Here is a 72089-nt window from a genome sequence, read left to right as displayed (position 1 = left end):
TGCACCACATCTATAAACAGCTTGCTACAGGACATTTAGGATGTCATCTTTCTTTCTGATCATAGATCGTGCAGTAGAGCCAATGATAGGAAAGCTCGTTCTTGGTACGATTTTTGTTAAATAGCAGGATTGTATTGGAGAAGAGGACAAGTTCAGCTATAGCGTAAGTGAGGCTCCAAAGTGGGACATGAGACCCGCATCGCCCGTCGACTCAAGATCGAGGATGTCAAGAGGTATAATAAGAAAGAGCATCAGTTATTTCATTGAGGCGGACCCATCGGAGGATGTGGCTCCAGTAGGAGGAGACCCGACTGAGAAACCATATGACAAAGACCTGTTTAAGGGTCATGAGACTCCTATGGATGAAGACATAATGGAGGAAGTACAAAGTTGGTACATCTAGATTTTCCTTACATTTCAGCATTATGTTATGCCAGACTAGTAGACGGTGGGATGACAAGGATGAAGAGCACACTTCACTCTATAGCCTACCAGATCAGGCTATGGACCGATCGGCTACAGGTATACGTGTTCTTATTGGAACTTCCTATGTGTGTATGTATTTACTTCAGGGTAATACTGAATAGTGATGAGCGAAAATCCTAAAGGGGATCAGTGACTTAAGTATTTGGAAGTAATTGTGATCAAGATGCCTTCGCCACCATTGGGAATCTTGAAATCTAGGATGGAAGGTAGTCATATACACAGATGAAAGGTAATTATTGAGGATTTCAAAGGCCAAAATAGCATTTGCTTAGTTGAAAGAGTAAAAGATCCTTTTAATCCTGAGGGAGATGCATTACGAGAATTTATTAGGGCCCGTTAGAACTTCAACTGGTTCTAGGTCATGTGAGGAAGGTCACGCAGTAAGGTGTATGCGATTATACCAGCACTAACGCACCGGACCTCATTAGCACTCCAAGGTTAAGCGTGCTGGGATGAGAGAAATACTAGGATGGGTGACCCCCCCTGGGAAGTATATTAAGAGTCCTACAAATTCATATATAAGAGACAGATGAGAAACTAGAGTATCCTAAGGGAAATTTGAGTATGCGGCATGGTTAGAAACCCATAAAAGGTCATGAAGGATGAGGCGGACTAGACCGACAAAGAAAAAAAAAGTGCATCACAACTCTAGAATTAGGATGAGTTCGAATAGTATTGGGAAGTACTCTGTAAGCGAGGCGTTAGTAAACACACATATATATATGTGTGTATGACATCCCATATGTGGCTGCGCCAACCGGTATATGTGTCCCAGCAACCGACGTTGCGGTATACTGAAGGCATCAATCGAACAGGGTAGAGAAGTTCAAGTGATAGATGTTACAAGTAAGTTGATGATATTGTCACCATAGGCTAGAAGAGTTAGAAAGTCCTAATGCAACAACATCAGGGAAAGGAAGAAAGTGAATGTATAGAAAGTAAAGATATTAGAATGCCTTGAGAAAAAAAAAAGTAAGAAACGAGGGTAAGTGAAGCTTCCAAGAGGGACGATGGGTAAGGCAAGGGACAATTTAGATAAAATTCGAAGGTAGGCATGCGAAAGGGATAAAGTATGGTAGTGTGAAACAAAAGATGAATGTGTGGGGTCAGAAAACAGACTTCGATAAGTGGGACTAAAGGATAGTAATCACAAATAGGGATGTGAAGTAAGAGAGAGAATGATCAGGCCTTGCAACAATACTAAGAAATTTCTAGCTCTCGAGAGGTGTCTAAAGGGATAAATGTGGAGTCATACTGACATGGTTGCCTCGGAAACGGGGAAGCTTTCCTAAAAATGATTTAAGAATAGAACGGATTTGCTCGTTTAAAGGAATATTTTACGAACGTTAGGGTCGATACTGTAAAATAACAAGTGGAGAAGGGCGCTCGGGGAGGAAGGAACTCAAGGAAGGTTTGAGGATGAAAGCAGGAAAGGTACACTAATGGGCTGGTCAAAAGAAGAAGAAAGGAAGAAAAGAAATAATTGAGCAATCACCAAGGACAAGCGAGAGGTTAATGAACTAACAAAGCTAACCGAGAGGTAGTACATCAATGACATGGGATGAGGATAAGGAATACCGAGGTTTATTTATAAAGGAAATAGAAGGATGTATGGGAAATATCCATGAATATGGACTAGCCTTGGAGGCAGGAAGGAGAAGAAAGAAGAGGGTATATTTGCAAGGAATTCATGATACGAACAAGAAATGGTAGAACACTGGAAGAACTACAACGCATAGGTGGGACGCAAATAAGTAGTCAAAGAAAATTTCGGATAAGTGAGCCAAGATAATAAAAGGATTGATAGTGGAAGGGGAAGAGTGTAACATATTAACCCTCAATGATATATTTTAGAAGTAGAGTGAAACCAGAAACTCAGAGTAAGAAGAATTTCAGTGATAATAGTTGTGGAGGAAGACGAGGGATAAAAAGAGCAAAGTGTGACCACACGTTCCGTAAAATGTTTTGATGGATTCCAATGTTTCTATTAACCCGTTGATTCGGGAAATGTTCAGTCATAAAAGGTAGAAGTAGAAAGGCCTTAAAAAAAGCAGCGAGAATGGATCTGTAATGCATAAGTTCTTCATTCAAATGCAAAGCCCTCGATTAGCAGAAAGGAAAATAAGTCAAGCTATACGATGAGAGAATTCAGGTATTATAAGAGACCAAAAGAGTCGAAGGATCGTTAGGGTAGGCAGACTACTGATACTCGAGAGTTACTAGTGTATAAGAACACCATTAAAAGGAGGGAAGGGCAGATCTAGTCCTGAAACGAGGTATGGCATTGTCAAAAGTCCAAGGAAAGAAAGAGGTTAGCTTAAGAGGCCAAAATTCGGGACGTAGTGGCATACCAAGAATGCATTAAGAGGGAGCAAGAACGAATTAAAGATAAGCATACCACAAAGCAGGTATGAAAAAGAGTTAAAATGGATCATGAGAATACTTCATGCGGACGTGAGATATGATATTTCTAAACTAGGGAAATTTGTGCTGCACCTAAATAGGAAGTGGCGTATCCTAAAGCCTAAGAAAGCTCTGCAAGCTTACTACAAAGAGAATGATGAAATGGATGATGAGAACAAAGGACACTTTGGGTTACAATGGAAGAAAATCTTGATATTAAAGGAAAAATATAAGAATCTTAACAAAGGGAGTAACGATAAGCGGTGTGGCAATCTCTAAAGAGAGGAAGAACGATGTGGGTGCAGATAGAAAGGCAGCAGCATCAATAGAAATTAGAAAGTATATCACGGGTCACTAACCATACTGAGCATAAGGGTATGTATTATAGAATTATATGAACCATCAGCGTAAGGTTATGCCCCTCAGATGGGAATGGACACACCGGAAAGCCAACAAGGAATGACAGCTAACTAAGTGATCACTGGAATAAGGAAGTCAGGGGTAAGTATACCATACCGATGTTGGAAAGAAGCTGTGGTAAAGTGAGAATTGCCCTAACCTTATAATTATAAGTTATATTGCAAGATTTGAAGCAAAGGAATTAAAGGGAGAGTTTGACAAGAACTCGAAGATATTGTGAGCTATAGACCAGTTCGAACTATGATTATTGGTTCAACGCAATATATAATCCTGCTATGAGGAATAATAGAGATGGTGATGGAACATTAGGAATGTACGTATTTAAGAAATCGTATTGAGGATATGGTTATAACCTATCATAGAAAGGAAGGAAGACAGAATGAGAATGGAATACTAGATAACTTGTATACATGAGGATTGAAGACTGTACGACTCACAAATGAATTTGATAAGGAGCTAAGAAAGAGCAGAACGAAACTGACCAAATTATAGTATAAGCATATAGTAATCGAACAAAAATTCAATGAGGATATTGAGGATCGGCACACTACAACATTCGAGGATGAATGTTTTTAAGGGGGAAAGGATGTTACACCCCGTATCTTCGAAGAAGCACTTATCAAATTTGAAACATAAGTATATTGAGTTATGGTTAAGTAAAACCACTTTGGAATATAAGGAGCAAGCATTATTAAGTATATTTAACGAGGAAGGATGTATATAAGGTATACCAAAAGGTTTTATAAGGAAATGAGTGGAAGAAATCGAGTAATACGACTTTGGAAAAAGGATGGGTAATGTTTTGTATGAAAATTTTGGTCCAACTTGGTGGACGAATATCCCTTAGCATATGAAGAGTTTTAAGGAGAAAAAAAATCCTAAAATGAAGTTCGTCGAGTCTAGTTACCAACGCAACAAACCACTCGTCGATTGGACTTCGGAATAGAGAATTATGGACGTTACAAGTTCAGCTGACAGAGCAGAAATGCGCACTACAGTAAAATGCTACAGTCTGCTACATTAAAATGCTACAGTGAACCTGACCCGAATTTGACCCTTATAAAAAGAGTAAGAACCCCTTTTTTTCACCAGATTTTGCTGGAAAATTCCAGAAATTGAAGGAGAGAGAGAGTGAGGAAAACAAAAAGTGAGCAATTTTCAAGTATCGGAGTAGTGGTTTAGGTCCGGGTAACGCATCGTTGTGATTCTAGTATTGTTTTGCAGTGGATTTTAGCGCGGATATTGAGGATATTGCTGTCTTAACAAGAAAAAAGGTATGAATCTTTCTCTTTTGGTATTATTTAAGGCTTATTTACGGAGATAAAGTCGCCAAACAATCGTGTAGTAAGTTGGTTAGTTATGGAAGTTGGAAAACAGCGTGTGGGCTATTGTATGGTACATATTGGTGTTGGAAATGATGTTATGGATGTTGGTATTGTTATTGTTGTTGTTGGTTGTTGAATTGAGAATTCAGGCTAGGCATATAAACAGGGGAGGTGCTGCCCAATTTTTGGCAGAATATAGAATAGTATAATTTGAAACTTGGTACAAGTGTGCGATGAAGAGGCTAACGTTAGTATAAATCCTCTTAAATGTAGACTTGCGAGCTCGGACACATAAGCGTAGCTACTAGGAGGTTGAACAGGTATGTTAAGGCTCATCCTTTTCTTTCAAAGGCATGATTCCTATGGTATGATTCCATAAGTGTTTTCATAACCTCCTTGATTTCAAAGCTAGAAGTTTATGACTCTTAAAGCTCCTTATGATGTTAAGAACGAGAATGTTTTTATGAGGATTACGTTGAGGATGATTTTATGCTTAAAGGTCTCAAATATGATTTCAACGATGATATGAAAATGTTAAGCTATTTCACGATTTATTTCATTGTTGGTGATCTCACCTTATAAATTGTTCCTCCAAGGTGGGACAGAGCGATAGTTTTCATTTGAACTCCTATGCATGCCATGATTATAATATATGCATATGGCTATTTTGTGACATTACAGAGAGCTATATTACTTCATTTTGATTATGCACTGCACTCATTTTAATCCTTCATGTATATGTAAGGCACAGTTGATTGGGGGTGTGTTGTGGCCTTTGTTGTGTATATATATGGCACAGTTGACAGGGAATGTGTTGTGGCCTTTGTTGTGATGTGTATATGTATGGCACAGTTGACAGGGGGTGTGTTGTGGCCTTTGTTGTGATGTGTATATATATGGCACAGTTGACAGGGGTGTGCTGTGGCCTTTGTTGTGATGTGTATATATATGGCACAGTTGATAGGGGGTGTGCTGTGGCCTTTGTTGTGATGTGTATATATATGGCACAGTTAACAGGGGGTGTGCTGTGGCCGTTATTGTGATGTGTAAATATATGACACAGTTGACAGGGGGTGACGCTGTGGCCTTTGTTGTGATATTTCTATGGATATATGTGTTTCTTTGATATAGCTATACTGATGCATTTATTTTGCCCATTCATTGACACGCCTCAAATGTTTTCCAGGATTTTATGTATTTATTGATTTCATGCCTTACATACTCAGTACACTATTCTTACTGACCCCCTTTCTTTGGGGGCTGTGTTTCATGCCCGCAGGTACAGACACACAGCTTGGTGATCCTCCGGCTTAGGACTTTTGCCCAGCCACTTGGAGAGCTCTAGTGTTCCTGAGCTTGAGTTATTTTGGTACAGATCCTTTTGACGTAGATTTTGTTATACTCTTAGAGGTCTGTAGACATATGTAGGTTATGTATATACGGTTTGGTCAGCTATATCGATGTAGTACGTCTTGGACGTCCCCGTTTATAGCGGCAGCCTTGTCGGCTTGCATATTTGTTATGTTTTGGTTAACTGTGACTTCTCAGGAGACAGGTTCTTTCTGATGTATGATATGATGAGTTCACAGCATGCTTTTACAGAGTGCCATATTGTTTTCAGTTTCAGTCTGATTATATCTAGGGGGTCGTATACGGGTGCCCAGGTCGGGCACTAGTCATGGCCCATCGGTTTGGGTCGTGACAAGATGCATCTTCGTTTAATCATAACATGACTACTTCTTAAGTGCGCGTACTTTGCGGCGCATTTCCTTCTCTTTCTATTCCCATTCTTATTCCTTTACATTCCTTCCTCCTCAATTTATCTTATTTCCTCCCGTTTTATAATCAATCCTTTATTCTTCGCACGAGGAACCCTATTCTTAACTGAGTACCGCTTTGTCCTTTAGAATATACTACCTTCGTACAATCCATTCTTTGCTTCCAAAACTTATTCCGTTCAATCTGATCATCCCCTCTCATCCTTATTGTGTCGACCCTTTCGTTATTCATCTTTCTATAGTCTTGGTCTTTTACATCTAGCTAAAAATATCACCCATACTTTCAATTATACAAATCACGAACTACTACTTTGCCGTATCGTTTTTCTCTAATTTCTTTTTCAAGTTGACTTCCTCCTTTTGCTTGCTATCATTTCTATCATTGAGGAACCTCTATGTTGGACTCTCCCTTAACAAAGTCTTATAAGCTTTCTCATCTGCAGCCCCATGGCTCGCTTGTTGATTTCACACTTGCGTTCACTCTTTATTCATATAGAACATGTCACATCTTTAGTCGTTTCCTCGCTATACTTTGTATTACAGTTCTTGCCACGCTCTCATTATATCTTGATCATAATCAACACTATAGAGTGCCGCTTCTTTACCTCGTTCGCAAGCCTGCTCGTAAAGTAGAATAAACCTTGCGAAGTAAGCATACTCGACCTGTTACTCTTTCTAGTCATCCCTATTATACTTACCATATAAATTGTTTTACCAATGGATTCACATTCGTCATACCCCTGGCTCAGTCATGTTGTTACTTCATTTTGCTAATAGGCTTGTCATATTTTACTTGTACTTATCCATCCAATCAATACTTCCGTATCACACTCTATTGGGGTTACCCTTTCTCTTCTATGTCATATTTTAGTACTACCAAGCATTTCTCTTTACCGTATCAATGTCGATCTTGTAACTACTGTTACTATCAATTCAACAATATTTAACTCATCTCTTGTAGTTGTCAACGATACTCTTAACTTAATCTCGTCCTGCTATTACTTTTTGCACTACATCTCTTCCCATTAGGACATATTACAAGCTTGGAAAATTTCGGCAGAGTTTTTCTTGTAAGCATAACAATCCCAAACCTGCACATAGCCCAGAAAACACGTCCGATGTCTCAATAGGACATATACCGACACACATAACACGCAACTCAGCAACACAAGATCACTTACCATTAAAGGATATAAATAATAGGGCTTGTCTCATAAGTTGTGCCTGCACCCTCAGTCTAGAATTCCAATATATATATATATATATACATACACATATTATTTACATTTACTCACTGTCAATCAACTTACTCGTAAATCACGATTCTGGCTATCACTAGGTCACTAACAAATATAGTCATCTCAAATTGTCGGATTGGCTCAGATTTTCACCTCAACGCAACTATCACAACGGGAGTGATACATTGTCCAGCATAGGATCTGAATCAATCGATGCACACATATCATAAGAGGATACTAACAATATACCTGGGACAATATCGGGGGAAGACTCAAGATCCTGTCGCTCAGCTAACGCATAGATATGATGCTGGGATCCACTTGGACTGGGCATTCCTCTTCGGTCTCTATCACCGCCTACTAACATCCGTGGCCTTGGCTTTGGAGGGCGTACTGATGACGAAGAGCCAGCTACCACTCCCGTAGTCCGAACATTACCTTTACTACGTAGCGATGGGCAGTCGCGCTTTAAATGGCCTGGCCGAGCACAGGCATAATTAACATCCGAGCCCAAGCGGCACGGTCCCCAATGTAACCTAGAACACTGAGTACATCGTGGTACCAAGAATCTCGTCTGACTAGAACCACTCCGAATTCGAGAACTGGAAACTCTGAGACTCTGGGGTGACCTAGAATAAGTAGATCCATCAAACCTGGGTCTAGAAAACTGTGGAGGAGCACCACTTGTTGAACGAACTGAGTGCCTAGAGAATGTGGCCTCGGAGAACCCCTAAACTCATGATCAAACCCTGAAGAACTAACTCTCTTTCTCCAACCCCTATTATCGTGGCCCACATCCTGCCGCTGAGCATGAGCGGCTACCAATTGAGTCAGTAGAAGAATGACCTGTCTCATCTCTTGGCCCGAGGCATCTGGTGGAGGAACGGGGGGTCCTGGAGCCAGAGTTAAGGCTCCCCTTTGATCCTCTAAAGTGGGCGAAGCATGGGAAAACCGAGATAGGGCCTTATTCTGGGGTTCGCTCTCCTCCATATCTATAGACGGCTTCCATTCAAGCCCTTCTTCAACCACTATCTTGCCCTTCTAGGCTGCCGTAGCTTTTCCTTTCATTAGCTTTGCTGAAATTGTAATGCACAATTAGGGAGGGGATAATCTTATAATACAGCTCTATCACACGATCTCTTATTATGAAAGATGGTCATTTTTTCCTAAATGCCCAGTAGCCTCCTGTTTATTAGTGTGGCACGCAACACACCATAAATAAGACTCTACTAGACACGGCTCGTAGGCACTTCCTAGGACCGAACTGCTCTGACTAGGGGCCGTGACGGGTACCCAAGGCTAACCACCGAGCACCACTCATTCTATTGTTCATCATACTCATAATCACGGGAAAACAATTTTTCATTTGGAAACATAATTACTTTATATACGTAATCCTTCCGGCTATCCAAAAAATATATACATACGAGTAGAACCCATGAGACCATACTACCCACACATACGTATCTACGAGCCTCTACTAGAATGCTAGACATAAGGACGGGACAGGACCCCGTCGTGCCCAAAATACACACACACACACACACATACACACACAGATATATATATATATATATATACACAAAATAATAAGTCAATGGAACCTCCGGAACAATGGAGTGCCCTCAAGTCAGCTAACAACTCCTACGAGTCTGGATCACCTCCCTGTCTACCTGTGGGCATGAACACAGTGTCCAAAGAAAACGGACGTCAGTATGAACATTGTACTGAGTATGTAAGGTATGAATGAAATGAACATAATAGAGAAATCATAATTCATAAGGTGAAGATACAACTTGCATAACCTTTAAGGGTGGATACATTTCATACATATATGATATACATAGTCGTAGTACATGTATCATCATAGCGCATATATCATCGCATCTTAACCATCATCGTTAACCCTCGTCCGGGTAACCATCATATGCCGCCCACTAGTGGTGATCATGTCTGGCCTTCTAGGCGCGGTGGAATCGTAAGCAGCCCACTTTAGCGGTGACATGTTCGACCAAATAGGCACGCTAGAATAACAAGCAGCCCGCCGTAGTGGTGACATGTCCGGCCAAATAGGCACGGTGGAATAACAAGCAGCCCGCCGTAGCGGTGACATGTCCAGCCAACTAGGCACGGTGGAATCGTATCGTCATATAATCAACATAAACCCATCATTATTACACATCTCATAGGCATATCATAATCTTATCATAAGCTTATCGTAACCTTGTCATAGCTTAGCATTATTATACATCTATCATTAAAACATACATTAGAACTAGAAGGCATCTTTGGCTATGTTGGGGTGACATAATGTCGTGACCCCCGATTACATTATGGAGTGATCATAATCATCATATCTCACCTTGAAGGGACTAATATTTTAAGGTGAGTGTACACAAGGAAAAGCATCCAAGGAACCATACATAAGATCATTAGCCTTATCGACATCGTATGTTACTCTAGGATTCTTCATACTTATATTCATCATCATCATTATCATGCTCGTATCGTATCTCTTTTCTTTACCATATGCGTATATAGCTCTCTACTAAGATTGACTTATAATTTTTGGGATGTAAGAAAATCATGAAGAGATAGGGAATATCATGTCATAAGAATCATGCCTTGGAAAGAAGGGACTAGCCTTACATACCTCTTTCGTTTAACAGTTTTATCACCTGATCGTTCTCCTTCGATGCTCGTGTTTCTACCTTCAAGAGGATTCGCATCAACATTAGTTAATCGATTATATGAATGTGTTACTATTGCTAGAGAAAATTGGGTAGCATTTCCTTTGTTAACAACTTTCCTCATTTTACATATCAACTCCCAACACCCATCACAACATTCACAATATTATACCCAAAAATCATCATTCATCTACATTATCCGCATTTCACAATTTCACTTCAATTTCTCCATAATTGTGGTTATCGTATACTAGTATGTTTTCTCACATATAATGCTTATCCCATGTCCTTAATATCATTTATAACATAACCATATCACAACACATCAAGAATCATGACTCAATTCAAGCTATCACTCAAAATGACACTATTCCCACATTCATGACCCATTTTTCTATATTCTTCTACAATCCAAGTGTTTCAACTTCCAAAGACCTTAAACAACATGAAAATACCATGAAACTTACCTTATATGGTGTGGGAATAAGCCTTGAGTTGAAATACTTCTCTTCCACCAAAACCCTAGTTCACTTCCATTGATATTCCTTGGCTTGGATGAACTTTAATGTGCTTCTTACACTTGATTCACTTAGATTGATGTAGTTGATCACTAATATTTCTTGAATATTTGTTGGAGAAATGATCTAGAGAGTTCTAGAGAGAAGGAGGGGGTGAAAAGGGAAATGAAATGAAATGAACTTGGTCCCTTATTAAATACACAAAATCTATCCCGACCAGTTTCTACGGACCAACATACAGTCCGTATAAATTATACTGACCGTATGTCTGGCCGTAGATTTGGTCCAGAGAAGGTTGCCCATTTGGGCTAAATATACGGCCTAACATATGGCCAGTATAATTTATACGGCCAGTATGTTGGGCCGTATAATGCCCAGCTATTCCAATTTCGTTCTCGTCGACTCGTTTAATCTCCAATCCTTATGGAACCTTCTTAACACTTGTTTATCACCTCATTAATAATCTAAGGGACGTTATAACTCTTCTCCAAAGCATCATTAAATCATCATTAACTCGTTATTCGTAAATCCTTTCTGATACATAATGTATAGGGCCTTCCTTGACAACTTTCTTCTCTTACTTCGAATGTCTTTGAAATCTCATTTAGAATCATCAAATGCTATTTCTTACTTATTGAAACATCGTATACTTCGTTCCCCTCATTAATCCACTGTGCATCAACGAAAATTTTTCCGAGGTGTAACACGCTTGCATTGGCACCACATTACATAAGATTTCATCCTCATATCTTCCAATGCTCAATTTGATAATCGCTTGCTTGGTCACCTACATTTCTCCACTTTTATTGAACCATTGAAGCTTGTAGGGGCTAGGGTGTTTTCTTATAGGGAACTTCATACTTTCAACTAAAAATATGCTAACCGCATTAGTGCAACTCCCACCATCAAGGAACAAACCTTGTCTAAAATCTTACACCTAGCGTGGAACAAGTTCTCCCTTTGGTCACTCTCTTCCCGAGCTAGAGCTCCCATGGCTCTTCTAGCAATAATAGCATGATTCAAAGCCTCCTCATATCTAATCTCAACCTCTTCATCGGAATCACCCTCACACTCACTTCTTTCTCCATCGTCATCATTCCTATTCCCGCTCTCATCTTCATCATCGATTCGGTACTCCTCCTGCACAATAGTAATAGTCCTCCGATTGGGACACTCACTTGTATAGTGCCCCTCTTCCTTGACACTTAAATAAAGCCTTGGACGGTAGAAGGGAGATTATAGTTGGGTTTAGGATTGTTACCTCCTTTAGCCTCATCATCACCCTTGGCTTGAGGTGTTGGAGTGTTGGTCTTGGGCTTTTCCCAAGTGGAACTTTTCCACTTTTATTTGCCTTTGCTCCAAGTCGAAGATGATTTGCCCTTGTCTTTATAAGATCTCTTCTCTTTTAGATCCGCTTCAACCTTGGATGCATCGTGGAATGCTTCTAGACAATTATAAGTCTTGAGCCTCATGGGTTTAGAAATATCACGGTTCAAATAGGCTACGAACCTTATAATAGTGCACTCCTCTTGTTCTTCTAGCTTGGCTTTCATCCGCAAGTCCTCAAACTCATCAAAGTAATCTTCCACGCTTTTCGACCCTTATTTCAACAAATACGCCCTTTTGATTGCATCTTGACGATATGTGGGTGGAAGCCACCTTGTTTCCATGAGCTCAATCAAGTCTTTCCAAGTTGGAAGATCATAGATGTGTTGTTGAGCCCTTTGTAACTTCTCAGATCCCCACCACGAGGAAGTGTATCCCTCAAATTTGGTGAGGGCATACTTTGTCTTTAATGCCTCAGATACATTATTGGTGAGGAAGATGCGTTTACTTTGTAGCTTCCGCTCAAGGAACTCTTCTATGTTGCTACCTCCTTCGAAAGTATGGAGGTTGACCTTGATTGTGTTAAAAGTCTGGTCATTGTCTTGCCATCTCCCTCGGTCTTTATACCCTTGAGCCCTTCCTTGGTCGACATGACCTTGGAACCTAGCGTCATGTCCCGAAAATCTCTCAAAGCCTCCTCTTCATCCCCTTTCCTAGTTATTCATCCCTCCACGCCTTTCTCCTTGTCGGTTCTCATCCCACCACCTATCCTGTGGATAATTATCATACTCCTCTTCATTCATGGGGTATTGGTATTGGCGTTGGTATTGGTTTTGGTTAAGAAATGGATCTTGTATTTGGGTTTGAGGTGGAGCTTGGGGTGCTTATTGTAAGATCACTTGAGGGATTGCCTCATTCGGGTTGTTTTGGTAAACTTGGGGGTAGGTTTGTCGATTAGTGTTTTGGAATGTGGACGTTTGGGGTGGAAGGTTGGTTGTTTGGAGTGGTGGAACTGTATGGTCGGTAGTGGTTTTGAGGTTGGGATCGCACAAAGCATGTGCTAGTCCGGGGTAATGGTTGGTGTTGTATCTTGTGTTCTATCCCCATCACCATTATTCCATGAACGGGGAATGCCCATTCTACTCGAACCATCCGCTCGAGTCTTCTCAATTCCCACTATCTATGCATCTATACCACTTAACGTCCTAACCACGCCACGCACCTCTCCTTCATGCCATCCAACCTCAATGTTACGCTCGATAGTTGACTCATGATCATTGCCAATGAACTTGCTATGGATGACATATCTACTACCCCTTGCGTTTCATCGCCTTGGTTAGACATGATGACTTGCCAAACTAGCAAACAATATTAGTAATAAAAGCCTCACTTCACTCGTATTCAACTCTCAAACCTTACCACACTCCCGTGCTCCTTAGAAGTTTGTTGATGAATCGCTTAACCAATCGAATTCACACGGTTGCTTATACTTTGTGGTAGAATGGATTCTTGTTAAGATGAAGGAAGGACGACTCAAAACAAATGTACAAGAGCCAAAGAAGTTTCAACGAAATAAATGGAAAAACTTAAGAAGAATTGGCACAAAATAAATTCAGACTCAACAAATAATTAGCAACTAAAATGATGGATTACTAGTTGTTAATTAGTTGTAAGAATCAAAGAAAGGAAGTTAAGAAGGAATCAAACCGTTTTTGGACCCTTAGAAAAATTTTCTGATGGTCATGTGGTGGCTGTGCATCGCATACCCAGCGCACAAAACACCCCTCTCTGAATCTAACACTTAGAAAAAAAATGGATTTTCAGAGTCGTGCGATGGTCATGCGTCGCACAACGATCGCACAAAATAGCCCTCTGAATCTGTGCAACACACACACTGCAGAGAATCGAAATTTTTTTAAAAAAAATTGGGACCCGTGCGTTGGTTGTGCATTGCACATGCAGTGCACGCTCGTGCTGTGCTTTGGTCATGCGACGCGTGGTCAGAACACGCACTCCTGGGCTTTGGTTTCTCAAATGTTTGGGCCGAATTTCTTGGATATGGTGACGTATTGGGCCCCACACAACCTAGGAATTGCCCTTTTTGGCCCAACAACCAACTTTTCTTCTTGACTTGGAATTGTTTTTGGATTAAACCTTCCTTTTGAGTCTTCTTCTCAAGATGAAGATATGAATATCTTCAAGAACATGAAGAACATTCAAATTTCCAAGTGCCTCAATTTCAACTCGATTTTGTTCTAATTTTCAGATCCAAGCTCCCTTTGATATGGAGAACAAAACCCACTAATTACTTAGCTTCAATTTCAACTCAATCACCAAACCCACTTTGGAGTTCTTCAAAGCTCAACAATGGTGATTCACTCCAAACTTAACCAAATGAACTCAACTCTTGGATTTAGGGATTTTGGATATCAAGAAACTCAAATATAACTTCAAATTCGAGAAACAAGAACAAAAATTTTGGGGTTTTAGAATATGGATTTTTTTGGGATTATGTATATATATATATATATATATATATATTTCTATTTCTTTAATTTTTCTTTGAACCAAGGATTGAAGAATGTAAAAACACTCTTCTAAACTAGCTCTTGATACCAAATGATACAGTTCTACCTAGGAAACTCTAGAAAAATGAAAGAACAAGAAAATCAAAATAAAGGGTGGATGAAGAAATAGAAATGGGAGAGGGTAGATGGATAGATACTTGACCCAAGAGCAAGAAATCAACCAAGAGCAAGAAATCTTTGGACAAGAAAGGGTATTAAACCCTAACCCTTCCAATCGGATTATCAAACCCTGGAACCTGAGTAATTCGAATCAACAAATGACTAAATGAATCTACAAATGAGAAACATTGAATTCGATGGAAAATAAACAATTCACTTTGCAACTAAGAATCACACTTAGATTTATGCAACCAAACATACTATATTAAACTAAAACTATCACTAAACAATCTCTCATAAGAGTTTCATCAATCAACAAAGTCTAAAGATGACAATAACCTAAGTCTAATATTTATACTAAGAGACTTAAGAGCTAGGCTAGTTATTACAAGATTGTCATTAATGAGGCAACGGCCTTGTTTGGCTAGATGTTGGCTTGAAATTCGAAAAGGCTCCTCTTGCACATATAGCCATCATCTAATCCTCAAGCTTGCAATTGTGACCATATGCATCTATGGCCCTTCTTTTGCATGTCTATCCACATTTGCATTTCTGTCCCTTTGTGACTCTAGCCACTTTGAGTGTTGGCTTTCTTCCTTGTAGCTTCTTCTTTCATTCCTCTCCAAGCTACTTTCCATACTTCATAGGCCTTTTTATGGGGCTTGTATGCCTCTCCATGGGTCTCCAATTCTCCTTTGGTCATCCTTCTAGCTTGAATGGATTGGAGTCCCATGCCTTGGTCTTCAATGTGAGCCTTTAAATGAAGTGTGCCTAGTAGGGTCATATTAATATATGAAATTTTTCTTCTAGAAAAAGGTTATGATAACAACGAGGTTAGGGAGATCCCAAATTTATAATTAAAATATAAGAAGTGCGGAAGCAAATATAGAAAAGAATCTAAAAACTAGAAAATAAAAGATATGGAAAATTCGAAGGAACAATCCACGAATTTCCAAGAATGTTAGTTCTAAAGTCTTGACAAGATCCAAGTAACAACGTATAGATTTATAGGAAGAAATCTAACGGCTTTACTTGAGATACCAAATCAAAAACAGTAGATTAGGATCCCGACAGCTTTATCAGTAACTTAAGACAACAATTAGTATTTAGAACTAATCGCCTTCAAAAGAATACCAAAAAGAAATCAAAGATTGATCAAGAATAAATTATCTTACTACCTTGAACTAAGAACTAGTTAGGTGGAAAGATAAATCCTAAAGTAATGCCACAAAGGTTCAAAAGAACTCTCAATATAATATATTCTTCAAAATCTCATTTACAATGAATGACAATCAACCCTTTATATAGTTGTAAAGAAGGAGCTAGTCAAAATAGAAATAAATGAGAATTATCTTCCCTAGAAGCATAGAAGACTTCCCACACTTGGACCAAGGCAGTCAACATGGATTAAAACAACCTAGAAGACTACCCACACTTGAACCAATGCAAGTCAACATAGATTAAAACAACAATTAAATATTTATTCTAGAAACTAATATTTGGGCTAATTTTGGGCTGCTGGAAACTTCTTCTTTTGGGGCTGATTTGGGCCTCATTCCATCTCACTTTGGACTTTAATTTGGACCTCCAAATAAGTGTAAGACTTGAGGAAAAAATCTGAATATGGCTGGAGGTCTTCTGCCATCACAAGACAATTTTTTAATTGCTAATTGAAGCCCGTTGATCTTGACATAACATTTCCTTGTCCTTCAATGGAGTTGAGCTTTCATGGCTGCTATCATTCTCCCCCCCCCCCCCCCCCCCTTAAAGAAGATTCGTCTCGAATCTTGGTGGTGACCTTATTTGCTATTTAATGCATTTGAGCCTTCATGGTTGCTATCATTCTTCCTCTCTTAAAGATGATTCTCGTCCTTGAATCTTGATATTTTCCTTCAACCAACATGATAATCACAATAAGTAGAAAAACACAACAACCACTTGGTATGAGTAACACAAGGTAGTGACCATGCAACCATTTAATCCACTTATTATTTTTATGCACAAACACTCCTTTTAAATGTCCCAGTATAACATCAGCTAACAGGAAAATGTAATCACCAACACAAGCACTAAAAACACAATTCATAAGCTCTTTAAACTGCGGAGGGTCATTAGCTAGACCAAAAGCATACACAAGGAAAACATACCATATTTGCTCTTGCTAAATAATTTAACCTCACCATTAGATATACCATAATCAAGATATGGATCAAAAGTAATTTCCTCAAGAAGTGGCTTGGAATAAACCTGCAAAAAAGGATCGACGAAATAAGATAAAGATATTGTGAAATTAGCAATATGTGAGCACTTATCCTTTTCCACACTTGAGCGACTATATCCTGCATTTAGCTCAACTTCCTTAATATCTAAGACACCAAAAGCTTCATGTGTCTCATTATCTTCATTGGGAATTTCACCGTCTTTTCTTCCTTCATTGGTATCCCAAAGTGGACAAAAATAAACTGCAAACTCATCTTTATTATCATCCCACAATTGGTTATCACACAATTTAAAACCTTGACTAATGAGATTAGTCATATCCCCTTCCATTGCTACAACTAAAAGACTACTAGCATAGTGCACATTAGACATGAACGAGTTCTCATCAACAACTGCATCACTAGAGTCAAATAAAGAATGACCTAAATAAGGAGCATAACTCTCATCCATAGGTGATGAAACAACAGATTCAAAAATTGAATTATCATAACTCTTACCTAAAATTCCTTCACATTCAATGGCTTTTAAAGCACATAAAGTATTAGGTTTAGCCATTTTACCACAAGTTGCTTCCTTAAAGGATCTTCTACCTTGGTCTACATGTGATGTAGCACTTGAAAATTTTGCGGAATCTTCTTGGCAACATAAGATCTTTATCTCTTTTCTTTGCTGTTCTAAAGACCGCATGGGCGCTTGTTCCGAATCCTGCAATGTAGATTCAAAAACACTAGAAAGACAAAGAGTAAGGAGGTTAGAAGATAGACAAGAACCATTCTCACTTATGCTCTCTTTTGATTCTCTCAATTCTTGTAACAAAACACTTTTTGTTCTAACATCTCTGCCTTCACTCTTATTTTTTTCACTCTTGCTTTTGTTTTTATCTCCATTCTTTTCTTGTGACAACTCACTCGCTTTTCTCAACTAAAACTTTCCTTTTTCCTCTCTTGAGTTGCCATTTTGCACTCCCTTACTCCACCCAATTTTGTATCTCTCTTCCTTATAATTTTCTTTTTCACTCAGTTCTTTTATTCTCTCATCTTCTCTTTTTTTCTAGAGGTTTAGGAACTTCTGTTAGTGTAAGAGAAGTTACACATGATGAAGAGTCACTCTTTTGTTCACAACTTGACTCCTCCTCTTGGAAGATTACATACTTAACCATCTTATTGGAACGAATAGGACTTTTGGAGTTAGCTTCATCTTGGGACAGTCTTATAGAATGAATGCGCCTCAATTCCTCCTTTAAATCACTCCACGTCAAAAGTAGCCGATTAAATTTCACCCAATGAGGGTTACGATAATCATCGACTATCTTCCGTAATTTCAAGGACAATGCCCTTGTGGCAAACTCCAATTTTTCCATCTCCCAAAAATTGTTACAAGCAAATATATGCTCTATATAGTATTCCCATTGTAGGTAAGTTTCTTTACTAGCACACATGCACAATCTTGGTAGTACCACATGATTACTACCGCACTTGGCCAATCCTTCATAATCATAGATTTTTGCAATTGTGAAAGACAGTTATTTTAAAGAAAATGTATCACTCAGTTTTTTTTTTTTTTGGCTTTTTCCCTCAATTATTCTCACCCACTCTTGCCTTTTTCCCCTCAAATAACCTTTGGGAAAACACTTTGTGGATTTATAATTAAACCCCACTAGAATAAAGCCCTTAGTAGTAAAATAAAGAATTTTAGGGCACTAAAAAAAGTGAAGAACAAATCCTAGAAAGAATTAGAATTTAGTTGACACAAAACTCGAACAAAAAAAGAATTTTTTTTTTAACAAGATAAAAAAACTAAGAAAACAAAATTGATTGCTTCTAATCTTTAAAGATCTAGGATCCCTTCTTCTTGTTTTCTATCTTAATCTTTAGAAAACAAATAGATGGAAGAAATTTCTTGGAGAGCAAACACCCAACTTTTTTTTTTCCCTTTTTTTTCTCGTCACTGTTCACTGCTACAGTTTTTTTTTTTTTTTGCTCTTTTCTTTTTTTCAAGAAATTCCCAAGATTATCAAGAACAGAATCTTGATAGACCCGCTCTGATACCACATGATAACAACGAGGTTAGGGAGATCCCAAACTTATAATTAAAATATAAGAAGTGCGGAAGCAAATATAGAAAAGAATCTAAAAACTAGAAAATAAAAGATATGGGAAATTCGAAGGAACAATCCACGAATTTCCAAGAACGTTAGTTCTAAAGTCTTGACAAGATCCAAGTAACAACGTATAGATTTATAGGAAGAAATCTAACGGCTTTACTTGAGATAACAAATCAAAACAGTAGATTAGGATCCCGACCGCTTTATGAGTAACTTAAGACAACAATTAGTATTTAGAACTAATCGCCTTCAAAAGAATACCAAAAAGAAATCAAAGATTGATAAGAAGAAATTATCTTACTACCTTGAACTAAGAACTAGTTAGGTGGAAAGATAAATCCTAAAGTAATGCCACAAAGGTTCAAAAGAACTCTCAATATAATATATTCTTCAAAATCTCATTTACAATGAATGACAATCAACCCTTTATATAGTTGTAAAGAAGGAGCTAGTCAAAATAGACATAAATGAGAATTATCTTCCCTAGAAGCATAGAAGACTTCCCACACTTGGACCAAGGCAGTCAACATGGATTAAAACAACCTAGAAGACTACCCACACTTGAACCAATGCAAGTCAACATAGATTAAAACAACAATTAAATATTTATTCTAGAAACTAATATTTGGGCTGCTGAATTTTTGGGCTGCTTGGAACTCATTCATCTCCTTTGGGACTTGATTTGGGCCTCATTCCAAATAAGTGTAAGACTTGAGGAAAAAATCTGAATATGGCTGGAGGTCTTCTGCCATCACAAGACAATTTTTTAATTGCTAATTGAAGCCCGTTGATCTTGACATAACATTTCCTTGTCCTTCAATGGAGTTGAGCTTTCATGGCTGCTATCACCACTAGTGGTGTTTGTCCATGCCATTTGGCCATGGTGTATCGTATAGCTGCCCTCCTTAGCGGTGACTGCCCGGCCAAATAGGCGCGGTGTTATATCATCATCATACATGCTCATCATAATGTACTTATCATAATACATGCATAATGCTTATGAACAACTTTACTTTATCGGGGTGACGTAAGGTCGTGATTCCCCCGATTTCATTATAGGAGTAATCATTGACATTCTGCCTCACCTTGAAGGAATTAACACATAAGGTGAGTGTAAGCAATAAATAACATCATGTCATATCTTTTATCTTACATAGCTATTCATAGACATAGGCTTTTGGCTTTCTGGAATATAGGGACTCATGAGGAGGAAGGAACTTCATGCTATGAGATTCATGCCATTAGAAAGAAAGGACTAGCCTCACATACCTTTTACGTTTAACTAAGCTATCGCTTGCTTGTTATCCTTTCGATATCACGTTTCTACCTTCAAGAGAATTTATATCGTCATTAGCTAAGCAATTATAAGAACGGGCTTTCTAAAGCTAGGGAAAATTGGGCAGCACTTCCCTTGTTTATACTACTTTTCCCATAGTCTATAGCAACTCCCAAACGCTAATAACAACATTCACAATATTGCAATCAACAATCGTTATTTATGTACATTGACCACAATCCACCATTTCTCTTCAATTTCTCCATATTTATGGTTATAGCTTACTATCGCGTTTCCTCATATATAATACGTATTTCATGGTCTAAATGTCATTTATAACATATTCATAATCACAACACTCCAACATTCATAATTCAACCCAACTACCATCCAACCATAACACTATTCACTCATGAATGACCCATTTCCTATGTCATTTTTTAACATTTCAAGTAGCTTAACCTTCCAATACCTTAAACAACATGGTTTACGGGCCGTATATCGTGGTCGTATTTAAGCATATCAAAACCAGAAAGGTATGCTGGGGATCATGGTGATTTACGATTGCGGTTTACGGGGCCGTATTTCAATTTACGGTCCGTATTCTAAGTCGTATTTAACCATTTGAACATTTGACAGAAAGTTGAAGTTTTGTAAGTTGGAATACGACATGGTGGTTTACGGGCCGTATACTACTTTACGGGTCCGTATTTCATTTTACGATCAACTGGGCCAAAGTGCAAATCTGCAACTTTCACGTCTTCAGAATCTATAATTAGGCATTGTGGAGCATAACCTTATCCCTTATTCCCATTGCCTTTGGAATCTTACTTAGGGTCGTCAAACGTCATTCCCTTCTGATTAAAACACCATATACTCGTATTCTTCGTTAGTCTATGCATTGTACATTCACGGGGAAATTTACGAGGTGTAACACTCTCCCCCCCCCCCCCCCCCCTTTTGGAACATTCATCCTCGAATGTTAAACACTCGGGGTACTACGAAAATTTCGGCAGAGTCTCCCTTGTAATATGGCACTACCATCCTGTCACAACAACCCATAATATCATTTCCTCACAGGGCTACATCACACTATCAACATGTCTATGGCCACACACGACCAAAAGCATGAAAAGTAAGCTTATATATATATATATACCTTATATCATTGGCATTTCATCTTGAATCTCTTCTGGGGGTTGGAATAAATGCGGGTACTTGGACTTCATACTCTCTTCCGCTTCCCGAGTCATTTCTTCTCGGTTATTGTTTCGCCACAAGATTTCAACTGAAGCTACCTCTTTATTTTGTAGTCTTCGCACTTGCCTGTCTAGAATACCAATAGGCACCTCTTCATAGGTTAGCTTTTCTGTCACTTGCACATCATCTATTGGGACAATCTTTGTGGGATCTTCACAACCCTTGCGGAGCATTGAAACGTGAAAGACTAGATGGACTGATTCAAGCTCCGAAGGCAAGTCTAATTCATAGGCTACATGACCCACCTTGCGGGTAATTCTATAGGGTCCAATGTACCTAGGACTTAGCTTCCCTTTCTTGCCAAATCTCATCACCCCTTTCATTGGCGATACTTTCAAAAATACCCAATCACCAACTTGAAATTCCAAGTCTCGTCGGCGATTGTCTACATAAGACTTTTGGTGACTTTGGGCTGTTAACAATCGATCTCGGATCACCTTAACTTTTTCCACCGCTTGCTGAATCAATTCAGGGCCTACTAGCTGTACTTCTCCTATTTCAGACCATCCGATTGGAGATCTGCATTTCCTCCCATATAAAGCTTCATATAGAGCCATTTAAATACTGGAATGATAGCTATTGTTATACGCAAATTCGATTAACGGTAAATGATCGTCCCAACTTCCACCGAAATCCAGCACACATGCTCGTAGCATATCTTCCAAGGTCTGAATAGTACGCTCGGCTTGTCCATCGGTCTGCGGATGAAATGTCGTGCTAAGCTTCACCTGAGTGCCTAGACCTTCTTGGAAGGACTTCCAAACCATGGCTGTAAACTGTGCTTCTCTATCTGTAATAATAGATAATGGAATATCATGAAGTCGCACAATTTCCTTGAGATATAACCTCGCATAATCTTCAGCTGAGTACGTAGTCCTAACTGGGAGAAAATGGGTTGCTTTCGTCAATCTATCCATGATCACCCATATAGAATCATACCTGCCGCGGGAACGAGGTAATCCCACAATAAAATCCATGTTAATTGTTTCCCATTTCCAAGTAGGGATTTCCATTGCTTGCAATAAGCCTCTGGCTTTTGATGTTCAATCTTTACGTGCTGGCAATTTGGAAACTGTGCTACAAATTCCGCTATATCTCTCTTCATGCCATCCCACCAATACATCATCTTGAGATCATGATACATTTTGGTTGCACCTGGGTGAATAGAATACCGAGAATAATGTGCTTCTTCTAGAATTCATCGGCACAATTCTGCTACATTCGGCACACATAATCTGCCTCGGTACCTAAGAATTCCGTCCATATAAACTTCAAATGAAGACTTCTCTTTTCCATGAGATGTGTCCCTGTAATGACACAATTGAGGATCTTCATATTGTCGTTCTTTCACTTCCATATCCAAAGACGAAGTTGTGGGGTCATTGATGCTAATCCCCACATTTCCCGAATTCGATTACACGTACTCCCAGATTAGCTAATTGGTGGAGCTTATGAACCATCTCTTTCTTTTTCGGAGGGACTTCATATAAACTGCTCATTGATCAGCGACTAAGCGCATCGGCTACCACATTTGCTTTTCCAGGATGGTACATAATGTTCACATCATAATCTTTTAACAATTCTAACCACCGCCTATGCCGCAGGTTCAACTCCTTTTGCTTGAAAATGTACTTAAGGCTTTTGTGATCTGTACAAATATCAACATGCACACCATACAAATAATGCCTCCATATTTTTAAGGCATGAATAACCGCAGCCAATTCGAGATCATGAGTCGGATAATTCTTTTCATGTTTCCGTAATTGTCTTGAAGCATATGCGATAGCTTTACCATGCTGCATCAATACACATCCTAATCCGACACTGGAAGCGTCACAATATACTATATAGCCATCTGACCCTTCTGGAAGTGTTAAGATCGGAGCTGAGGTCAATCTGTCTTTCAACTCTTAGAAGTTGCGCTCACATGCATCATTCCATTGGAATTCCGACTTCTGGGTTAGCTTCGTCAATGGGGCTGAAATAGATGAGAAGCCCTCTACGAATCTTCTATAATAACCTGCCAAACCCAGAAAACTACAAACTTCGGTAGGCGTCGTAGGCCTTGGCCAAGTCTTCACCACTTCAATTTTCTGAGTGTCAACTCGAATGCCATCATCTGAAATAATATGGCCCGAAAAGGTTACAGAATTTAGCCAAAACTCACACTTTGAAAATTTCGCATACAATTCTCGGGCTCGAAGAATGCCAAGAACAATTCGCAAATGATCTGCATGTTCTGATTCCGTGCGAGAATACACCAGAATATCATCAATAAATACTATCACAAATAAGTCCAAGAGATGCATGAATACATTGTTTATCAAATTCATAAACACGGCCGGAGCATTAGTTCTGAAAGACATCACCCGGATTTCATAATGGCCATATCTCGTTCTGAAAGCTGTTTTGGGAATATCCGCCTCTCTAACTCTCACTTGATGGTAACCCGACCTCAAATCTATTTTAGAAAACCACGTAGCACCCTGCAGTTGATCGAATAAGTCATTTATCCTTGGAAGGGGATATTTGTTCTTTATCGTCACCTTGTTCAATTGCCTATAATTGATGCACATTCGTAGAGATCCGTCTTTCTTCCTCACAAACAAGGCTGGGGCTCCCCACGGTGATGAACTGGGCCTAATAAACCCCTTTTCAAGCAAATCTTTCAGCTGTGCCTTTAGCTCTTTTAATTCTGCCGGAGTCATTTGATAAGGAGGAATTGAAATAGGCTTGGTCTCCGGCAACACATCAATGGAGAAGTCAATCTCTCTTTCTGGAGGAAGGCCTGGAAGTTTGTCTGGAAACACATCTGGTAATTCATTCACGACCGAAACTGATTGGAAAGTTGGCGGCTTTGACTCGGTGTCGTGAACCCGAACTAAATGATAAATATAACCCTTGGCTATCATCTTCCTTGCCTTAAGGTAGGAAATAAACCTACCCTTTGGAGATGCTGCATTACCCTTCCATTCAAGCACGGGCTCTCCCGGAATTGAAATCGCACCACTTTCAATCGGCAATCAACATTCGCATAGCACGAGGCCAACCAATCCATACCCATAATTACATACATCTTCAACTCAATCAAATAGGTTGTGGTCTGGCGATCACATACCACCACTACACAATTTTTATACACTTGTCTTGCTATCACGGGATCACCAACCGGAGTAGACACCTCAAAAGGTTTGATTGTCTCAGGTTTCACCCCAATACACCCAGCAACATATGGAGTAATATAAGAAAGAGTAGAACCGGGATCTATCAGTGCATATACATTACGGGAGAATATAGACAATGTAGCTGTAACCACATTCGGGGAGGACTCAAGATCCGGCCGTTCAGCTAATGCATATACACGGGGTTGAGTGGCACCTGAAGTAGATACTGCCCATCGACCTCTACCTCAGCCTGCTGATATCTGAGGAGTCTGCCCTGCCAGGCGCGCTGAGGAAGACCACCTGCTGAACCTGTAGGCTGAACTCCAACTCTACCACTCATCGACGGGCAATCTCTCATCATGCGCCCAACTTGGCCGCAAGTATAGCAAGCGTACGAACCCTGGCGACACTGTCCGGAATGCAATCTATCACACTGGCTGCATCGCGATACTGGGGGTCTCCTCTGACTATAATCTTCCCTGAACTGGGAATCTGGGGCCCTTGAACTCTGGCCCTGTCCTGAACGGAAGGAGTGATCAAATCTCCTACCTGCGAACCGAAGAGGTGCACTAGTTACCGACTGGCCGGAATACCTAGAATATGTCTGCCTTGATCCCCCTCTATAATCACTGCCTGCTCCCATAGATCTGGCCCTCTTGCTTTGCCTTCTATCACTATCACGGTCACTTCTCTGTGGCTGTTGTCGCCCCTCTAAATTCTGAGCGTGGGCCTGTATTCAGGAAATATCCATCCCGTCTTACAAGGACGCCGTCAAACAATCTCTGAATAAATGTGGCCCTAGGCCGCTCACAAATCTATGTACCCGATCTCCCATGTCGGCCACCATGGCGGGGGCATATCTAGCCAAAGAATTAAATTACATGCTATACTCCCGGGCACTCATACTCCCTTGCCTTAAATTTATAAATCTATCCGCTCTAGCTCGGCGGACCTCGGGTGGCAAATAGTGACGAATAAATGCATCCACGAATTCTTGTCAAACCGGAGGAGGCGCATTCTTTCCTCTTGATAATACCCAGTTGTTGTACCATAAAACTGCCACATCCCGAAGTCTATAAGATGCCAACTCCATGGATTCAGTTTCGGAGGCATGGACAATTTTCAATGTCCTCAATATCTCATCTATGAAACTTTGCGGGTCTTCATCCGGTTTTGACCCGAAGAACTCCGGAGGATTTAGACTCATAAAATCACGGGCTTTGGTACTTGCTGCCCGATCACCTGAGCTCACATTTTGTCGTTGTGCCTGCGCGGCGACCAATTGTGTCAATAAATGGATGGCCTTGGTCATTTGTTTACCCGAAACAACCGGTGGAGGGATTGGAGCTGGAGCTCCTCCTTGTCCTTCCACATTAGGTGGGGTAGAAGAAGCGTTAGACAAGGCCTCATTATGTGATTCGCCTTCCTCTATATTCATCGGAGGCTCTCTTTCTACCCGCCTCTTTGCCGTAGTCTTGCCCTTCTGGGTGGCTGTAGCCTTTCCTTTTGGCGGCATTCTGAAATCATAACACACTATTAGGGAAGGTAAGATCTTATACATGGCTCTATCGCACGATCTCATAAGAAGAAGGATGGTCATTTTTCCTAAATGCCCTGTAGCCTCTTGTTTATTAGCGTGGCACGCAACACACCATAAACAAGACTCTACTAGACACGGCTCGTAGACACTTCCTAGGACTGAACCTCTCTGATACCACTTTTGTCACGACCCAGCTAAGGGCCGTGACGGGTACCCGGGGCTAGCCACCTAGCACCACTCGTTCTACTACTCATCTTACTCATTTAATGCTCTCTTATCAACTTTTATACTTAAATGGTAAGAAAATCGTATTTCATATGGAAACATGTGAAAACATAATTACTTTTATATACATGTGCCTCTCGGCCATCAAAATAGTATGTACATATAATAGCATCTCGTAAGACCATCTAACCCACACTGCGCATCTACGAGCCTCTACTAGAGTGCTATGTATAAGGACGGGACAAGACCCCGTCATGCCCAAAATACATATATATGGCCATACACTAGAGGATCATCATAAACACCTCCGAACAAAGGAGTGCTTTCAGTCAGCTGACAGCTACTACTGGTTTGGGTTGAGCTCTCCTCCCTGTCTACCTGTGGCATGAACACAGCGTCTACAGAAAACGGACGTCAGTACGAACATTGTACTGAGTATGAGAGGCATAAACAAGGAAATAAGACAATGATATAAAAGAAGTATCAATATAGAATAATTGTATCAGACTGTCAAGTGTAAAAGAAATAACGCATGTTGGCTTACTCATAATCATCATCATATCATATATGCATAATGTATAAGCTGCCCGCCCATATAGGTACGGTGTAGTAATATATAAGCTGCCCGTCCATATCGGATCGGTGTGATAGTCATAACATTAACCTGCGTCCAGGCCTCCCGCGTCCGAGGTACCATCTCATGCCGCCCACTAGTGGTGTCTGCCCATGTCATTTGGCCATGGTGTATCGTATAGCTGCCCGCCTTAGCGGTGACTGCCCGGCCAAATAGGCGCGGTGTTATATCATCATCATACATGCTCATCATAATGTACTTATCATAATACATGCATAACGCTTATGAACAACTTTACTTTATCGGGGTGACGTAAGGTCGTGATTCCCCCGATTTCATTATGGAGTAATCATTGACATTTTGCCTCACCTTGAAGGAATTAACACATAAGGTGAGTGTAAGCAATAAATAACATCATGTCATATCTTTTATCTTACATAGCTATTCATAGACATAGGCTTTTAGCTTTCTGGAATATAGGGACTCATGAGGAGGAAGGAACTTCATGCTATGAGATTCATGCCATTAGAAAGAAAGGACTAGCCTCACATACCTTTGACGTTTAACTAAGATATCGCTTGCTTGTTCTCCTTCGATATCACATTTCTACCTTCAAGAGAATTTATATCGTCATTAGCTAAGCAATTATAAGAACGGGCTTTCTAAAGCTAGGGAAAATTGGGCAGCACTTCCCTTGTTTATACTACTTTTCCCATAGTCTATATCAACTCCCAAACACTCACAACAACATTCACAATATTGCAATCAACAATCGTCATTTATGTTCATTGACCACAATCCACCATTTCTCTTCAATTTCTCCATATTTATGGTTATAGCTTACTACCGCGTTTCCTCATATATAATACTTACAACACTCCAACATTCATAATTCAACCCAACTACCATCCAACCATAACACTATTCACTCATGAATGACCCATTTCCTATGTCCTTTTTTACATTTCAAGTATCTTAACCTTCCAATACCTTAAACAACATGGTTTAGTCATGAAACTTACATTAGATGATGATTGAACAAGCCTTGAATGGAATTACTCATCTAGCATCAAAACCCTACTTCACTTCCTTTGGGTTTTCTTGAGAGAGATGAACTTTAGCTAGGCTTCATACACTTTGTCTCATGGATTTGGAGTTATTGATCATGGATTTCCTTTGATTTTCTTGTAATTGAAGAGTGGAGAGTATTCTAGAGATTTCTAGAGAGAAGTATCGTGGATAATGAAATGAATTTAATGAGCTTGGGTCTCTTTTTAATGACTTAAAATCTGATCCGGAATGAACAGTAGCTGAAGTGCACAGTGGTCGTAAGCCCAGTTTACGGGCCGTATTTCGTGGTCGTATTTAAGCATATCAAAACCAGAAAGGTATGCTGGCGATCATGGTGATTTACAATCGCGGTTTACGGGCCGTATTTCAATTTACGGTCTGTATTCCAAGTCGTATCTAACCATTTGAACATTTGACAGAAAGTTGAAGTTTCGTAAGTTGGAATACGACATGGTGGTTTACGGGCCGTATACTACTTTACGGTCCGTATTTCATTTTACGATCAACTGGGCCAAAGTGCAAATCTGTAACTTTCACGTCTTCAGAATCTATAATTAGTCATTGTGGAGCATACCTTATCCCTTATTCCCATTGCCTTTGAAATCTTACTTAGGGTCGTCAAACGTCATTCCCTTCTGATTAAATACACCATATACTCGTATTCTTCCTTAGTCTATTTGTTGTATATTCACGGGGAAATTTACGAGGTGTAACAGGTTTAGTGATATTAATAAGCATAGGAATTGGATACGAGTATTAGTCTTTATTTAACATTCGAAGACGAATGTTTCTAAGAGGGGAAGGATGTTACGCCCCAGAAAATTTCATGTTACTAAGGCTGCAGATGGCTTTATGTGAGCTCAAGGAGGAGCAAATATTACAAGTATAAAGGATGAAATTCTACCGTATTAGCATGAGGATAGCATGCGTATGATATTTGGAATTCGTACAATATGATTGGAATGATACGTTAAAAGATATATAGCCCTCGTAATCGTAAGCTGAGGTGGGGTCCACATATCGCGTTTTTATATAGGACATATGACAAGTTATATGGATAATATATGTGAAGTTAAACACAACTCAAGAAGGACCCTTGAGCCAAATAAAAGTGAAAGCCTTCCAAAAAGATGTTTTTAAGTTACGTTTTCAGGTGATCTGACTTCGGGAGGCCATAACCCCCATCATTATTTGGGCATTTGAGAAAACTCCTAAAATGAAAGTTGTAGATAATTGAAATACCTTTCGAACCATAGGTCGTGGGCCTACATATGACATAGGGATAAAACGTTATGGACGTTTTAAGGCAGAAAGGTCAAGCTGGACAGTGGGCTCGGCCCAACCCGATTCCAAGTCGGGTCAGGCCCACTTCCCTTGCTATTTAAGGGAAATTTTCAGCCTTATCTACCTGATTTTCATACAAAAGGTCCAGAATATTTTAGATAGATAGAGAGGAGAGTTAGAGAGAGAAAGTGTGATGCAAGCCGAGTTGCCTCAAGGACACTTAAAGGACCGTCTCGTGGAGCCAAAGTTTGGATGATAGCATGGAGAGGACGGATGGGAGATGGAAGAGCATTAAAGTGACCAACGAGCAAGGAAGGCTATGTTTGCGAGAGGCCACATTCGCAAATTCAAGATTTTCATCTCCACAAGGCTAGCCAAACAAGGCCCCTCATTAATGGCATTTATGTAATAAAGTAGCGTCTTCTTTATTTCATTAGTATAAATAGCTATTCTTTTATTTCATTAGGGGATTTTGGATGAATTGATAAATTGATGAGTGATTTTGAGAGTTATCTCTAGAGAGAGAAACTTGTGAGAGAGGCCATGGATGGCTCTTGTTGAATCTTTGATTGTTGAGAGGTTGGTTGCTTGGGAATTCAATTCCCTTGAGGTCAACTTAAGAGTTAGGTGATAATTAGTTGTGTAATTAGGAGGTCAAGACATTAATATAGTTTTGGTTGCTTAATTCTCTCTAATCTTGTGTCTATCTTTCTATCCCTTTTACTTTCCTTGTTAATTTATTGCTCCCGCGTATCCGTTATTGTATCAATTGGTATCAGAGCTTAGTTTAGATTTGTTCCACCAAATCTAGTCTTGGTTTTGATTCAACAAAAAAAAATCGAAATTAAAAAAAAAAAAAATCTCGAATTTTCTTGTTGATTTTTGTTGAATCTAGTGTTGGATTAGAGTTTCTTAGTGTTTCTAGAGTCCAAATCTTCCATTTTGAGCTATTTAGAGTTAGGGTTTGTGTTCCACCATTGTTGAGCTTCAAAGCTTCAAGAACAAGGTTGGTGGGTTTGAAGAAGGAGAAGAATTGAAGGTTCAAGTTGATTGGGGTTTGTTCTCTAGTGGATAAGGACTCTAAATCCGAAATTTGGAGGTATTTGACCAAGGATTTAAGGATCTACCATTTTTGGTATTTGAAGCTTTAAAGAACTCAAGAACTTGAAAAGTGGGTCTTGTGATTCGGTTGAAATTGAAGGTTAAAACTTATTGGGTTTTGTTCTCTACATCAAAGAGAACTTAAATTCGAAATTTGAGCTAATTTGGAGTTGGTTTGAGGGTAGTTGAATTTTTGAATTGTTCTTGTGTTCTTGAAGACCTTCAAATCTTCATAAGGAAGAAGACTCTCCAAAGGGCCATTTGATCCAAAAGTTGTCAAATAAAGTTGTGAAAAAATGTTTATGGGCCCAACAAAAAGAAAATCAGAAATACTTAGTCTAAATTTCTGATTTTTCAAAAAAAAAAAAAAAAACTGTTCATCCACTTTTGGTCCGCATAGCGGAAGGAAAGCCTGATTGTCTAAGAGCATCCGCGAAGCGGAAGGAAAGCGTGAATCACTGAAGAGTTTTCGAAAAAAAATTCCAAGTGTCAAAATGGTTTGATTCTTTCCTAACTTCTTTTCTTTGATTCTTACAACTAATTAACAACTAGTAATCGACCTTATTAGTTGCTAATTAGTTCTTGTGTCCGCATTTCTTTCGTGCCAATTCTTTCGTGCTTTTCTTCGTTTTTACCTCGTTCGTTTCTTGGCTCAAGTGCGTTTGTTTTTATTGAGTCGTCCTCGTTCTTCTTGAGTCTACAAGAATCCATTCCAATCTCGAGTAGTAATTGTGCACCTTGCAAGCAACCGAATCCAATCGAGAATCAACATCGGCCAATCTATTTGAGTGGTAAAAGGCAAGAGTGTGTGTGAGTTCATTTGAGTGGTGCTAGCCGAGCACAAACGAGTGTAGTGAGGTTTCTTTACTACTAACGTGTTTGCTAAGTGTTCTTTGCATGTACTTCTCTATGGATTCTGATTCATGTGGTGGCGATTATGATTGTTATGACGATGATGGTTGTAGTTACGAAGAGGAGGACTATGCGAGCTATCAAGAGTGTGATGATGGGGAATATGAGGGCTATATGGGGAATGGTGATCATGAGGAAGTTCGAGGAGAGAATTACCATTTTGAAGGAGAATATGAAGAGAGTGATACTCAATTGTCTCATGAGGAAGATGGGGATGAAGAAGAAACTTGTTATGCTTCACATGATGAAGGTGAAGGTTCTTATGCTATACATCATGATGATGAAGACGACTCGAGGTATGACTCTCCTGCACACGTGTCTTATGGGTCTTATGGGGAAAATCCTTATACAAATAAGACTCGTGGAGGGTATGTCTACGGAGGTAGTGGAAGTGCTAATGTTGATTATGGAAGGACTTCTAGTGGGCATGCATATGCTTCTTCTTGTAGTAATTCCTATCCGAAGCAAAGTGGCATGAGTGGGAATGTGAGTACTAGTTGGAGTCATCCTATACAAAAGAAGGCGGTCCCAAAGAGGTGATTCATGGAGACCAAGGTGAACATTGGTAGTAGTGAGGTATTTCTCATGCTTGATGACGATTGTTACACAAATTTCATCACCCCTCGTGCGGTTGAAGTGTTAAGGTTACCTTGTGTGATCCGGCGAAATCCTTATTATGATGAGGGAGGATATTGGGTTAATAGGAGGGTGATGGTATCCATTTCACTTGGCGAGTACCAAGAGGAGGTTTGGTGTGATGTTCTTCCAATGGATAATTGTCATGTATGTTTAGGAGTCTCTTGGTTCCAAAGGCATGGAAGCCCACATGAACAAGATTGGCATCGATTTGTAGTGGACAAGAAAGGGAAATTTCTCTTTCCATGCATACTTACTAGCAAGAGTCCAAGTGAAAAAGTGTGAGATACCCATGTGAAATGGCCTACCTTGGCTAAGGAAGCTAGTGGAGAAGAATATGAGAAATGGGAGTACATAATAGATGAAATCTTCGCTAGCTACAACTATTCACAAGAAATGAAGATGGACTTAGCCGTTCAAACTTTTGACTCAAAGCTTGTCAAATATTGGGAGTATGTGAAATATTGTGGGAGACAAGTGAGGAGTCCCATCAAGAATTGGGAGGACATGAAAAGGATATTGAGAAGCCAATATCCCAAGCCACATGTGAGAAGAAATGAATCTTTGAGGGGTACCTCTTTTGAGAGAACCCCATGCTTGAAGGCAAGGACGGCGACCACAACCATTCCTTCCATTGGTCAAAGGAGCTTGCATGAACACCAAGGTAAGATCACTTATCCTTATACTCCTACATCTTTGTGTGATTTTAATGTCAAGTCAAGCATGAAAGTTAGTTTACCTTGCATTAAGCCTAATGCTTCTTTGCCGTGTATTGGTAATGCCATTGTTGAAAGTGTCCCCACACTAGTTGATCCTATTGATGACCGAATTGATCCTTCTTGTTAAGGTCGATTTGTGTCCACCTAGTGTTGACACTTGTGCTTTGAATGATAATGCATTATCGAATGAAGGTGCTCAAACACTAGTTGATCCTTTAGATGACAAAATTGATTCTTCTTGCAAGATCGATTTGTGTCCACCTAGTGTTGACACTTGTGAATTGATTGGTAGTACAATGTCATGTGGTCATCATGTTATTGATCCTTGCGAGTTTGGCATACTACCAACTAGTGTTGATCAACTTGCTTGTAATGATAATTCACTACTTAAGGATTCTTGTGATGTGTTTAATGTACCTCTAGTTAGTGATAATGTTGATATAGTTGGTCAATTGAAAGAATGTGACATCGCACCCTTGTTTGTTTCAAGTCAAAATGGGTCTCTTGATCGTACTTTAGTGTCATGGGATAAGACCCCAATTTGTAGTGGTAATGTGTGTCATGTAGATAGTCATGTGAGCAAAAATACATTGAAAGACGACATTGGTTCTTTGAGAGTGAAATGACATGCTTTGAATCCTCATTGTTCATGGATTACTCTCTTGTAAAGGATAATGTTTTATTTGAGGATGATATGACTATTGAGAGTGATGAACCTAGTGGGGTGTTTGGTAATGTTGAACGTTTAGTTTCCTTTGGAGACTATAATGTGATATGTAACCCACTATGGGATGAAGACACTCTTTCCCATGATGGAGATCTTCCTTTGAGGAATTGTGATCCATTTGTGGGGAAGGAAAGTGTTACAAAGGAAGGTAATTCTTGTCTAGAAATTGCAAATTCTTCCTTTCATGTTCAACTTCATAGTAACCCCTTGGATAATCTTGTCCTTGAACCGTATGGTGAGGTTACATTGGGGAGTGTGATATTGATGAGGAAGTTAAGGTCTTTATTACTTGTTTGCATATGATGACATTCTTGAGCATATAGGGAGTGCATCTTATGTGGGAGAAGGCTCTTATGATCTAGCCGATTGTGTTCTTAACCATACTAGATGGATGTTCATCCCCTTTGATCCGGGTGACACCTTGTGTGATTTGAGAGCACTATCTTGGGGGAGTCTTTGTTTGAAAAATGAGAGTGTTCTTGTTTGGACATTATGCTACATGTCAAATAGAACCTATGTTGTGTGCTAACCCTGCATGGTTTTGCATTGACTTTGTATTTTCTCGTGGAATCCATTGGACCAACGAGCAAGGAAGGCTTTTAAATTTTTCATCTCCACAAGGCCAGCCAAACAAGGCCCTTCTATTTATGAATCCTTATTTCATTAGTATAAATAGCTGAACCTTGGAGGAATCAAGTTCTTAGACTCTACTTAAGAGCTCATGTTTGATTGTTGAGAGGTTGGTTGCTTGAAAATGTTAGTCATGATTGTCATAGATTGTGGTTGTATTGTGTAATTAGGAGGTCCACAAATTTGTTCTTACCTTGGCATCTTTCTATCCCTTTTACTTTCCTTGAATATGTACTTATGGCGTTGTGTGCTAACCCTCAATATAAGGTATGTTTAAGATTTTAATGATGTTCCTTGAGGAGAATAGAGAAAATGATATTGAAAGTTCTATGGTTTTTGTTTGTATGATTAAATGGATAGGATTAGTTGGATATTGATATAAAATATCTCCCTTATGGTTTTGCAAGGTTTAGATTCGAGGACGAATCCTTTTCAAGAAGGGGAGAATGATGCAAGTCGAGTTGCCTCAAGGACACTTAAAGGACCGTCTCGTGGAGCCAAAGTTTGGATGATAGCATGGAGAGGACGGATGGGAGATGGAAGAGCATTAAAGTGACCAACGAGCAAGGAAGGCTATGTTTGCGAGATGCCACTGCAAATTCAAGATTTTCATCTCCACAAGGCCAGCCAAACAAGGCCCTTGCCTCATTAATGGCATTTATGTAATAAAGTAGTGTCTTCTTTATTTCATTAGTATAAATAGCTAGTCTTTTATTTCATTAGGGGATTTTGGATGAATTGATAAATTGATGAGTGATTTTAAGAGTTATCTCTAGAGAGAGAAACTTGTGAGAGAGGCCATGGATGGCTCTTGTTGAATCTTTGATTGTTGAGAGGTTGGTTGCTTGGGAATTCAATTCCCTTGAGTTCAACTTAAGAGTTATGTGCTAATTAGTTGTGTAATTAGGAGGTCAAGACTTTAATATAGTTTTGGTTGCTTAATTCTCTCTAATCTTGTGTCTATCTTTCTATCCCTTTTACTTTCCTTGTTAATTTATTGCTTCCGCGTATCCGTTATTGTATCAAAGTGGAGAATTGATCATGTTCGAGGTCCCGAATTTCGAGGCTCGTGAAGAGTAAAGTGTAGTACAAGTTGTTGCCGTCGTTTTAAGCTAAAAATTGAACTTAGGGGATGTTTTTTTCGTGGTGGCTGCTCATATAAGGTATGTTTAAGATTTTAATGATGTTCTTACACTGATCATTAATAGATTTGACGGGTTAGAATAGAGAAAATGATATTGAAAGTTCGGTTATAATTTTTGGATATCAAATGACTTGGGGGCTGTTTTGGTATGATTAAATGGATAGGATTAGTTGGATATTGATATAAAATAATTGTTGATATTGCTATTGATGTTGTTGATAAGTTGCTGTTCTTGAATTTGGGAGAATAAAGTGTGTGAAGATATCATATACAAAGCGTATACCGGGCCGTTTTTGTCACGACCCAACCCCGTAGGCCGTAACTAGTGCCCGAGCTGGACACTCGTGTACACACCTGTTATCTATAATCAATCCGCAACCAAACATAATATGGAACCTATAAAAATGAAACGTTGTCTCGGGACTGTCACATATATATATCAAGGCAACCTGTCTCCTGAGGAGTCACAACCATCAAAAGATAACATAGTACACAAGCAGACAAGGCTGTCATAACGTATGGGAACGTCCCAACTATACATACGCAAGCCGACAAGGCTGCCACTACATACAACATCCCAAAATATGTATATAAGCAAGCCGGCAAGGCTGCCACTACGAATGGGAACGTCCCAAAATATAAGTCATGCCAACACAGCCGAACAACATCTATACACAACCCACACATATGTCTACAGAACTCTAAGAGTATCAACAGTAACACATGACGGGACAGGGCCCCGCCGTACCCCTGGATAAACACATATATATATATCAAAAGGATCTGTACCAAAAGTCTAGGCTCCGGGACAATGGAGCACTCCAAAATAGCTGAATAGAAGTCCTAAGCTGGCGGATCACCAAAGCGAGTATCTGCACCTGCGGGCATGAAACGCAGCCCCCCGAAGAAAGGGGGTCAGTACGAGATATGTACTGAGTATGTAAAGTATGAAATACAGTAAAGAGGATCATAACCGAAATAGGGAGTACAGGAGACAAGTATAAGACCCAGAATACCAAACCACTTGCCTTTTTTAACATAAATCATGCATGTCAATACATATATCATACCCGGCCCATTATGGGAGTCGATGAATAGAGTCATCATATGCCCTCCTGGCCGCCATAACATATCATCATATCATCATATCATATCATATATATATATACCGTACCCGGCCCTCTAGTGAGGGACTCGGTGAACAATGCAGTGAAACTGTGCACGATAACATACCCCGGCCCGGGACTCGGTGAAAGACATATTGAGGCATGCACGAGCAGAGTAGTGAACAACCATATGCAATTTAAAACATTATCAAGACTCAAACAGAATAAGAAGAAGGGATTTACACCTGAGTATCAATAGCGACAATCATATCAAATATCCCTCGAACGTCATCATAAACAATAATATCAAAAGAGCCTTAGGAACCATAGACATATGTCAATATAGAATGAAACAGCTTATAGAAGTCAAGGACATCAGTTATCATAGAGTTTCTAGGAATAGGAACTTATATATATATCGACTATTATCCAACGTATAGGAAACTGAAGAGGGATGCTCAATCACTTAAGTGTTCTAACATCAAGAAGTGAATAAGAATCATGAATCACACTCAAGACTTATGAATAGGATTACCCCAAAGCTCATATCATTCATTACTTAAATCTAAGACATGCCAAAAGAAAGAAGGGACAGCTTTACATACCTGTTTAACGACTATTCGCAAGCCCGTTCGCTTTGTCGCTCTTTTAGCCTATTAAGTGACGTTATCAGTAGTAACTCTACTTTCTAGTTCGTAAATCCGTAGCCCATCGCTTATAAAACTTATTCTTTAACTTATACTTTCTCGTTTAGGGTTTTTCATTAGTTAAGGACTTAACGAAAATCGGACAGCATTTCCCCTATATATTCGCCTAACCCGAATTTCCAATTATTCTCCTGTCATCACAGAAATACCAACAAAAGAGATATACATACAAAATTCTTACAATTCAGCCCACAAACAATTCTAACAACCCAACAACATTTCTGAATCCATTTCAACCCACAATTTCATATAACAACAATTTCATGCATTTTCTTACTTCCAACTTCATCCAATCCAATTTTAATAATTCCATTACAACACTATTAACACAATTAAACCACAAAATAAGAAAATCTTACCTAATTTTTCTCGGAGGAAATTTCTACGCTCAATTGCTCCAATTTTACAATTTCTTCTTCTCCAACTTAATATCCAATGTTGCTATCACCTCCTTGAATTTGTAATGCACTTGAAACTTGATTTAAAACATTAAAGGATCAAAATTTTCCTCAACACCATGGCTGGCCGAGAGCAGCCATGGAGGAGTTGTGATTTTTTTCCTTTGATTTTTCTTGAAAATGAATGTAAAATGAAAATTTGTTCATTTCACTTCCTATATATATGATTGTTCCTAGGAGGACACGTGCCCCCTCCCTTGTGACTCACTAATCCACTTCTTGAATATATATATTTTTTTAAAAAAAAATCGGGTGGGGCCCACTTTAGTAATTAGGCTTAATTAATTTAATTAATCACTAATTTTTACTTAATAATATAATCACAATTAATCAATCCCTAATCTCTAATAATATTTTTACACTAAATTTTTTTTATAACAATTTATGTTCTAATTATAATTGAAAATTAAAGGTTCCTATTTGTATCCAAAAATGATCCCGTCCTTAACTTAAGTCGATTATCTTAAGAATAACTCGATATATAAACATACGGGTTATAACATCCTTCCCCCCTTTAGAACATTCGTCCGCGAATGTTGAATTGGTCCCGTAATGTTTTATAAGAATTTTGGGGAAGTCTCCCTTATCGTTATAACATATAGTTTCATCGGTTAATCAATATAATCAAGCGAGGAGTTCAAGTTACCTGTAGGCGTAGGGAACAAGTAAGGGTACTTATTCTTCATCTCCTCCTCGGCTTCCCAGGTCATCTCTTCTCTATTGTTGTTTCGCCATAACACTTTGACGGAAGCCACGTCCTTGGTTCGTAACCTCCTAACCTGCCGATCAAGTATGGCTATAGGCTGCTCCTCGTAGGATAACTCCTCTGTCACCTAGGACATCATCTACGGGAAATACTCTAGAAGGATCGTCTATACATTTGCGAAGCATTGACACGTGAAAGACTGGATGTACTGCTTCCAAATCAGACGGTAGGTCCAACTCGTAGGCAACCCGGCTTACCCTACGGATAATCTGATAAGGCTCAATGTACCTTGGGATTAGCTTCCCTTTCTTGCCGAATCTTATGACACCCTTCATGGGTGACACCTTCAAGAACACCCAATCACCAACCTGAAATTCTAAGTGTCGACGTCGATTATCTGCATATGATTTCTGTAGACTCTGGGCTGCCAGTAACCTCTCCTGAATAAGCTTCACTTTATCAACGGCCTGCTGAACCATGTCTGGGCCTATTAATTTGGTCTCACCAACATCAAACCAGCCAATAGGTGATCTGCACTTCCTCCCATACAAGGCCTCATACGGCACCATCTGAATACTCGAATGGTAGTTGTTATTATAAGCAAACTCAAATGGAAAATGATCATCCCAGCTACCCCTGAAATCAATAATACAGGCCCGTAACATATCTTGTAGTGTCTGAATAGTACGCTCGGCCTGTCCATCAGTCTGAGGATGGAATGTTGTGCTAAGACTCACTTGTGTCCCCAATCCCTCCAGGAAGGATCTCCAGAAGTTAGTTGTAAACTGGGCTCCTCTATCGGAGATGATCACTGTGGGAACCCCGTGCAGTCTCACTATCTCCTTGAGGTATAACCTAGCATAGTCCTCAACTGAATAAGTAGTCCTGACTGGAAGAAAGTGGGCTGATTTTGTCAACCTATCAGCGATAACCCAAATAGAGTCATATCTTCGCGGAGTGCGAGGTAAACCTGTGACGAAGTCCATATTAATTACCTCCCATTTCCAGGTTGGAATCTCTATCTCCTGTAATAATCCACCTGGCTTCTGGTGCTCGACCTTAACCTGTTGACAATTCGGGCACTGAGCAACAAACTCCGCTATATCCTTTTTCATGCCATCCCACCAATACAAATATCTGAGGTCATGATACATCTTTGTTGACAGGGATGACAAAATAACGGGCATAGTGTGCCTTGATGTGATTGTTCGAGTTAACAAAGAACCAATCGACCAGGATATTGTTCTTGAAGCGATTGATGGGCAGAATTCAAGAAACGGACGTAAATCGGGCTATACTTCTCGAAATTATGTGATTTCAAGACGATAAGAAAGATGACGATTTGAACTATAAAATTGGCTCTTGAATCGATTAAAACAAGCAAATATTGAGGGTACAATGATGGAAAGGATATTAGGATTCTGGGTATGAAATAGAACGAATTTTAATCAAGAAACGTGTTCTTGAATGATCAAGAACAAACAAAGTTCCTAAGTCACCACTTGAAATCAACTTACGTGATAAAGAAACACCACACGCTATTGAAAACAAGATAAAGACTATCACCACCTTTCTTGGAACCAAAAACAAGGATAAAGAAGACCAAATAGAGAAAATAACTCTATTGCAAACTAGGGTTTATGCTAAAAAACGTGAATAGTGTTTAACAAAGAATAAGAACCCTTTATATAGGCCTAGGGTCTCTTCTTTGATGACTACAAATCCCTATTCTACTCTAGAAAGGAAATAGCTAAAAACAAGGAAAGTAAAATCCCTATTTTACAAGGAAAAAAATAAAGAAAACTGAATTCTACTAGATCTAGGATAAAAGTCCTACTAATGATAGGAAATTAAATCCTACTAAAATATAAATCAAGAAACAAGAAACCTATTTAGAAAAGGATTCAAGAAACAAGAATTGAAAATAATCTTCAAACTTGAGCTTCTTGGACTTTTCTTTTTCTTGAATTTCAATTTTGTGTTTCTTGATTTTCTTGAATTTCTTGATATTCTTCATCTTTCATCATTCTCCCCTTGTTGAGAAAGACTCGTCCTCGAGTATAAAGGCTCCATAAATGGTGAAAGATTAACAAAAAAAATTGGGAACAATCCATACTCACCAGGCTCTAAGTTGCATTCTTCTAGCTTGTCATAGACCTTCATCATGTTGTCAACAAGCTTTGCATATGGTCGAACCAAATCCCACTTTCTTAGTAGTAACTTTTCTCCATGATTTCTCAAATATATCATCTTAAATTTATCTTCAATGTTTAAGCCATGATCAAAACTTATTTCTTTTTTATCTTCATGAATCTTGAAAACTCTCGTGCCTTTGTGGTGTTTGCATGAAAAATCTGAGATAGTGCCATGAAAACCTTTATATAAATCAAATTCAACTACCTTTGGATCAAGGGAGATCAAATCATGTCTTCTTAAGAACTCCTTGACAAATTTGCTACTCCCAGATTTGACATGGTTATAGCCATTAACCTCAATGAAATTGAGAGATCTTAAATTGACACATTCTTGCAAAGGTTCATCCTTTCGAGGAATAATTCTTGCTCGAACTACATCATATAATAAACTCTCATTCATAGAATCTTTTTTCATAAACTCGTCCTTTTTCCCTTCCAAATCTTCATAGACTATTGGTCCTATGCAATACGCTGCCTTGGTTAGTGTGGAGTAAGAAACAAAATCTATATTCTTTTCAAAAGCTCTTAATGGTGGAAACTCAATCTCACAAAATGGTTGGATGCTCTAATGGATCCTCATTCAAACTTTGGAGGTAAATCCTCAACTTGTGGATCTAATTCATTCTTCTCCTCCGTTTTAAGTTCTATATTGATGGGACCAATGATTTGTAATTTGGTCACAAAAGAATCATCAACATACTTGGAGTTTTTAGCAACATCTTCTGGATTCAAGGGAACCAACTTAATTTTTCGTCCATCCTTTGTAAAAGAATAGGTATTACGATATTCATCATAGTTAGCACACCTTTCATACACCCATGGTCTTCCAAGTAATAAGTGGAAAGCATCCATCTTTGTTACATCACACCAAACAAGATCATTATATATTTTGCCAATAGAAAAAGAAACTAGGCATTGATGAGTTACCTCTAAACCACCATCATCATTCTCAAATTTGATGCTATAAGGATATGGATGAGGTTTTGTTGATAAGCCAAGTTTAGAAACCATCTCTTCAGAAACAACATTAACATGACTTCCTTTATCAATGATTACTGAACATACCTTATCATGGGAGGTACATCTAGTGCGGAAAAGAGATTCCTTTTTCCATAGTTTTTCATCTTCTTGAACCAAAGGTGCCTCCTCTTGGTTGCATACTCATCCTACTCCTCAACTGTGCTCTGATACCAAATTGATGTGGTTCTTCGAGTTAACAAAGAACCAATCGACCAGGATCTTGTTCTTGAAGCGATTGATGGGCAGAATTCAAGAAACGGACGTAAATCGGGATATACTTCTCGAAATTATGTGATTTCAAGACGAGGATAAAGATGACGATTTGAACTATAAAATTGTCTCTTGAATCGATTAAAACAAGTAAATATTGAGGGTACAACGATGGAAAGGATATTAGGATTCTGGGTATGAAATAGAACGAATTTTAATCAAGAAACGCATTCTTGAATGATCAAGAACAAATAAAGTTCCTAAGTCACCACTTGAAATCAACTTACGTGATAAATAAACACCACACGCTATTGAAAATAAGATAAAGACTATCACCACCTTGCTTGGAACCAAAAATAAGGATAAAGAAGACCAAATAGAGAAAATAACTCTATTGCAAACTAGGGTTTATGCTAAAAAACGTGAATAGTGTTTAACAAAGAATAAGAACCTTTTATATAGGCCTAGGGTCTCTTCTTTGATGACTACAAATCCCTATTCTACTCTAGAAAGGAAATAGATAAAAACAAGGAAAGTAAAATCCCTAGTTTACAAGGAAAAGAATAAAGAAAACTGAATTCTACTAGATCTAGGATAAAAGTCCTACTAATGATAGGAAATTAAATCCTACTAAAATATAAATCAAGAAACAAGAAACCTATTTAGAAAAGGATTCAAGAAACAAGAATTGGAAATAATCTTCAAACTTGAGCTTCTTGGACTAATCTTTTTCTTGAATTTCAGTCTTGTGTTTCTTGATTTTTTTGAATTTCTTGATATTCTTCATCTTTCATCATGCCTCCCCCAAAACCTGTCGCCGTAACCCTGCAACCTCAGGTACACATAATCTTCCTCCGTATTGTATCACTCCGTCAGGTGCAACTTTGAATGGAGTATCCTTCCTTTTGAAGAGCTGCATCTCTATAATGTATAAGAACAGGGTCCTCGTACTGGCGTCTCTTTACTTCTTCAATGATAGAGGATTCAGCAACCCCTCGAATAGAAACTTCGCCATCATCAGAATCAGCCAAACAGACTCCAAGATTAGCTAACTGGCAAGCTGCCCATAGATTTACGGCTGAGTGCATCTGCTACAACATTTGCTTTCCCTGGGTAGTATAGAATGTCAACATCATAGTCCTTCAGCAACTTTAGCCATCGCCTCTGCCGCAAATTCAGCTCCTTCTGCTTAAAGATGTATTGGAGACTCTTATGATCTGTATAAATATCAACATGCACGCCATATAAATAATTTCTCCATATCTTCAAGGCATGAATCACCGCTGCTAACTCCAGATCATGAGTGGGATAATTTCTTTCGTGCTTTATGAGCTGTCTGGAGGCATAGGCTATAACTCTGGCATGCTGCATCAACACACAACCTATCCCAACGCCTGAGGCATCACAATAAATAACATAGCCATCTGGCCCCTCAGGAAATGTTAGAACTAGGAGCGATAGTCAACTTATCCTTCAATAATTGGAAGCTTCGCTCACAAGCATCGGTCCACTGAAACTTGGCTGCCTTCTGTGTTAGCCTTGTTAAAGGCGCTGAAATTGAGGTAAATTTCTCTACGAACCTCCTGTAATACCCTGCTGCTAGCCCAGAACACTACGTACCTCAGTAGGCGTCGTAGGTCTGGGCCAAGTCTTCACTGCCTCAATCTTCTGTGAGTCTACCCGAATACCATCAGCTCCAATAATATGCCCCAAGAATGCTACTGAAGTCAGCCAGAATTCACACTTAGAAAATTTAGCATACAGCTTCTGGCACTGAAGCACTCTAAGTACCGCCCTCAGATGATCCGCATGCTCCTTTTCTGATTGTGAGTAGACCAGAAAATCATTGATAAACACAATCACAAATATATCTAGGAACGGCTTAAATATTCGGTTCATCAAATCCATAAATACTGCTGGAGCATTTGTCAGCCCAGAAGACATCACTCTAAACTCATAATGCCCGTATCGAGTCCGGAATGCAGTCTTCGGAATATCTGCCTCCTTTACCCGCACCTGGTGATAGCCTGACCGCAAGTCTATCTTCGAGAAACATTTAGCACCCTGCAACTGGTCAAATAGATCATCAATTATGGGGAGGGGATACCTATTCTTTATCGTCACTTTATTCAGCTGCCTATAATCGATACACATCTGCAGCGACCCATCTTTCTTTCTCACAAATAGTACCGGTACTCCCCAAGGTGATGTACTGGGCCTGATGAAGCCCTTTTCTAATAAATCTCTCAACTGCTCCTTCAACTCTTTCAGTTCTGTAGGTGTCATCCTATAAGGAGGAATAGATATGGGCTGAGTATTTGGCAGCACATCTATAGTAAATTCTATCTCCCTGTTATATCCCGTGTTTTCACACGTTTGGAAAAAACTTGAAATATATTGGATTTTTGAGATATAAGGTTAAATTTGATATTTTGTTGAACATAGGAGTTATGTATGAAAGAATAGAGTCATGAAAGTGTGGGACAAGGCTAAGGGCTAATTTTGGAATTTTGGAAATTAGTTTCGGGAATTACAAAATACGATCCACAAGTTATTGGGCTTGTAAAATAAGAAGCAAATTGAGGCCCAAAGAGATTATGGGTGGCCGGCCATGATGGCCTTGGCCCAAGCCCATTTTTAGTTGGTCATGTGCTTGGTCATGTGACCAAGGCACTTCAATTATATATTTAGAAGATGGATACTTAGGATAAACATAACACAAAAAAAATCAAGAACAACACAAAGAGAAAGTGAGGCTCTCGGCTTGGAGAGCAAAAATTAGCCCTAAAAAATATTGCTCCAAAAATTTATTTCTTGTTGATTTCCTACTAAGTTAAGGTTCCTTTGTAACTTGGTATAGTTGGTTTGGAGTGGGGAGCATTAGAATCACCAAAGTGATTACATCTCCAAGTGAAGAAGACTTGAGGAAAAAGGTAAGAATTTCTACCTTTTTATTGTGTTGTTGAGTTTTGATTGTGTTGTAGTATGTAGAAATGTGTTGATTGTATGAAGGGAAGTTTGCAAAGTGGGTTTGGAATTGGAGGTGTAGCCGTGTGTATATATAGGTGGTATAGCCACAATGTGTTGCATTCATGTTATATTCTAGTTGTGATTGTGATGAAATGCATATTGGGATTTAAAGTTGAATGATTTAGTTGAAGTTGTTAAAATAAGCATATGGCCGTGTGGTATATTGGATTTGGGATAGAAATGAGTTAAGTTGTTTAGTGTGTTAGTATGTTGTTGTGATGTTTGTAATGTAAATGAAGTTAGAATGATATAAGTTTGTATTGAATTGGAATGTAGAAACTTATGTCGTTTTAGTATGATTTTCCGACATTAAGGAAATGAAGTTGTTTGGTTGTGAATTATGATGATCATTGATGAAGTTGGAAGTTGGAAACTTGTTATGAAATTGTATGCCAAAGATTTGATGTTTTCCATAAGTTATGACTTTGGCGGAAAGTTGTATATTATGTATATCAAGTGTATAACTTAAGGAAAATGATATGAAATGTCTCTAAATCTATATTGTGATGATCTTGAGTGATAATGGATGTGAAATCATTGATATTAGTGAAGGTTTGGATTAGAATGGAGGTTATGCCAACTTGTGAGAAAAATGACTAGTTGAAGGATATTTGTGTTTTTGATGTTCTTTGTTGATGTTAATGTTGTCGTTTGGGTTGTTGTTGATAATTTCTTGCTGAGTTGAATTCTCGGGGTGCTATATGTATAGGGGAAGTGCTGCCGAAATTTCGGTGGAGAAATATGCTTTAAGTTGGAATAATGGTATTCATAACTCACAATTGGTAAACTTGACCAATTGCAGTTTTTCGACGAAACGGGAAGTGAGTTTGGAAAGGCTTAAGGAGCGTGAAAGGTATGTAAAGCAACCCCAATTCTTCCCTTGGCATGCCCTTAGTGTGTTAGGGTCGGATCCGGGCCTCGAAGGACCTCTTGGCCCTCGGAATCCGCAAGAGAAAATCTCAGTTTTTCCTTCAGTGGAATTGAACCACTTTAGTATGCTTTTCCGGAAAATTATGCAACTTTGCTCCAAATTACTTGGAAAGTCATAGAATGTTTGTAGAACCTTTTTAAGTGATACTATAAGCTTAGAGGGCACAATTTGAGCCCGCCGCCTTATTTGTCCCGAGGCGGGCCCACTATTCCCGATTTTGCCCTTAATGTATTAAAGCTTCCTTTTTAAGCAATTTTTGAAAGAAATGTTTTGATTACCCTACTAATCGCCTAACGAATATTGTTTTAAATATTCTATTAAATCTTATAAATTATTTTGACACTCGGAATGACTTCGGGAAGGCTATACTTCTGTAATTTATTTTGATATCCGAAATGTATTTATTCTGATCCCGTTCGACTCCATTTGATTGCTTGTCTTTGATACGCTTCATCGAGTCTTCGAAAACATGTATGATATTTTTAAATTGCATTAGTCTCTCACTACTCCATTCGTGGATGTCCCAATGTTTCCCACACTGAGCCCGGGCCAGGATATGTTGTCAAGCGTGATTCTCTGCATTGTTCGCCGTGCCCCGATGTGAGGGGGCAGGTATACGCGTACATGGGTCTGTGGAGCAGATGTGCCATGTCCGCCTATTCTGATCTGATCTGTTATGGCCATTTTGATATGACATTTTATGATACGGGGCCATGCCCCTTTTTCTGATTCCTCTGTATTGTGGCACCAGTGTCGGGAAGGTGGCCACGTTCTGTCTGCCGAGTCCCGTGGCAGGGGCCGGATATGATATGACATATGTTTCTGTACACATTCTGTTTGTTTTGGAAATATGCATCTGACACTCTGGATTTTGTACTCATTTTCTGTAACCGTTATGATTTGACTTCTGCGATTCCGCTTTACATATTCAGTACATATTTCGTACTGACCCCCTTTCTTCGGGGGCTGCGTTTTCATGCCGCGCAGGTACAGACGACAGGTTCGCTGATCCATCTGGTTAGGATCCCACTTCTGCTATTTTGGGGCGCTCTCTTCTTTAGAGCCCACTTTTGGTACAGTCTGTCACTGCTCTCTGGATACACATTGTTCTGGGTATGACGGGGCCCTGTCCCGTCTTATGATTATGTTATGTTCTGTAGAGGTCTGTGGATATATCTGTGTGGGTTCTGTACATATGTTTGGGATACTTTGTTCTATGATGGCCTTATCGGCCTATGTGTGCCAAGTCTGCTTTATGCTAAATTCTGTAGCGTCCACTAATATTATTATTATATTATTTTGTTAATATGCTAATTTGGGTATCGGGTACGTATAGGTTGGGTCGTGACAAAAGTGGTATCAGAGCGGTTCGTCCTCGGAATGTCCACAGACCGTGTCTAGTAGAGTCTTGATTATCGGTGTGTTGTGCGCCACACCTATAAACAGGAGGCTACAGGGCATTTAGGATACTACCCTTCTTTCTGTCTTAGATCGTGCGATAGAGCTGTGTTATCAGGATGACCCCTCCCTAACGAGTGGCTATATTTGCAGATATGCCTCCAAAAAAGGCAACAGGGGCCCAAAAGGCCAAGTCAGCAGCCTTGGGAGAGACTAGCCGGGTCCAGAGGATTACCAGGGCCCAGGCACATATTGCTCCGGAGACTTTGCCCCAGACAGAGGGTTCTTCTACACCGCCACTCGTGGAGGAGATTGGGGCGGCCGCAGCCGCAGATCGCCAGCTCCCGCAGTTCCAGTACCTGAGCCTCCAGCTCCACGGCCAGGCACTGAGGATCAGTCTATGAGGGAGGCAGTCCAGTTACTGACTAGACTTGTGGCAGGGCAGGTTCAGGGGCATGGACTGGGAGGTGACCGGGCAGTCAGGCGTGATAGTTCGAGAGCCCGTGAGTTTTTGACTTGTAGTCCTCCAGAGTTCTTCGGGACAAAGCCCGAGGAGGATCCTGAGGAGTTTATCCGGAAGATGCGGCGCACTCTAGATTTGATTAATGCTTCCGAGACAGAGTCAGTCGCGTTAGCTTCGTACCGGTTATATGATGTGGCGGCAAACTGGTACGAGTCATGGGGGCTATCCAGGGGGGACGGAGCTCCCCCAGCAGTTTGGGGCGATTTTTCTCAGGCATTTCTTGGACATTTTCTGCCCCCAGAGTTGCGACGAGCCAGATCTGATAGATTCTTATTATTGAGGCAGAAGGGCCGCAGTGTCCGGGACTATAGTTTGGAGTTTGATTCCTTGGCCTGATATGCACCTACTGTGGTGGCTACTATGGCGGACCGGATGCACAGATATATTATGGGGCTGGATCAATATTTTGTTGATAGCTGCTTAGTATTGGCTGCTCAGCCCGGTATGGACATTGCCCGTATTCAGGCCCACGCCCAGGGCATGGAGGATCGGGGCAGAGGAGGACACCAGCCTGACAGGAGCCAGGATCGGAGACAGCCCAAGAGGGCTAGATCATCTGGAGACTTTCGGGGCAGACAGCCCCAACAGCCGCAGCAGCCTAGCAGATTTTCATCTCAGCCGGCGCAGAGCGTGCCTCCCCAGCCTACAGGTCGCAGGTTTGATAGCCCAGGGTATTCAGGAGCAGGCCAGAGCTCCAGGGCTTCAGGTTCGCGGACAGATAGGGGTTCTGGTCAGATGAGGCCACCCAGGGTTCAGTGTTCTCTTTGTGGCAGATATCATCCGGGGGAGTGCTACAGAGCCACCGGTGCATGCTTTTCTTGTGGTCGTCAGGGCCATTCTGGGAGAGATTGCCCGTATAAGGGTAGTTCGGGTGGTGCAGCGCAGCCTACCGGATCAGCCGCTGGGTCTTCATCTTCGTCAGTGGCTATGCGCCCTACGGGGCAGGGTTTTCCAGCACCAGCGGGTCGCGGCAGAGGCCGTGGGGGAGCTTCTAGTATTAGCGGTCCTTCGAACCGCATTTATGCTTTGGCCAGTCGCCAGGATCAGGAGGCATCTCCTAATGTCGTTACAGGTACTTTATTAGTCTTCTCTCGGTCTGTGTATGCATTAATTGATCCATGTTCGACTTTATCATATATTTCACCCCTTGTTGCTGGTAAAATTGGTATTATGTCTGAACCTATAGAGCCATTTGAGGTAGCCACACCGATCGGGGACTTTATTGTAGCGAAACAAGTATATAAAGATTGTTCCGTAATTGTTTGTGACCGTGACACTAAGGCAAATCTGGTAGAGTTAGATATGACTGAATTTGATGTTATTATGGGTATGGATTGGCTAGCTTCCTGTTACGCTAATGTTGACTGCCAGAATAAGGTGGTTCGCTTCCAGTTTCCCGGGGAGCCAGTTATAGAATGGGCTGGTAATACAGCATCGCCGAAGGGTAAGTTTATTTCGTACCTTAAGGCGAAGAAAATGATCAGAAAGGGTTATATCTATCATCTGGTACGGGTGCAAGACGTGGGAGCAGAGATGCCGACACTTCAGTCAGTCCCCGTGGTTAATGAGTTTCCAGATGTTTTCCCCGACGAGCTTCCAGGTCTTCCTCCAGAGCGGGAGATAGACTTCTCTATTGACTTACTCCCAGACACTCAGCCTATCTCTATTCCTCCGTACAGAATGGCGCCTGCAGAATTAAAGGAGTTGAAGGAGCAGCTGAAAGATTTGTTGGATAAGGGCTTCATCAGACCCAGTACTTCGCCTTGGGGAGCTCCGGTACTATTTGTACGTAAGAAGGACGGGTCGCTGCGTATGTGTATTGATTATCGGCAGCTGAATAAGGTAACTATAAAGAATAAATACCCCCTCCCCAGGATTGATGATTTGTTTGATCAGCTGCAGGGCGCTAAGTATTTTTCGAAGATAGATCTTCGATCCGGCTACCACCAGGTACGAGTACGAGAGGCCGATATCCCTAAGACAGCTTTCCGGACCCGATATGGGCATTATGAATTCAGGGTTATGTCTTTTGGGCTTACTAATGCCCCCGCAATATTCATGGATTTGATGAACCGGGTATTCAGGCCATTCTTGGATATGTTTGTAATTGTATTCATTGATGATATCCTGGTTTATTCTCGGTCTGAGGCGGAGCACACAGATCATCTGAGATCGGTATTAGGGGTATTCCGGCATAAGAAATTATATGCAAAATTTTCTAAGTGTGAATTCTGGCTGTCTTCAGTGGCTTTCTTGGGGCATATTATTGCAGCTGATGGTGTCCGGGTGGACACACAGAAGATTGAGGCCGTGAAGAATTGGCCCAGACCTACGACGCCCACAGAGGTACGCAGTTTCCTGGGGTTAGCAGGTTATTACAGGAGGTTTGTGGAGAAGTTTGCTTCGATTTCAGCGCCTTTGACAAGGCTGACTCAGAAGGGAGCTAAGTTCCAGTGGTCTGACGCTTGTGAACGGAACTTCCAGTTGCTGAAGGAGAAGCTGACTACAGCCCCAGTTCTGACTCTTCCAGAGGGACCGGACGGGTATGTTATTTATTGTGACGCTTCTGGCATGGGGTTGGGATGTGTATTGATGCAGCACGGCAGAGTTATAGCGTATGCTTCCCGGCAGCTCAAAAAGCATGAGAAGAATTATCCTACCCACGATTTGGAGCTCGCAGCGGTGATTCATGCTCTGAAGATATGGAGACACTATTTATATGGCGTTCATGTGGATATCTATACTGATCATAAGAGTCTCCAGTATATTTTCAGACAGAGAGAGCTTAATTTGCGGCAGCGAAGGTGGCTGGAACTTCTGAAAGATTATGACGTGGATATTTTGTATCATCCGGGTAAGGCTAACGTTGTTGCAGATGCGCTCAGTCGGAAGTCTATGGGCAGTTTGGCCGATCTACAGCCAGACAGGAGAGAGATAGCCCGTGATATTCAGCAGTTGGCTAGTCTCGGGGTTCGCCTGGCCGATTCTGGAGATACCCAGATTTCTGTTCGAGGGGTTTCTGAGTCATCCATCAGGAACGATATTAAAAGGCGTCAATGCGAAGATCCTGTCTTAGCTCGGTACAGGGACACAGCCTATGATAAGGAGAGGACTCCGTTCGAGTTTTCACCGGACGGCACTTTGTTATACAGAGGCAGGTTGTGTGTACCTGATATTGCAGGCCTTCGGCAGCAGGTTATGAGCGAGGCACATTATGCTCGTTATTCGGTCCATCCTGCGTCTACAAAGATGTATCATGATCTCTGATGCTTATACTGGTAGGACGGCATGAAGCGGGATATTGCAGAATTCGTCGCCCAGTGCCCTAATTGTCAGCAGGTCAAGATTGAGCATCAGAAGCCGGGTGGACTGTTGCAGGAAATAGAGCTCCCGACTTGGAAGTGGGAGGTTATTAATATGGACTTCATTACAGGTTTACCTCGCACTCCACGGAAGTATGATTCCATCTGGGTCGTTGTGGATAGGCTGACGAAATCAGCCCACTTTCTTCCCGTCAGGACTACTTATTCCGCCGAGGATTATGCCAGGCTCTATATTAAGGAGATTGTGAAGCTTCACGGAGTTCCTCTATCTATTATTTCTGACAGAGGCGCCCAGTTTACGGCGCATTTCTGGAGGTCGTTTCAGGAGGGCCTAGGGACTCAGGTGAGTCTGAGCACAGCCTTTCATCCTCAGAGCGACGGACAGGCCGAGCGCACTATACAGACGCTGGAGGATATGTTGCGGACCTGCGTTATTGATTTCAGAGGCAGCTGGGATGATCACTTGCCATTGCTTGAGTTAGCATATAATAATAGTTACCATTCCAGCATCCAGATGGCTCCGTACGAGGCTTTATATGGTAGGAAATGCAGATCGCCGATTGGCTGGTTTGATATTGGCGAGACAGAGTTGATTGGCCCAGATATGGTCCAGCAGGCCGTGGACAAGGTGAAACTTATTCGAAAGCGACTGTTAGCAGCCCAGAGTCGACAGAAGTCATACGCGAATAAACGGCGCCGACCGTTGGAGTTTCAGGTAGGCGATTGGGTATTTCTGAAGGTATCGCCTATGAAAGGGGTGATGCGGTTCGGCAGAAAGGGTAAGCTCAGTCCGCATTATATTGGGCCTTATCAGATTGTTCGGAAAGTTGGAAATGTCGCCTATGAGTTAGATTTGCCATCTGATTTGGAAGCGGTACATCCAGTATTCCATGTCTCTATGCTCCGCAAATGCATTGGTGACCCTTCCAGAATATTTCCTGCGGATGATATTCAGGTGACGGAGCAACTATCGTACGAGGAGCAGCCCGTATCTATTTTGGATCGCCAGGTAAGGAGGCTCCGGAATAAAGATGTAGCCTCTGTTAAGATACTGTGGCGGAACGATAATAGGGAGGAAATGACCTGGGAGTCCGAGGAAGAAATGAAGAAGAAATATCCTCAATTGTTCCCTATGCCCACAGGTAATCTTGAATTCCTGCTTAAATTTCATTTCAATGCCAATCGTATGTCATATGTGTTGTTTATAAGCATGAACTCCCCCAAAATATTTTCCAACCCTATAAGGTTAAGTTTACATTCGAGGACGAATGTTCTAAAGGGGGGGAGGATGTTATATCCCGTGTTTTCACACGTTTGGAAAAAACTTGAAATATATTGGATTTTTGAGATATAAGGTTAAATTTGATATTTTGTTGAACATAGGAGTTATGTATGAAAGAATAGAGTCATGAAAGTGTGGGACAAGGCTAAGGGCAATTTTGGAATTTTGGAAATTAGTTTCGGGAATTACAAAATACGATCCACAAGTTATTGGGCTTGTAAAATAAGAAGCAAATTGAGGCCCAAAGAGATTAGGGGTGGCCGGCCATGATGGCCTTGGCCCAAGCCCATTTTTAGTTGGTCATGTGCTTGGTCATGTGACCAAGCACTTCAATTATATATTTAGAAGATGGATACTTAGGATAAACATAACACAAAAAAAATCAAGAACAACACAAAGAGAAAGTGAGGCTCTCGGCTTGGAGAGCAAAAATATTGCTCCAAAAATTTATTTCTTGTTGATTTCCTACTAAGTTAAGGTTCCTTTGTAACTTGGTATAGTTGGTTTGGAGTGGGGAGCATTAGAATCACCAAAGTGATTACATCTCCAAGTGAAGAAGACTTGAGGAAAAGGTAAGAATTTCTACCTTTTTATTGTGTTGTTGAGTTTTGATTGTGTTGTAGTATGTAGAAATGTGTTGATTGTATGGAAGAAGGGAAGTTTGCAAAGTGGGTTTGGAATTGGAGGTGTAGCCGTGTGTATATATAGGTGGTATAGCCACAATGTGTTGCATTCATGTTATATTCTAGTTGTGATTGTGATGAAATGCATATTGGGATTTAAAGTTGAATGATTTAGTTGAAGTTGTTAAAATAAGCATATGGCCGTGTGGTATATTGGATTTGGGATAGAAATGAGTTAAGTTGTTTAGTGTGTTAGTATGTTGTTGTGATGTTTGTAATGTAAATGAAGTTAGAATGATATAAGTTTGTATTGAATTGGAATGTAGAAACTTATGTCGTTTTAGTATGATTTTCCGACATTAAGGAAATGAAGTTGTTTGGTTGTGAATTATGATGATCATTGATGAAATTGGAAGTTGGAAACTTGTTATGAAATTGTATGCCAAAGATTTGATGTTTTCCATAAGTTATGACTTTGGCGGAAAGTTGTATATTATGTATATCAAGTGTATAACTTAAGGAAAATGATATGAAATTTCTCTAAATCTATATTGTGATGATCTTGAGTGATAATGGATGTGAAATCATTGATATTAATGGAGGTTTGGATTAGAATGAAGGTTATGCCAACTTGTGAGAAAAATGACTAGTTGAAGGATATTTGTGTTTTTGATGTTCTTTGTTGATGTTAATGTTGTCGTTTGGGTTGTTGTTGATGATTTCTAGCCGAGTTGAATTCTCGGGGTGCTATATGTATAGGGGAAGTGCTGCCGAAATTTCGGTGGACAAATATGCTTTAAGTTGGAATAATGGTATTCATAACTCACAATTGGTAAACTTGACCAATTGCAGTTTTTCGACGAAACGGGAAGTGAGTTTGGAAAGGCTTAAGGAGCGTGAAAGGTATGTAAAGCAACCCCAATTCTTTCCTTGGCATGCCCTTAGTGTGTTAGGGTCGGATCCGGGCCTCGAAGGACCTCTTGGCCCTCGGAATCCGCAAGAGAAAATCTCAGTTTTTCCTTCAGTGGAATTGAACCACTTTAGTATGCTTTTCCGGAAAATTATGCAACTTTGCTCCAAATTACTTGGAAAGTCATAGAATGTTTGTAGAACCTTTTTAAGTGATACTATAAGCTTAGAGGGCACAATTTGAGCCCGCCGCCTTATTTGTCCCGAGGCGGGCCCACTATTCCCGATTTTGCCCTTAATGTATTAAAGCTTCCTTTTTAAGCAATTTTTGAAAGAAATGTTTTGATTACCCTACTAATCGCCTAACGAATATTGTTTTAAATATTCTATTAAATCTTATAAATTATTTTGACACTCGGAATGACTTCGGGAAGGCTATACTTCTGTAATTTATTTTGATATCCGAAATGTATTTATTCTGATCCCGTTCGACTCCATTTGATTGCTTGTCTTTGATACGCTTCATCGAGTCTTCGAAAACATGTATGATATTTTTAAATTGCATTAGTCTCTCACTACTCCATTCGTGGATGTCCCAATGTTTCCCACACTGAGCCCGGGCCAGGATATGTTGTCAAGCGTGATTCTCTGCATTGTTCGTCGCGCCCCGATGTGAGGGGGCAGGTATACGCGTACATGGGTCTGTGGAGTATGATGTGCCATGACCGCCTATTCTGATCTGATCTGTTATGGCCATTTTGATATGACATTTTATGATACGGGGCCATGCCCCTTTTTCTGATTCCTCTGTATTGTGGCACCAGTGTCGGGAAGGTGGCCACGTTCTGTCTGCCGAGTCCCGTGGCAGGGGCCGGATATGATATGACATATGTTTCTGTACACATTCTGTTTGTTTTGGAAATATGCATCTGATACTCTGGATTTTGTACTCATTTTCTGTAACCGTTATGATTTGACTTCTGCGATTCCGCTTTACATATTCAGTACATATTTCGTACTGACCCCCTTTCTTCGGGGGCTACGTTTTCATACCGCGCAGGTACAGACGACAGGTTCGCTGATCCATCTGTTTAGGATCCCACTTCTGCTATTTTGGGGCGCTCTCTTCTTCAGAGCCCACTTTTGGTATAGTCTGTCACTGCTATCTGGATATGTACATTGTTCTGGGTATGACGGGACCCTGTCCCGTCTTATGATTATGTTATGTTCTGTAGAGGTCTGTGGATATATCTGTGTGGGTTCTGTACATATGTTTGGGATACTTTGTTCTATGATGGCCTTATCGGCCTATGTGTGCCAAGTCTGCTTTATGCTAAATTCTGTAGCGTCCACTAATATTATTATTATATTATTTTGTTAATATGCTAATTTGGGTATCGGGTACGTATACCCCAGCTAGGGCACTGGTCGCGGCCCACGGGGTTGGGTCGTGACACTCCCGTTCAGGAGGAAGGCCTGGAAGTTCATCTGGGAATACATCTGGAAACTCGCTAACTATCGGCACTGACTGAAGAGTGGGCGCCTCTGCCTTCAGGTCATGCACCCGAACCAGATGATAAATATAACCCTTTCTGACCATCTTCTTTGCCTTGAGGTATGAAATAAACTTACCCCTCGGCGATGCTGTATTTCCCATCCACTCTATAATTGGCTCTCTTTGGAACTGAAATTGGACTATCTTGCCTCTACAATCAACGTTGGCATAACAAGAAGCTAACCAATCCATACCCATAATAACATCAAACTCAGTCATATCTAGCTCTATCAGATCTGCCTTGGTGCAACGACTATATATAATCACCGAACAATCTCTATATATTTGCCTTGCAATAACATAATCTCCTACCAGTGTAGCTACCTCAAATGGTTCTATCAATTCAGGTTTTATCCCAATTCTACTAGCAACAAAGGGAGAAATATACGATAATGTGGAGCCTGGGTCTACCAATGCATACACGTCTCGAGAGAAAAATTGATAGTATACCTGTAACCATATTTGGTGACGCCTCCTGATCCTGTCTACTAGCCAAAGCATATATGTGGTTCGAAGGACCGCTAGAACTAGAATCTCCACCACGACCTCTACCACGGCCTGTTGGTACTTTAATAACCTGCCCCATAGGGCGCATAGCTACAGAAGAAGATGAACCAGCAACCGACCCAGTGGGCTGAACCCTACCACCTGAACCGCCCCTATATGGACACTCTCTCATAATATGGCCTTGACGGCCACAAGAAAAGCAAGCACCTGTAACTAGACGGCATTCCCTAGAATGGGACCTACCACTACCGAGAGCACCGAGGCAAAGGTGTCCTCGACTGACTGAAACCTTTGCTCATCTGCGAACCCAAAGCCTTGGAGCTTTGACCGGCCCCTGAATACCCTGTGTTGTCAAACCTTCTACCTGTAAACTGTGGAGGTGCACTTTGTGCTGGCTGGGACGAATATCTAATATGCTGCTGAGGCTGCCCGCCTCGAAACTCGCCAGGATAGCCTGCCGATCTGGCCCTCTTATGCTGGCCTCTATCATAATCTCTATCTGGCTGGCGTCCTCTATGTCGATCCTCTACCCCCTGTGCATATGCCTGTACCCGAGCAATATCCATACCTGGCTGAAGAGTCACTGCCATACAACCATCAACCAAATAACGATCTAACACCATCACATACCGATGCACTCTATCCGCCATATCAGCTACAATAGTGGGTGCATATCTAGCCAACGAGTCAAACTCTAGGCTATACTCTCGAACACTCCTGCCCCCCTGCCTCAACTGTAGGAATCTATCAACTCTAGCTCGTCGCATCTTTGGAGACAGAAAGTGGCCAAGGAAGGCCTTCACAAACTCATCCCATACTGCTGGAGGAGCATCCTCGCCCCTAGACAACTCCCACGACTCATACCAATTGACAGCCACATCCCGCAATCGATATGAAGCTAACTCAACAGACTCAGTCTCAGAAGCCTTAATTATCTGCAACGTACGCTACATCTGCCGAACGAACTCCTGCGGGTCATCCTCGGGCTTCGACCTGAAAAACTCTGGAGGATTACATCTTAGGAAGTCACGGGATCTCAAACTGTCATGTCTATCCGTCTGGTCGAGCCCTAACCCATGCCTGCGAGCCTGTCCTGCCACTAATCTGGTGAGCAACTGAACTGCATCTCTCATGGCTCTATCCTCCGCCCCTGGCTGAGGAGCTGGAGGCTCAGGTGCTAGGACCTCGGGAACTGGCTGTTAAAGCCCGTATTTTGCATATTCGGATAATTTGAGAAAATTGTGACTAGTAAGAGATAAGGAAATATTTTTTATCTTATTTAATACATAAGTTGTTCATGGAAATATTGAGGAAGGCTAAGGGTAAAATTGGAAATTTGGAAAATAGTATTCATGAATTACAAAAAAAAAAATTGTCATGAAATCAAATGGGCTTGGAATAAAAAAGAGAAAAAAAAATTGGGCTTGACTAATTTGGGCCAAAGTGGCCGGCCATGTGGGGTGGCCCAAGGCCCACATGGAGGCCTAATTTATATCCATAAAAGATGACCATTTAGTCATCTTTTTCAATCTCAACAATTAGACCTTTCAAGAAACTTGTGGAAGCGCAAAACAAGTAAAGGCCATTCGGCCATAGCTCCAAAATTTAGCCCCATGGAAAATTGATCAAAAAAATATATTCTTCTAGTATTCCCGCTAATTCAAAGGTCCTCTTCAACGTGGTATAATTATTAGAGCAAGAAAACTACTTTTTTGTGGCAAGTTCAAAATTCTAGTCAAGTGGGAAATTGAGGAAAAAGGTAATAATTTCTATTCTTTATAAGTTATGGAAGGTTTATGTATGTTGTAGTATGTAGAAATGAATGAAAATCATGGAAATAGTGTGTTGTGGGTGTGGCCGTGTGGTGTGTGTGTATGTATGGTGGCCGTGTATATGTGTGGGTGTGTAGGAATGATGACTCAATTATTTTATCTAGTGTTTTGGTTGTTGTTGTTGTGGATTCTATGTTGATGATGAAAGTTGGGTGATTCTAGTTGAAGTTGTAAGTGTTGGAGAGTGTTTTGGAAGCTAATGTGACTATAATATCATTTCTTGTATTTATGGAAATAATGTTGTTAGTGTGTGAATCATTGGTATAGTTCATGAATTGAAGGAAGGAAATGAGTTGTCATTGTTTTTGTTGAATTTGAAAGGTTGCGGGTGAAGTAATATGTTGATTGGGTTGTTGGAATATTTTGTGAATTGTTAGAAGTATTCTTGAATCATGTTAGAAAGATTTCGGATTAATACTTGAATGTGGAATCATTGGTGCTAGCTTGAATATATGTGATTAAATTGAATATAAATGAAATGCCGTGAATTGTGTAACAAGAGTTGTTGATGTTAGAATATCTTTTGGGATTGATTGTTGAAGTTGTTAGTACGATTGTTGGTAATGTTGTTAATAATTTGGCCGAGTTAAATTCTCGGATTTGTTGTCGAGTTGAATTCCCGGGGATGGTGTATTTACAGGGGAAATGCTGCCGAAATTTCGGCAGATTATAAACAAGTTTACTTGAAAGATTAAGATAAGTGTGTAACAATATGTCTGATGATTATGTAAATCTCCTTGAATGTAGACTAACGAGCTTGGACGAATAAATGTAGCTAATAGGACGTGGAGCAGGTATGTAAGGCTTACCCTTTCCTTCTTTGGCATGATCTTTATGAAACAAATATATGATGTATATGTATGATTTTAAAGAGATTCCCATTCTTAGAGCCACTAGGATGGCTAACGTCTTTGGTTTCCATAAGCTGTTCCATATGGTTGATGCGTATTTATGATGTCCGAAGTTCAGTTTGATATGTGTCCAAATGGCATTCGAAAGATAATTGATATGACTAAGGTTTTGATCTCCAATTGCTAGAACGTTCGATTATTCCGTTAAGTCTTTGATACATTTTGATATATATATATATGATTCAAAAAAGCTATATTTGATTTGATCAATGCGATATCCGAAAGATACTTAATACGATTGTTGCTTCGATTTTTCCAAAAAAATGACTTCTGAAATGTTCGTAAAGGTTCTGTGGTAACAACATCCGTAACTTTCATATATTAACTCCGATTGGTTTGAAACTTGTTTCTGAGCCTTCAGGTGTCGGCAAGTATATTTCCCTATCGAGTCTTGATTATATGCATATAGTTTCTCACTATTCTGCTCGTGCATGTGCTATTACCTCTTTCGCCAGGTCCCAGGCCGGTATATTTCGTGCGCATGGTTCGCCGAGTCCCTTGCTTGAGGGCCAGGTACCATATATGGATTCCGGAGTATGATGTGCTAACGGTGTTATGATGTGTTCATGGTTCGCCGAACCAAATATGTGTATATGTATATTCTGATCTTATGATGTGATATTATGATGTGTGACGGAGATTACGGAGCAAATCTTCTGGAGTATGATGTGTGTGGCGCCAAAGGCAGGGTGGCGCCACGTTCCCCAGGTCCCGTAAGGGGCCGGATACCATTCCTGGCATGCATAATTCGTGTTTCCAGTAAGTTGTTTTTATTATTCTGCATATCGTGCTTATGGTCTGTGCTAACCTTCTGCGCGTGCCACAACAATATAATATGTTTATATGGATCGGGCTGCACGTTCCTGCAGCAAATACATTCATGGATCGGGCCGAACGTTCCTCGGCACTAATATGTTATATGTATGGATCGGGCCGTACGTTCCTCGGCACTATTATGTTACATATGAATCCGTTATGTGTGTATGTGTGTGATGACATACGATGTTGGCACGCACAGTCGGTGTTTGGAAAATACACATTTTGGCACTCTGGATGACCTACTTACTTTTTGTACTTCTTCTGACATATGGCATCGGTATATAGGATTTGCATTATGAAAAATAAGTATTTTGGTATTCTGAAAGTGTACTTACTTTTGTACCGTTTCTTTCGATTATGGTTATGTTTTTTGTATTCCATGCTTTACATACTCGGTACATATTCCGTACTGACCCCCTGTTCTTCGGGGGCTGCGTTTCATGCCACGCAGGTACACCCAGTTGAGCAAAGGACATTGTTAGAAGATGCTCCAGCTGGATTGGCGAGCTCCACTTCCTATGGAGTGTTGCCGAGTCGGAGTTTGTATGATATGATTTCTGATCCGAGTTAGAGACTTTGCAGACAGAGTCGTGGGTATAGAATGTCAGTTGGGTAAGCGGCTTTATTAGCCGATGTGTCATTTTATGTTATGTTACAAACTTCGTGTGATTACAGATTTGACTTGTTTCTGAAAGTTTCCAAAAGCATTCGTTATGTTTGTCATTTCACTAATTAAGAGTTCAAAATATTATTTATGTAACAAGAGTCAAAGGGTTCGCTCGGCCCTAAGTAAGGGTCGGGTGCCCATCACACCCTATTGAGATTAGGGTGTGACAAAGTGGTATCAGAGCAGGTTTGTCCTAGGGGTTGTCTGCAAAGTCGTGTCCAGTAGAGTCCTGTTTATAGGTGTGAAGCCGGCCACATTTATAAACAGGAGGCTACAGGGCATCTAGGGATTGTTGACCTTCTTTCTGTCTCAGATCGTGCGATAGAGCCAAGTCATAGGAAATGAAATTCCTTATATATAAGCCTTACATACGACGGAGAAGGTAAAGGATGATATGGAAAGTTATAGAAATTTTGATATATTTGTTCTGTTATCTGAAACTGAAAGCTCTGGATGGCTAGAATGTGATATATAGCCGTATGCCCCGTGAGGCATTGTTGGTATTTGCTGTGTGTGGGTTCTGAATAGTAAAAGCTGTAAAAGAAGATTCTACCAGAATTGCTCAAAAATCAGGTCATTTAATTAAGTACGCCTAATAGGAAGAAGTGTGGAAAGGGAATAATGTAAACAGACCATAAGTGGGATGTGATATTTTAGAGAAACTATGGATTTGGCATGACATGAAGAATAATTGCGAGAAAGACGATTAGCAGTCCAGAGGATTAAAATGAATAACACTTGAGGTTTTGTAAGAGCAAGGTCTGTTGAAGGATCCAAAGAAAGTCGCCAATCAGTTTGCTATAAATTATTATACAAGAATGGTGAGTGGGAATCCGAACAGACTGATATCCGAATACTTACAAGTAATGGCGACGAAGGCATATTTGTTACCATCGGGAATCTAGGAATCTAGGACGAAAAGTAGTACACTTATAAGTGAAAGGTGAATATTGAGGATTGAAAAGGGTAAAATAGTAATTGTAAGGGATAAAGACGTGTTATGAGAATGTCTCGGAATCTGTAAGACTTCCATTTGCTCTAGATTGTGTGATAAAGGTTATGCGAGGACGCGGGCGCGATTATACCAGCATTAAGGCACTGGATTCCATCGAAGTTTCGAGGTTAAGCATGCTAAGGTGGGAGAAATTTTAAGATGGGTGACCCCCTGGGAAGTGTGCAAGAAATTCTATATATTCCGACATAAGAGACAAATGAGAAGCTAGAGTGGCCTATGGAAAACTAGAGTGTACGGGATGGTTGGAAACCATAAAAGGCCACATAGGACGAGACAGGTTAGACTGGAGAAGAGGCAGAAAGTGTCTCACAGCTCTGGAGTTAAGATAGGCTTGAATAGCGTTTGGAAGTATTTTGTGAATTAGTTGATAGTAATTATATATATACATATGAATGCGTATGATATCACACATGTGATTGTGTCAGTGGACCTGTGAGTCCCAGCAACCGGCGCTACGATAAAGAAGGCATTAATTAAGTAAAGGTACCAAAGTTCGAGTGATAGCAGAAATAGATGGTACGAGTGTTACAAGATAAGATGCTATTATTTTTACTACAGGTTAAGAATGGAAATTTTAATACAACGATATTGGAAAAGAAAGTGAGTGAGTAGCTCGAAAATAAATGGATCAAAGTGTCGGAAGAAAATGAAAGGCAAGAAACCTCAGTGAGTGAGGCCCCTGAGAGAAATTACCGGCAAAGTACGAGACTATTTGGATAAAAATTCAAAGGTAGGTACCTAAAAAGGGTAAAGTGTGGTAATATAGAACAAGAGGAATATGTGAGGTTCGAGAACCAATTTCAATAAGTGATGGTAAAGAAATAGTGACTACAACAAGGAATGTGAAGTAAGAGAAAGAATGGTAAAGCCTTGTGGCGATGTTAGAAAATTTTGACCCTTGAAGGGCATATAAAGAAATAAATGTGCAGCTGCATTAATAAGATTTTCCTCGGGAATGGAAGTGTTTTCCTGAAAGGATGACTTAGAATTGTAACGGATTTGTGAGCTTAAAGTAATATTTCACTAACTTTAGAATCCACACGGCAAATAATAAGAAAAGAAAAATGTTCGAGTGGGAAGGAACCCAAAAAGGTTAAGGATGGAAGTAGGAAAAATGTACTAACGGGTTAGTCGAAGGAGAAAGAGAACGTTTGGGAATAAAGTAATAGGAACCCGATTACGTATTGGGGGAAGAATAAGGATAGTGGGTTAACACCGTTGGTTTGGAAATTAAAGGCGTGGAGCGAGAATTCATGTGAAGTTTGAAAGACTTGATCCTAGAGAAAATGGAATGAAACATAAAGAATGTCCATGGAAGACCGCTCGGTCATAGTACCATAAATATTGTTAAAGGGTTGATGAGTGAGGATAGAGAGAGTATAGGCCGTAAGGATTTTGTGTTGTGAGCAAAAGTAGCGAGACGTTCGAGAATGTGGACGCATGGCTGCGACGCGGGCGCGTAGTTAAGAAGAACTACGAGTAAGTAAGTTAAAAAAGGTGAAAGGATTAAGAGTGGATGGAAAAGTATGGGAATGTTGACTAGAATGATAATGTAGACAGAAAATGAAAAGGGAAACTTATGGTAAGAAGTTTCGATATGTTATGCACAGAGTTGGAAAAGATCTCACAAAAAGGACTATTGGCATATGAAGAGCCCCTAAAAGGGGGGGGGGGGGGAGACCATATTAGGCTTACAAGGAATCACAACATTTTCAAGTGCTGGAAAAAGAAATTTCTTAGCTCGGGACCAGAGTTCGAAATATGTCGGCACATCAAAAGGATACATGGAAGAAGTAGAAACGAATTAACAATGAGTGAACCGTAAGGCCGACATAAAGGGAAGGGTTGTAGTATACCTTAAGCGAATGCTTCATGCTAACATGAATTATGCTATGTTTATGCCATGATTTGAATCCGCCTTATCGGGCTAAATTGCACCATACCTAAGTATGCAGCGACATGTTGTAAGAGTAATAAAATAGTAAGAAAATGGCTACAAGCTAAATGCAGAAAGGATAATGGAGAAAATGATAAGATTCAAAGGATATTTCGGACAACAACGACTGTTATAATAATAATAAAAAAAATATACCTACAATTGGTGGTTGGAAAATTTTGAAAGGAGAAGAGAACGCAATGTCTGTGAAGGAAATAAAAGAGTTTGTTGGATACTAGAAAATACTTCATGGACCATTAATTATACGGAGCATGAGAATATACGCTATGAAATTATATGAACCGTCGATGTGAAATGACGCACGATCATGTTTGTAAGGAAGCCACACCAGAGGGCCAGCAAGGAACAATGACGGACGAAACGAGCCCCAATACAAACAAATAAAAAACAAGTATACTTTTGTCGAGAAATGTGAGGGAAGGAAGTAAAGGAAAAATTTGTAGTAAGAACTCAAAGATGTTGCGAACTAAGAAGTTATGTGAATTCGGATCATAAGTCGCCGTCAGCGCAACTGGACTGCGAAGGATAATGAATGGCAAAGAACCGTTATGTACATACGTTTTTGGATAAATATTTGGAATGAAAGGTTAAAAAGGGATAGTGACAAAGACATAAAGAAGCAGGGAGCGAAGAAAAGAGAACACCAGAATTCGATTAATATTTATAGCATGATAAGCGAGATTGCAATACTGTAGATTAAATAAAAACAAGAAACAGCCTGTGGCCATATCAGATCATCAAGTGAAGATTACGTACCAAAAATGTGGCTTTTGTTAAGGTATTGTGGCGGAATGATAACCGGAAAGAAATGACCTGGGAAGCTGAAGAAGAGATGAAGGAGAAGTATCCCCACTTGTTTCCTATGCCTACAGGTAATCTAAATTCCTTAATCGATGATGTTGATTGGTGAATGAATTACATGTGCTGTCCATAAAAGGAAACTGTAACAGCCCAGCCCACTAGTGATATTGTCCGCTTTGGGCCTAGGCCCGCACGGCTTTAAAACGCGTCACTAGGAGGTAAGGCATGCTTACTTATATACCCAGCACCTCTCCTGTGTTATTCCGATGTGGGGCTTTTCCTCCTAAGCTGGGGTGTCACATACACCCCCTCTTATGGACTCAGCGTCCACGCTGAGGTTTTCCCCACCGCATGGGATTTGCCTAGACTCAACACTGAGGTTTGCCCCGCCTACCCGGGATTTGCCTAAACTCAGTTGAACTCTAGCCCCCCATCGAACAGGCTGACACAGGAGTGGCTCTGATACCATCTGTAACAGCCCAGCCCACTAGTGATATTGTCCGCTTTGGGCCTAGGCCCGCACGGCTTTAAAACGCGTCACTAGGAGGTAAGGCATGCTTACTTATATACCCAGCACCTCTCCTGTGTTATGCCGATGTGGGACTTTTCCTCCTAAGCTGGGGTGTCACAGTAACCTCCCCGAAATGTTTGTGGGGCCCTATAAAACTAATTTAACATTCGAGGACGAATGTTCTAAAGGGGGGAGGATGTTATAGCCCGTATTTTGCATATTCGGATAATTTGAGAAAATTGTGACTAGTAAGAGATAAGGCAATATTTTTTATCTTATTTAATACATAAGTTGTTCATGAAAATATTGATGCGGCAATATTGAGGAAGGCTAAGGGTAAAATTGGAAATTTGGAAAATAGTTTTCATGAATTACAAAAAAAAAAATTGTCATGAAATCAAATGGGCTTGGAATAAAAAAGAGAAAAAAAATTTGGGCTTGACTAATTTGGGCCAAAGTGGCCGGCCATGTGGGGTGGCCCAAGGCCCACATGGAGGCCTAATTTATATCCATAAAATATGACCAATTAGTCATCTTTTTCAATCTCAACAATTAAACCTTTCAAGAAACTTGTGGAAGAGCAAAACAAGTAAAGGCCATTTGTGTTACATCCGACATTTTTGTTCATTCGGAAGAATTCAAGGTAAAATGACTTGTGATGAATAAGGCCACTATTGGACACTACTTGGTATGAATGTGTGAGTTATGAATTCAATGGTGTGGAATTGCAAAAGGTGGCCAAGGGCAAATTTGGAAACTTGCCTTAGGAATTGCAAAATCTAGCCAAAGTGGGCTCAATAAAATGAAACAAAACAAAGGCCCAACTATAAGGGCCCAACCGGCCACACTATTGATCCAAGCCCATGGATCAATTAAATGCCATGTGACATTATATAGTAGTCCTAATCTATAGAACTTTCAAGAGAAAACAAGAAAGAACAAAAGGAAAAGAGAGAAAGGGTTTCGGGTTCAAGAGAGAAAGAAAAGGAAAAGAAAGAAAAAAATTTTTGGAGCCAATTCTTGGGTTTAAAAAGTTCCTCTCTTGAGAGATTATTACTAAGCACAAGATTATCTACAAGTTGATGTAAAGATTTTGGCAAGAAAACAACTTCAACCCCAAGTGAAGAACTTGAAGAAAGGTAAGGATTCCATGCTTTTGTTGTGTTAAAAATGATGTATGTATGTTGTAGTATGTGTGAATGAATGAAAAATATGGAAATTTGGTGTGTTGGAATTTTTGGGTGGTGGCCGAATGCATATATATGTATTGCATGATTGTAATGGTTTGAATTCTTGTGTAAGTTAGTTGTAGTATGGTGGAAATTGTATTAGAAAGGAAAGTGGGATGAATTAGTGAGAGTTGGAAAATATAGTATGTTGGCCGTATGGTACTATGTGTAATATGGGATGTGAATTTGATTTTGGTTGTATGTTAATTGTGTTATGGCTTTGTGAAGTAGATTGAAGGATAATGGTTAAGCCAAAACGAAGAATTGTTTGTTAAGTCGTTGTCGGAAAGTATGTTGCGTTAGCCTAATGTCTTGAAATTGTGATTGACGATAACGAACTTGGAATATGAAAATGTGTTTATGAACTTGTATGTTGGAAGTTAGGAAAGATTGGAAAGGTAGTGATTTGATAGGAAGTTGAATGTTTGAGTAACTTATGAATGTTATGTGAATATGGTATGGATGCCTCCGATGTGTGTCGGAATGATTTTGATGGATGATGGATATGAAAATAATAAGTTTGGTTGGAAATGCAAGTTTAAAACGAAAAGTAACTCGTTGTGTCGAAAGATGGCTAATAATGCCATAGTGTATGAATTAGTGTTTATTGATGTTTGTTGTTGTTTGGATGTTTTCTCTGGGCTGTTGTGTTGAGGAATTGAGCCGAGCTAAGTCTCGGGGATGTCGTATATACAGAGGAAATGCTGCCGAAATTTCGGTAGGCAATTATGTGTAAAGATAGAGTATTGAAAGAATGAAACTAACCAAATGGTAAACTTGACCATTTCCAGATTTTGGACGAAATTTGGATTGACGCCGAGCGAGCATAAGGCGCCATCGAGGTATGTGAAGCACTTCTATACGCTCCTAGGCATGTTCTGGATGTGGTAGGCTCGGCCGCGAGCCCTAGGTCCGACTCCGTTCCCCGGAATTCGAGACGGGAAACCGCTCCAATTCCTTCAATTCAATTGAAACTATTTTATTGCAAATTGCCCTTAAAGTGAGATTTTGTACAAAACTTCCCCAAACGGAGTCGGAACACTTCCGAATGCGTATGGGTGGCCTCATAAGGTCAATCATCAGTAATTTACATATGTAGCCTCGGGTTGGTCCGAGGTGGGCCCACAAGGCCCGATACTTCCGGTACGATTTTTAAAATACTTCTGTTTTGGTCCGATCTTCTCCAAAAACTTCTGAACTATTATTTTGTGAATGTTATGGATAGTTTGTGTAATTTATACAATATGATTTCTGAACATCCGAGCATCCCATTCTGAAAATCTGTCGTGCCTTCCTAACTAGGATATGAGCGCGTGCTATGCATACTATCTGGATATTCTGATTTTGGCTCGCCGTTTGGCACCCTTCTGATTGATCGAGTATGTATGTTGAGTCTGTAGGTAGGTGGTTTCTCATTTATCGATTCGTGTCTGTCTCAATGCATTCTTTCACTGCGACCCGGGCCAGGTTCTGTTATCGTGCATATTTTCTCTGCATTGTTCACCGCGTCCCTCGGCGTACGGGCCGGGATCTGTATGTCTGTATGATCTGTGTATGGGGATGGCGGCCAGGATGGCATATGATCTGATTTGATTCTGTCTGTCCACCGCGTCCCGTACTAAGAGGGCCGGGTTCTGTTACCGCGCCCCCAGACAGGGCCGGGATCTGTATGAATATATGCGTGTGCCCTCTGTATTTATAAAGCACACGCCTTTGTATGATTTTGTATGACTCTGTGCTACTCTGCATGCATAGTTCTGTCCGTCATACTACTGTCTGTCCGTCTGTGTTACGACTATTTCTGCATGTCCGTATGGCTTCTGCTTCTGTATGTCCGTATGGATTCAGATTCTGCTCGTCTGTCCGTATTATGATTCCGTCTGTCTGTCCGAACTATAATTCTGTTCATTTGTGTGTAACACGATTCTGTATGTCTGTCTGGATCATAACTCTGTCCGTTAGTTTGACTTATGATTTTGCCCGTTATATTTCTGTAACTCTAGTTCGGAGTATGTTTATATCTGTTACGTTTCTGCTTTACATACTCGGTACATTTTCCGTACTGACCCCCGTTCTTCGGGGGCTGCGCTACATGCCCGCAGGTACAGACGCACCAGGTGATACGCCGCCCGCGTAGGTTTCCGACTCTGCTACTTGAAGAGCTCCTTTGACTCGGAGCATATATCTTTGGTATATATATCTTCTGTCTTTGTGTACTCCGTATGTCTGTATATTCTGGGTACGGCGGGGCCCTGTCCCGTCATATGCTTCTGTATGTCTGTAGAGGCCTGTAGATAGATGTGTGGGTTACGGGTTCCGTCTGTATGTTAGCCCTATCGGCTTATCTGTAAATGTCTGTGTGTTCAGGTATATGTATATATATGTATGTTACGCGCACGTCGTATTTGTATCGGCCTACTTCTGTACTTCTGTTTTGAAAAAAAAAAAAACAAAAAAAAAATCTGTATGGTTCGAATTCGATCAGGTAGGTACGTATGGGTACCCAGTTAGGGTAACAGTCGCGGCCCACGGGGTTTGGGTCGTGACAATTTGGCCATAGCTCCAAAATTTAGCCCCATGGAAAATTGATCAAAAAAATATATTCTTCTAGTATTCCCGCTAATTCAAAGGTTCTCTTCAACGTGGTATAATTATTAGAGCAAGAAAACTACTTTTTTGTGGCAAGTTCAAAATTCTAGTCAAGTGGGAAATTGAGGAAAAAGGTAAGAATTTCTATTCTTTTATATGTTATGGAAGGTTTATGTATGTTGTAGTATGTAGAAATGAATGAAAATCATGGAAATAGTGTGTTGTGGGTGTGGCCGTGTGGTGTGTGTGTATGTATGGTGGCCGTGTATATGTGTGGGTGTGTAGGAATGATGACTCAATTATTTTATCTAGTGTTTTGGTTGTTGTTGTTGTGGATTCTATGTTGATGATGAAAGTTGGGTGATTCTAGTTGAAGTTGTAAGTGTTGGAGAGTGTTTTGGAAGCTAATGTGACTATAATATCATTTCTTGTATTTATGGAAATAATGTTGTTAGTGTGTGAATCATTGGTATAGTTCATGAATTGAAGGAAGGAAATGAGTTGTCATTGTTTTTGTTGAATTTGAAAGGTTGCGGGTGAAGTAATATGTTGATTGGGTTGTTGGAATATTTTGTGAATTGTTAGAAGTATTCTTGAATCATGTTAGAAAGATTTCGGATTAATACTTGAATGTGGAATCATTCGTGCTAGCTTAAATATATGTGATTAAATTGAATATAAATGAAATGCCGTGAATTGTGTGACAAGAGTTGTTGATGTTAGAATATGTTTTGAGATTGATTGTTGAAGTTGTTAGTATGATTGTTGGTAATGTTGTTCATAATTTGGCCGAGTTAAATTCTAGGATTTGTTGTCGAGTTGAATTCCTGGGGATGGTGTATTTACAGGGGAAATGCTGCCGAAATTTCGGCAAATTATAAACAAGTTTACTTGAAAGATTAAGATAAGTGTGTAACAATATGTCTGATGATTATGTAAATCTCCTTGAATGTAGACTAACGAGCTTGGACGAATAAATGTAGCTAATAGGACGTGGAGCAGGTATGTAAGGCTTACCCTTTCCTTCTTTGGCATGATCTTTATGAAACAAATATATGATGTATATGTATGATTTTAAAGAGATTCCCATTCTTAGAGCCACTAGGATGGCTAACGTCTTTGGTTTCCATAAGCTGTTCCATAGTTGATGCGTATTTATGATGTCCGAAGTTCAGTTTGACATGTGTCCAAATGGCATTCGAAAGATAATTGATATGACTAAGGTTTTGATCTCCAATTGCTAGAACGTTCGATTATTCCGTTAAGTCTTTGATACATTTTGATATATATATATATATGATTCCAAAAGCTATATTTGATTTGATCCATGCGATATCCGAAAGATACTTGATACGATTGTTGCTTCGATTTTTCCAAAAAAATGACTTCTGAAATGTTCGTAAAGGTTCTGTGGTAACAACATCCGTAACTTTCATATATTAACTCCGATTGGTTTGAAACTTGTTTCTGAGCCTTCAGGTGTCGGCAAGTATATTTACCTATCGAGTCTTGATTATATGCATACAGTTTCTCACTATTCTGCTCGTGCATGTGCTATTACCTCTTTCGCCGGGTCCCGGGCCGGTATATTTCGTGCGCATGGTTCGCCGAGTCCCTTGCTTGAGGGCCAGGTACCATATATGGATTCCGGAGTATGATGTGCTAACGGTGTTATGATGTGTTCATGGTTCGCCGAACCAAATATGTGTATATGTATATTCTGATCTTATGATGTGATATTATGATGTGTGACGGAGATTACGGAGCAAATCTTCTGGAGTATGATGTGTGTGGCGCCAAAGGCAGGGTGGCGCCACGTTCCCCAGGTCCCGTAAGGGGCCGGATACCGTTCCTGGCATGCATAATTCGTGTTTCCAGTAAGTTGTTTTTATTATTCTGCATATCGTGCTTATGGTCTGTGCTAACCTTCTGCGCGTGCCACAACAATATAATATGTTTATATGGATCGGGCTGCACGTTCTGCAGCAAATACATTCGTGGATCGGGCCGAACGTTCCTCGGCACTAATATGTTATATGTATGGATCGGGCCGTACGTTCCTCGGCACTATTATGTTACATATGAATCCGTTATGTGTGTATGTGTGTGATGACATACGATGTTGGCACGCACAGTCGGTGTTTGGAAAATACACATTTTGGCACTCTGGATGACCTACTTACTTTTTGTACTTCTTCTGACATATGGCATCGGTATATACGATTTGCATTCTGAAAAATAAGTATTTTGGTATTCTGAAAGTGTACTTACTTTTGTACCGTTTCTTTCGATTATGGTTATGTTTTTTGTATTCCATGCTTTACATACTCAGTACATATTCCGTACTGACCCCCTGTTTTTCGGGGGCTGCGTTTCATGCCACGCAGGTACACCCAGTTGAGCAAAGGACATTGTTAGAAGATGCTCCAGCTGGATTGGCGAGCTCCACTTCCTTTGGAGTGTTGCCGAGTCGGAGTTTGTATGATATGATTTCTGATCCAAGTTAGAGACTTTGCAGACAGAGTCGTGGGTATAGAATGTCAGTTTGGTAAGCGGCTTTATTAGCCGATGTGTCATTTTATGTTATGTTACAAACTTCGTGTGATTACAGATTTGACTTGTTTCTGAAAGTTTCCAAAAGCATTCGTTATGTTTGTCATTTCACTAATTAAGAGTTCAAAATATTATGTATGTAACAAGAGTCAAAGGGTTCGCTTGGCCCTAAGTAAGGGTCGGGTGCCCATCACACGCTATTGAGATTAGGGTGTGACAAAGTGGTATCAGAGCAGGTTTGTCCTAGGGGTTGTTTGCAAAGTCGTGTCCAGTAGAGTCCTGTTTATAGGTGTGAAGCCGGCCACATTTATAAACAGGAGGCTACAGGGCATCTAGGGATTGTTGACCTTCTTTCTGTCTCAGATCGTGCGATAGAGCCAAGTCATAGGAAATGAAATTCCTTATATATAAGCCTTACATACGACGGAGAAGGTAAAGGATGATATGGAAAGTTATAGAAGTTTTGATATATTTGTTCTGTTATCTGAAACTGGAAGCTCTGGATGGCTAGAATGTGATATATAGCCGTATGCCCCGTGAGGCATTGTTGGTATTTGCTGTGTGTGGGTTCTGAATAGTAAAAGCTGTAAAAGAAGATTCTGCCAGAATTGCTCAAAAATCAGGTCATTTAATTAAGTACGCCTAATAGGAAGAAGTGTGGAAAAGGAATAATGTAAACAGACCATAAGTGGGATGTGATATTTTAGAGAAGCTATGGATTTGGCATGACATGAAGAATAATTGCGAGAAAGACGATTAGCAGTCCAGAGGATTAAAAGGAATAACACTTGAGGTTTTGTAAGAGCAAGGTTTGTTGAAGGATCCAAAGAAAGTCGCCAATCAGTTTTGCTATAAATTATTATACAAGAATGGTGAGTGGGAATCCGAACAGACTGATATCCGAATACTTACAAGTAATGGCGACGAAGGCATATTTGTTACCATCGGGAATCTAGGAATCTAGGACGAAAACTAGTACACTTATAAGTGAAAGGTGAATATTGAGGATTGAAAAGGGTAAAATAGTAATTGTAAGGGATAAAGACGTGTTATGAGAATGTCTCGGAATCTGTAAGACTTCAATTTGCTCTAGATTGTGTGATAAAGGTTATGTGAGGACGCGGGCGCGATTATACCAGCATTAAGGCACTGGATTCCATCGAAGTTTCGAGGTTAAGCGTGCTAAGGTGGGAGAAATTTTAAGATGGGTGACCCCCTGGGAAGTGTGCAAGAAATTCTATATATTCCGACATAAGAGACAAAT

The sequence above is a fragment of the Lycium barbarum genome, chromosome 3 (assembly GCF_019175385.1).
Source record: "Lycium barbarum isolate Lr01 chromosome 3, ASM1917538v2, whole genome shotgun sequence".
NCBI lineage: Eukaryota > Viridiplantae > Streptophyta > Magnoliopsida > Solanales > Solanaceae > Lycium > Lycium barbarum.
The sequence above is the reverse complement of the archived record's forward strand: the minus strand, read 5'-3'. Positions refer to the sequence as shown.